Source organism: Psittacula echo (genome assembly GCF_963264785.1).
Source record: "Psittacula echo genome assembly, chromosome: Z".
In the NCBI taxonomy this organism is placed as follows: domain Eukaryota; kingdom Metazoa; phylum Chordata; class Aves; order Psittaciformes; family Psittacidae; genus Psittacula; species Psittacula echo.
In genome coordinates, this window is record NC_137742.1 from 44,163,297 (window position 1) to 44,235,385 (window position 72,089).

Below are 72,089 nucleotides of genomic sequence, written 5' to 3' on the forward strand. Positions count from 1 at the left end.
GCCCAGGAAGAAAGCAGGGGTGGGAGGAAGATGTTTTAAGATTTGGGTTGTAATTCTCATTATTCTACTCTGATTTGATTGGTAATAAAGTGAACTAATTTTTCCCAAGTCAAGTCTGTTTTGCCCATGATGGTAATTGGTGAGTGATCTCTCCTTGTCCTTACCTTGACCCACGGGTCTTTCATTATATTATCTTTCCTCTGTCCTGCTGAGGAGAGGAGTGACAGAGCAGCTTTGGGGGGCACCTGGCATCCAGCCAGTGTCAACCCACCACAAGTGCTAGCAATTATTTGATTAAATCAAATGTTTCTTCCCTGTGTTGCAGGTTCGCTGTCAGTAGCCATCATGCTGTTGGAGGTGTGTTCCTGGATGTCGACAGTTCAGGGTCCAAGCTGGCAGGCTAACCCTGAGCAGATGAAATTCATGGCTCCCTTTTTGTGTCGACAGAAACACAAAGACCTCTATGCTGAACTTCTAACACCATCACAAGCATAGAGGGGAAACAGTCACTTGAAAGCATGCTGGCACGTGTTTGCAATCCCTTCCTGCTTTCACTGCTTTTTTTGCTACATTTAGGATGCAATATCCAATATATATAATCTTTTGATTAAGCCATCGGCAGGTCAGGTGGGCAATTGCTTTGAAAAGGTGTAAGTAGAACAACGTCACATATCCTCTGCTAAAATTGTCGTCCATGTAATCATGCTATAAGGGAGTCCTAAAAAAGAAAAGAAACACACGACATCTCTTTTGTGGGAGGAAAGCTGCTGCCTCAAGCTGAAAGTTTATGCATAGTTGTCTTTACTAGCTGGAGTAGCCATTTCAATGAGTTTATGATTGTGGGGATGGGAAAAGCAGCCACTTCAAAAGGCTAATATTAACTAGAATATGCTAGGGAGCAGCACACTAGTGCCAGTGATGACTTATAAATGGAGGATGTGGGATGTGTTCTGCTTGACAGTGAGAGTTAATGTTTCTGACTAATTTTCCTTGAAAGAATGTTTTCCTCTATTTCAGACTCTAAGATTTTTTATTTAGCTAAACCCTGCTATAACCAGGATGCTGGCTAAAAAGTGTGGACAAAACCCATGCAGTTTCTTTAGGAGAGGTTTGCATAAAATGCTTGAGTATATATAGCTGCCATTATCAGTATTAGCGGCATTCTTTAAAAACAGTGAAAATCGAGTTTGACATGCAGTCTCCTAAATCTAGGTGGATGAGGCCAAAGAAAAACATCTAACATCTAACCTGTGATGAAAGTCACAAGTAGTAGTAATACTGGCATTTAAAAATTTTCAGAGGATTAAGTTAATAAACAGTTTTACAGGAAACCAGCAGCTTTTTTAAGATTAAGTCAAATAAATGCCCCTGAAAATAGCTCTACTGGCAGCTAAATTCATTACTCTGCATTTTCCCGAACAGATTCTGCAATAATTAATGGAAGATTAAAAAGCTACTGTTTTATCACAATTTCGCATCTGCACAAGTCTGACTCCAAGAGTATATCAGGACTTCCCGATATTCTTGTGCTTCAGCTCCTAGCTTTTTTTCCCCAAGTCTTTGGCATTAAGATAGGAGTATGTATATAGCTTTTGCAAAGCCATCTGCAATGAACTTTTCAGTTTTAAAGTCCATGAAAGGTCTGAAGCTAAAAAACATACTGCCTTTCCACTTCAAGAAGATCTTCCAGAGGTCCTGAAGATCCATTAATACTGCTTTCAGAGGGAGCAGTCTGATTGTGACTTCATTTTACGCACATTTGATTTGCAGTGCAGCTCTTCTTGTTTCTGATAGGAATAGTGCTCTAAGTTCCTGGTTGCTGACTCCAGGATCAATTTTCACAGTTGTTAAGCAAAGTTTGAGAAGAATCTATACAAGAAACTTTCTTTTGAGTTTGGACGTTTCCATTCATGTGAGCTACCTCTGAGCAAAGACCAGTCTCCTGGGTCAAGATGTGGCCTGGATATCTTCGTGGGCAGAAGGAGGGTGACTGGGGCACAGAGGCTAGTCCTCTGTGGGTTCTTCAGTGACCAAGTGGTGAGGTGTACCACATTAACAGCTCAGGTCACGTGTAGCCACAGCTACCAGAGGAAATGTGCAAAAGTTTCTGAGAACATTTATCTTTGTGCAGTAAAAGCACTTCTTTGGTATCAAAAAGAGGAGAAATACTACTAGGAATGGATGGCAATTATAAATTTTTCTAGTTCACAACTTTCTCTAAGTGGCTGTCATATCTTCTGGGTCAGTTTTTCTTCTTGCCTACAGCAGTTTAATTCTACAGATTCATTGGTTTCAGGGTAAAATGAAATTAGGAGAATCAGGCTCAAAAATGTTTTTTTCTTTTGATCTGTAATGGGAAAAGAAAATTGTGGCAAGATGTGCCTTGCAGTTATTTTGGCTTAATTTATGAGTCATTCAAAGCAAGCCAGAGGACTTGGGCTAAGAGATGGGAAATAAATGTTGGGGGTTGGATTCACACTTGTGGAAAAGGGAATTTTTTATTACCTTTCTATCAAGGAACACAGCTTTTATTTAAAATCCACCTCCCCCCAAAAAATTAAGGCTTAATCCAAGTGCAATGAAGAGCAGGCTGATCCAGTATCTGGCAACATCCTTTCCAGGAACTAATGCTATAGTTCCCTCCATGGAAGATCTCCTGAGATTGATTTACACTGGGGAAGAAGATGGAAGTAGAAATCAGCTATACTCCTTTTCTCTTATGGGAATCTTTCTCTCTCTCTCTGTATGTATGTATTTACATAATACACACAAATATGCACACACACACACGCACGCTTTCCCCCAAAGCAGCTTCAAAAGTATTAAAATTTTCATGGGAAATCAAACAAAGATAAGACTTTCCAAACATGAGCCATGTCCCATGACTAAATGTTCTCCCTTTTTATCACAGTGACGTCTGGTTTTCTGTATAAAGTCCTCAAGTACATCTTCCTAGATAACTGAAACAATTGAGGTTTTCAATTCACTAGTCAAGGTTTTTGAGCATTTGCTCAACACTGATTCTAGTCAAAACAAAGTAAACTCTTGTCTTTGTAGCAACCTGGTAGAGTTAAATTTAGTGTGATGAAGAAAAGTTGGAGTGATGAAGAAATATGAAAGAATGTACCTAATATCACAGACAATTTTTACTGTGCAAAAGTTTTTTACACTGGTTCAATGTTAAAAAAATATTATTTGGAACATCAGGTTGCAGAAACAGAAATTCCTTGCAGTAATATGCGGTGCTGATGTGCAGGCAGAAGCTGGTGATCTTGATACCAATATGAATGATTTTTTTAAATCACATTTTTGTGAACAGTTGAAATCTAAAAATGTTACTACAAAAAGAAGGGCACTACACATAGTGTATATGCCCATATTCAAAGCTACTTTTTAAGACAAGGCACGGAGAGAAGAAATACCTGTATTAAAGGAATACAGGAAAAAAAAAATCACCTAAAGTTAGAATTGGAATTTTGATCCCCAACATGAGGAGTTAAATGGCACAGAAATTTTAAGTTGCCACAAACCCTGATGTTAAGAAGATGTAACAAGATTTCTCTCTACTATGCACACAAAATCCATGTTTAGTTAAGTGAGGGGTTGTGAAGGCAGATCCAATGGAATCAATACTGAAGAAAATTCCCCATTTGAGGATTTTGTTAAGAGGATTCTTGCAGGTTAGATTACAGCAACATCACTGTTACATTTATATTGTATGTTTTGTTGTAGAGAAATGCTCAATCTTAGAGCACTGTCTTTGCTAAAAGAGATGTGAAAGGGAAGACAAAGTTCTATTTTTAATAGCATGGAAAAGAAGTTGAAATAGAGTATTTACTCCTAAAGCAATTAGTCATGAAAATGGAAAAAAAGCATCACATTACAAGAAATTTAAAAGGTTCTTCGCATAACTTAAATACAAAATACCTTCGCTTTTTGTGAGATAGTGTTAAGTATGTCTGAATTTATTTCTTATTTAATATCATTGTTTCTTTCTTCTCTATCCAAGATAGGGAAATATCAAATACAATTTACCTCAGAGGATCTTTCTAGTTTAAATTCTGTGTAAACAGGCATGATTAATAATATCTTCAGCCAAATTCAGAGACAGTAGAAAGAAAAGCTCCTGGCCTTTTTTTTTTTTTTTTTCCCCAGCTACAGTTATTCAAATATTTGATTTTTTTTTTTTGTTAGTATTTGAGATGAGCCTGAGCTAAACCACTGAATCTTTACGTGGTAATCTATCTCTAGCACTTCAGGAAGCTCAGTTTTGGACAAAGATGTTTTGAGTTCTCTGTTGGTTCCATATATGTTTGGCATATAGCAGAGAAATGCCCAGGAAAAGGAAACTATTAAGCAGCATTAAAAGATGCAAGTTCATGGAAAGCAGGTGCCTAAGAAAAAAAGCCAGATACAAAAAATAAAATCAAGCTTTTAGCGAATATGTAAGCTCTTAAATTATGCTGACAGAAAGAAAAAGGACTTCCTCAATACCTGGTGAAGAGTTGCTGGCAGCATTCGACTAGCTCTGTGCTGTTGGCAGGGAAATCTGTGGAATTGAAGGCACTTCCTAATAAGATGTGGCAAGGAACTTCCAAACCAGGGACAATCAGCATTCCTGTGAAGTAAGTAACAACTTTCTGAATGAGTAATGAAGAGAAAGGTAAAACTTGGGGATGTTAGGCACTGGGGCATGGTCAGATGAAACGTTCTGGCTGATTTGAAATCACCCTCTGAGATGGTTCTGTGTAGGTGCAAGATTAAAACCCTCAAACTGCAATATGTATGATTTTACAGAACTGGATTAAGGAGTGATCACTTGCACTGCTACAAATGCAGCATAGCTCCATTTCAGTTACTGAAAGCACTCCGGCCCAGCAGTGAGAAAACCATTACCACACATTTCTAGTAGCATTAAAGTCAGCAGAAAAACACAGTAGTCTAAAATGTTACTGTATTTTGAAGAAGAAAACCTTAAGCACATCCTATTCCCACTCCTTCCGTGAAGGACGCTAGTACCTAGTCATTAAGCCAGAGAATGCTAATGGCTTTCTCACTGCTGGGCCAGAGTGCTTTCAGTAACTAAAGTGAAGCTGTTCTGCATTTGTAGCAATGCAAGTAAATTCAAAACCTTTTCTTTTCTTTTAGATGTGTTATAGTTATGGATTACTTATCTTTGTTTTGCTAGATGTCCTTCAAAATTTCCTATTAATAGTAATATTTGCATTCATTGTAGTAATGAATATGAGTGTTGTGGAATGTGGACACATTTTTAATATGTTGTTATCTTAACCAGGTAGTAGAAATTGCTTGGCTATTTTATCTTCTTCTGGGCATAAGGAAAAGCATTAGGATTGGCAGAAGTTGGGGGAATACAATTTTCTTTCCAAAGCAGATTTTATTGTTTTAGAAAGATTTTCTAGTGGCTGGTGATGATTCTGTTCTTAAGACCAAGATTGTAAAAAGACACGTTTTAGTAAGACTTCCTGATTCCTCAGGTATACAGCATAGATTCATATACTAAACTATTATGGGGGGCTATGAAACTAATGACATTTCAAGCGTACTAGTTCTATAACCTGCAGAAAATAGTGTGTGCTTATACTTAAAAGGAGTATGTTTCCGTTGCTGCAACGAACACAGAGGGATAGGCAATCCATGATAGAAGCAGACATGCCGTTTTCAGCAACTTAAAGCACCAACACCTTTCATTGCTCTGAGTGCTTTAAGCTTCACTATATAATTCTGCATATCACAGGCTCAGAAAACAAAGCTGGGAAAGGTGCAGTCAAATATGGGGGTAAATTTTACCTGCTGAATAATATATGGTCAATTATTTAATCTTTCAGATCATTAATATCATATTCTTTCTAATTTCCTCCCTAAAACGGCTGTTGCATTGTGACTATTCAGCTTGAAGGTGAGGCTTTGAAAATAAGAATCTGTTGCTGAGTCCCACCTTAGGGCAATTTCATTAATCTAAGTGCTCTGTCGGAATAATATCAGCCCAAAACATCAATTTAACATCAAGGCAGAAGTCCTTTCAGCTTCCTCCTCACTCTTCTTTCTTACACCCTCCATTCATTCCACTTCTCCATTTCTGCTCCATAATTACTTCTGCATTTCTCTAGCCAGTGGTGTATAACTCATCTGCAACTTGCTTTGCCCACGAGCCATGTGTTACACACAGACTTAATAAATAAATAAATAAATAAATAGACGAGACATAATGGAAGAAACGAAATAACCCCAGAACCCTCCATCTCAGACGGTCAGGAGCTGTTTCTCGTGTTACGCACTGCCACCCGGTGGTCACCGACTGTAAGAGACACCAAACCTGGGTACGGTACCTGCAACGCAAGCTGTCATGAAACAGGCGACAGTCCCCGCAATCATGGCTCTGAAAGCACCACCAGCGATTTCCTTTTTTTTGGAGGGAGCAATGCTTGCTAGGAAGAAAGTGAAAGTGTGTGTCAAACATAAGTACATGCAGATATAAAGAAGAGGAACTTGCTGTCTTTTCCACCACAAGAGGAAATCCCCACCCTTCAGTTTGAACCACGGGAAACAAGAAGGGGAAACAAGATAGCTTTAGCTGGCCATTTGAAGGCCAATGCTGGCTCTTTCTGTTAAGAAGGTGGCTTGTGTATAAAATGCAACTGCAGTTTGCTTCTGCATTTTGCGTGTTTTTGGTGGCCGATAGTGGCTTTCAGAAGCAAACCTCAGGCAGCAAGCTGGGGTCTGGCGCTGTGCTGGGTCCTTCTCCTCTGTGCTGGCCCACTGCTGGCACTGCAGAGCCCACTAGGCTTCCAGGTAAAGGTGCCTGCTAGAGATTCTGGCTGCCTGGTGAGGAGAACACATGTTCCTTCAACTTTTCTCTTCCCCTTGAGATCTGAAAAGTTTTTGGTTTTTTTTATTTGTTTGTTTTTTGTTTGTGTTTTTGTTTTTTTTTTTTCCCTGTAAGACTACTGCATATATGTGACACTTTTACAGAAAAGAGCCAACTTCTTTCAAACCAGCAAGCTGCAGAGATGGTTTGATTCTCTTGAAGCCCAAGAGCTGTAGTAGATCAGGCCCATGGTTTGAGGGCTGGACAAGGAGGCCTGTCTGCAGGGCTTGGTCCCCTTCACTTGCCCTCAGCCTCTCTCATAGTACATCCATACCAAAGCCTGCACCCCTGTGGGAGCCCTTCCAGGCACTGTTGGGTGTTGGGTCTTAGGAAAGCACCTGCTCAGCCTTTAATGCTGCTAATTACAGCCTGTTCCTTTTGTTTTCTTTAGGAGTTGCTTGCTAAATAAATTGTCTATAAGATGTATTCTTACTCAGGCCTCCTATTACCAGTCCCAGAGAGCCGAAGTTGGCAAACCCACAAAGAGCATAGGTGGCAATGACTTCAGAGCGAACCTGGAAAACAAACACACACACCCTGTTGAGTGGTTTGAGGCAGCTCATGCTGATTTAGAGATCAGAAAACATGGCATTGTGGCTTAGGGCTCAGAGTACTGAAATCACTCTGTTTTGTTTGGTTGTTGCCCCAGCATGTGACTTTCAACAGGCTAGGCTCTTACTCTTGCTGAGAAGTACCCGCTGCCTTTGTGAGGATTCTTAAATAGTGTGATGTTTTCTTTTTCATGTAATTTGCTGTGCCTTGTTGAATTGAGTACTAGTAACTAAAGACAAAAAATAATTCTTTTTACTGGTGGCAATTTATCTTCTGTTTTCTGAAGGCATGAGTCAGAAAACTTTAACTCAGCTTATTGTCTATAGCTGGACTGCCTCTGTAGCACTGCTGAAGCCTCAAGTTCTGGCATTTATCCCTGACTTCTTTGTCTCTGAACAAGCAGAGGGCTTCCTGTGCAGAGCTGCTCTGTGTGCACTCCACCCTGTGCACAAAAGAGGGAAAGGGTGATGGGTCTTACAGAGAGTGGGCCCTTTGATGTGATACCAGCAGAGGGTCATTATGATTTTGGAATCCCCATTAGCAGCTTATTTCCTCCCTCACTTCAGACACCTTCCTCCCCTTGGGCAACACAGACTCAGTCTGGACTTCAGAGCAAGGCCGGTTTGGCATTTCCTCCCATGGAGGGACCTCTCTTGGGACACAAAATCACTTTGAGTGAAATCAGGCTGAAAATCTTGAAAACCTTCAGAAGAATGTGATTCTAAGATTTTGGGAAAGGAGAAAATCTATCTCGGCAAATGGATTTTTATCCCCCCTTGACAGCTTTTAGCTTCTAATTACTGTGACTTAGACACAAGCTGAAGATGCCTGAGTGAGTGTTCTAGCAGGTTTCTTGTTTGTTAGAAGCTCTTGTTTCCATTCCTGTTTTATGAAGACCAATTTGTAGATATTTTCAGTCAGTCTGCACATATGCAGGAAAATGCTTTTCAAGTGCCCACTCTATCCGCTTTTCGTAGAAAAGCCTTTATGTGCTGTGATTTTTCAGCTTTCATTTGAACTTTCCTAGGTCTGAAAACAGGAAGCCTTATTATTAGTGACTCAGGTGAGTGAGGTCTGAAGGCTGCTTATTTGCTCCCTCTGAAAGTGACTGCATGTATTAGAGAGTTCTGAAGCCAAAGAGAAATTAAAAAAGAAAATCAAGCATAATCTCAGCTGAATTGTGCAGCATTAAAATGGTTACTGGGCAATTTTTCCTTATGTTATGAATCAAAGTTATTTTTATATCTCACATTTTTTTATCATGGAATTTAATGCAGCTCTTCATAGTTATTAGAAGTGAATGTAGAAGTTCTATAAGAAAAAAAAAAAAAAAAAAGAAAGAGAAAAAGAAAATACAGCTGATGGGATCTTCATCTTAAGGCTGACTTCCAGATTAAGAAAACACCCCTATTCACTCATTCAGGAGTTCAGACCCATATTCCACTTGTAGAACTTAGCATGACTACAGCAGGGTAAAACAAAACTCTATCTCTCTAGCCCAGGATCCTTTTTCCAGGATTTCCAGGAAAGGTAATGGATGCTCAGGCAAACGTGGTCAGGAACATGTTTTCGGTTTTGTGTAGAAGGCAGGTATCCACAGCATCACACCCATTTAACGGACAATTAAAAGCTGTACAGAAGGATGCTTCCTAATCAGGGGCCCTCTACAATGGCAATTTGTCTTGATTTGAGGAAGAAAAGCCAGTGCAGCTGCAAAAAGATGGATATTAGGTTTTTCATTGCCTGTGCTTGGAATGAGTCAAAATCCAGCGCAGGTTGATGCCAGATAGAAGAACAGTTACAGCTACAAAAGTCAGCCTTGATCACTGTATGCTCTTTGCCTCTGTTCACACACCTAGGATGCCCTTTGTGTTGCAATTCTCCAGGTTACTTCTTTAGGGATTATGCATACTTTTGGGTGGATCTGGGTAGATGAATGAGAGCGGGCCCAGGCTTTAGCTGGAAATCCACATGCAAACTAACTTCCATTTGGCAGCTGAAACAAATTGGTTGGACTCAGTGTGGCAACGGAGGTATATGCCATGTAATACATATCTTTCATCTCTGACCCCTGCACAGGGGATAATAACCTCTAGCAGAGGTATGCCAGTAATATCTTCAAGGCTATCACCTAAAGCTTGCTAGATTCCTCTCTTGGCTTGAAGTTTAATTCCTGGCTTAACCTCTGCAGGTAGGAGGATCCTCCAGTTTGCTCAGGATTTTCCTGGGAGAGTATCTCATAGGGAAGTGCTAGCTAAGAATGCAGTAAGAAGACACTCACCTTGAAGACAGACTTCATCTTAAGCACAGTGTCTTGTGGGACATTACATATTCCTCAAAACTATGCTTTTCTTCTGCTATGTTTGTTTGAAATAGCTAGTGTGCTGATAGTCATGGCAGCCTCACAAAGCAATGCTGCGTTTTCACAACTGAACTATGTTACTGAAAGGCACACTTTAGAGTATTATCCCTTTATGCCCATATTAAAAAATAAGTTGAGTTCCAGCAGAAAACTATTAGGTCCCATAAATCTGTACAATAAAAAATATTACTTACAGTCATGTACTGTTTCACACCATTAATGTACATGCTCCCACCCTTTTCTCGGTTGTGAATCAGTTGTGAGAGGCGCTCATAAGCCACAAATTCATTGAAGAAAGTTTTGTAACCTAGTAGTCCACCGACAATAAAACTGTCTTCCCAGTCTACCCCCATCATGAATGACAATGGCATGAAGACATAGGCACAAATGTTCTGCAAAATATATAAGAGAAAGCAGGTCAAAAGTTCGAAGAACTAAGGTATGTGATACGTTCCCTAAACCTAAAATAAAGTTGGTTTTCTTTCAGCAGAGGAAACTTGGCCTTGAGTTCTTACTGCCAACACACCTGGGAGACTGAAGGTTTTCAATAGTGAGGTATGCTTGAGTAATTTCTAAAAGACTAACCCAAAATCTAGAAAGCAATTTGATATGTCCCTAATTTTACACCTAAAGCAAACCAAAAGTTTCAATACCTTTTTCCCCAACAGTAGCTTCAGATTGAGTGTAGTGTTTGAAGCAAAGAAGGAAGGTCAAGTTAAAAGAACTGATAAGAGATCGAGAAGTCTAGCTCTTCTGCTGATTAAATCAAGTGTGTTAATGAACACGCCTAATTACCCGGTTATTGGACTCCAACTGGTGTAAACAAGAGTTGTGTCTGCATAAAAGCTGACACAATTAAAGCTGTACTTTTTTTTCTAGCATTGAAAGTTTTATGCAATATGGTTTATTTTTATATGACAGAAAACAACTCTGGCTGTGAAAGGGTTTAGTCACGTTGTCCTTAGTGAACGTAACTGAAATGTTTAAGCAGTTACTACTCCTGGTTTCTCTGTCCACAAAAGACTACACCTTAGTGTCTATCAAAAGGAATGGATGGCTGAATGCAGCATGTCTATGGGTCTCAGGTCCTTATGGTGTATCTATCTGTCCAAATCTTACTCCATCAGCAGTTATTAATACACCAGCCTTTGCATGAGTGTGGCTGAGGTATGCATGCTTGACATATGCATAGCCCCTCTGCAGTGGCTGTCTGCAGTGGGATAATCTGTGGAAGCTGTGCAGGGTAACATCTTAATATTGCTGAAGCCATGTCTGCTCTGAGTATCTATTCAGTTCTGCAGCACCTTTATTGCAATGTTATATCCGTGTTTCACAAAGGATTGTTATTAGAAGCTTGCAGAACAAAACGTCCAAAACTGTTGAACCAAGATTTTTGTGTTGGATCAAAAATTATATGTGGACCTAGGTAAACAAAAGAAGTCCTGTTTAAAACTTGTTTGTTCAGCTGAGTGATCTGGGTGAAGTTTTACAATATAATTGTGTTGAGAAATAAGTGGTGTTAAGCATGGGTTCAGACAAGTCCTTCCTTGCCCCAGTGTTCTTATCTGACTGAAGCTAGTGAGCATTAAAGGCTTGATGGGGCTCTGGAGCTAAAGCCACTCTAAAGTTTAGCTGAATGTTAACGGCCTGAGAATTGTGTAACTAACTTGGCATCTGCTGCACTGCCAAGTCAGAGGAGGTAGGAATTAGCATACAATGATCTGTAAATATACTCTGCTAGTTAGCAAGAACCACAAAGGGAAGCTATACATGGACTAATGGATATAGAAATATTTACATGGCAACAATTTTCCTTTGGCTGTAAAAACATTTTTCAGAAGCATGCACACAAAAATATATGGGCTTAGACTATATTAAAACACAATAACAAAAACCCCAACAACCAACCAACCAACCCACCAAACAAAAAAAAAACCCCAGCTAACCATACAGGCACTTAATTTGAGAAAGGCAAATTATACATATATATAGGCCACATGAAGGACTTGAAAGACCAGATCATCATACCTCGAAGTTCAGCTGTGGATAGTCAAACAGACTGCCCACCCAAGACAGGGCTGAGTCAAGGAAAGCTAGCAGGGCAAGGAAGGAGATCAGATTCACGGCAATGTTTGCTACCAGCAGAATGGAGGTAGAAGCACCTTGACTGGCTGCTTCCAGTAGGTTCTTTGATTCACTTTATTAATGGAAAAAAAAAAAAAAAGAAAAAACAAGAAAAAAAAAGAGTGAACAATTTTTAATTCAAACCCAAATCATAGATAGAAAAGTTATATTGACTTAATTTGAAATCTGCTACTGAAGCTGTCTGTTCACTCACAAGAGAAATAGTGACGATGTGGAGTTCTTGCTCTTGATCCTTTAAGAGCCACTGAGGGTGTATGTTTTTGGTGCCCTGAGGATGAATTCTGGCACATTTGGGGTTGAGCAAGATCTCGATCAGGTCACAGTACTGTGATTGCCTGTCCCCCACTGGGACAAGGGAGTGGGCACGGCTCTTCTTCCAGGCAACCCTTGCACAGATGCCTGGGCTGTTCAGGAACAGCTTCTTACAAGCTTTTTTGCTTTGCCTGTTCTCAACACAAGTGAGTCTCCCTACAGATGGGCAACAAGTTCACTGCTGTCATTGCTGAAATGGTTGCTCCACTCTTGCTTTTGTATGTTTGCATTTACAGATTTGTTACAAAGGAAATACAGCAACAAGGCATATGAGAAAACCTCTTGGTGGCTCACCTCAGGTAGGCATCTTCCTCTCTCTTTGGAGAGTTTACTGTCTGGCCCAGGTCCTTTGCACCTCTGTGCCTGTCCCAGTGAGTAGTGATAACCTCCATACTTTGTACTGGGACACGCTGCACCTGAATTCACAAACTACTTATTTGGGGTATATTGGTGTGCCATTGATTTATTACTTGCACATCTACTGTGTGCTACCTCTAAAGCTTATGTGCAAGGAGTTATTTTTCCAAATCTCATTTGTGCATGGTAGTACTATTAACTAGAGCTTAGATCAGCTTACCGTTTTGCCACGTGCAGCCCACTCAGAGTTACTGTAGGCTTTTCGGTTTCAGGCCAGAATAATTTGGAAGTGGCTAATGATGCTGGTGCTGACATGACAGAAGCAGTCAGGAGGTGGGAGGCAGAAACCTAAAATTCCGGTTGACAGAAAATACGCACAAGGTGGAAGAAAGAGATTGAAATTTTTAGATGCTTGGATGATTTTTCTACAGGGGGTCATTAAAAAGTTCACATTGCTCAGAAGGAAGAGAATGAGCAATACAGGAAAAAACCAACTTGACTCAGGAAAAATCTAGGTAGTGAAAAGTATGGACTAATTTTCCAAGAGGCAAACTACTTCACTTCTGACTAGTGGCAAGCCTAAAGGCAAAACAAAAAAAAAGCTGGGTCTATAGACTGCAGTTGGGTGTAGCAATAGCAGAGCAGGTGAGCAAGAGTCAGCCTTCTTTAAGACCCCCTGTATGATATGCACTGGGACAAAATTGATTTTGTCCTTTGAAGTTGTGTTTAAAAAAAAAAAAATTTACAAGCTCTAACATAAATTCTATTTTCCTTTCACTCCTTATTCCACAAATTTCTACACAAAGCAACTTCTTTGCTAACTTCTGCAGTATTTCCACCTCTCCTTTTCTTCTCTTACTCTTATTGGCCTTTTTGGCCAATACTCACATCTTGCCTCTGCCTCCCCGCTGTATGTTATTCAGATATGGAACTAATATATTTATCAACCATCCCCCAGTGACTCTGATCATAAATCACACCTTTAACCCTGTTCTTCTGGCTTTACATTGCCAGTCCCTTGGCAGACAAGCCATTTACTACTTTCATTTGTAAAGCTTCACTAGAACCTCAGTGGCAAGTTAACCCTTTAGGCTGATATGGCTAGCAATAGTTTCTGCAGGACTTTGTCTGTATCACTGCAACAGAAGTGGGAGAGTTGTTCAGTTAGTAAGTATATTCCACATGTCACTTCATATGGACTATAGGAAAATATGCAAATCAGTCATTTCTTTGCAGCTATGGCAGGAATTCTCTCTGTATTACAAGTAGATGTTTGTGCTACTTAATATCTTCAGCATCAGATATTGGTATCCATTTTACTGTCAGAAGACATGGGATTTCTCTGGTTCATTCCTTCATTAAAAAGAAAGGATATGGGAATGACTCAGGTGTACTTGCAAAGCATTTTAGCTGGACTTCCATACTTACATGATTTCAGATAAACAGCATATTTTCCCGTTCTTTTTCCCCATCTTACCCCAAAAGAAATATATGCTCCTAAGACACTTCCAGCAATAGTTGAGAATCCTGCTGTCATGACTGCATGGAGTTCAGATTTGGTGATGTATGGTAAGTAGGGCCGTACCAGGAGAGGAGACTCTGTCTGGAAGTGAAAAACAACTCCCAAATTAAGAACTTTCTTGTAAAACCTCAGAGATTGTTTTATTAACAGGGCATCACACTTTCTTAGGTGTCTTTGACTAACTAATCTTAGTGCTAATGAGTGCTCTGATAAGTGGGGTTTGATTTTGTTTTTTAAACCAAGATAGAAAATCTACTAACATCCATCTTGCCTGAAGAGAATTTTTTCTGGTTTGCTGTCTCCCCTGATGGCACAATGAAATTGGCGAGAAATCCTAATCCAATTAATTCTGTCTGAGTTAGGGACAGACAGAGGCAAGGCTGTGCATCAGGTGAAATAGATGTACCATCCACTATGGGCAGCTTAAAGCTCCCAGCCTCTCTGCTATGTGTGTGAGCACATCCTGCAGGCCGTATTATGCAGAGGTACTAGTTTAAATCATGAAGCAGGTACAGTGATGCACCACTGCTAAACAACTGATATGCTAATGTTGCTGTTGGGCTTGGATGCTACATATTGATCTTTCCACATGGCTTTGAAGCCTGGGACAGACACTGCTGTAGCGCAGGTTTAAAGGATTTCCTATTAAAATGGACTGCTAGATTCTGTCACATGCTTTGTGGCCTACATTTATGCTTGACTTTCTTCTGGGAAAACATATGGTTCCTGAATCCTACCCAGCTGTGCATTGCTGACAACATATGAATATTCTCGAATTCTGGAAATCAGCCACCAGTCCTGCTGTATTGGGGTCCTGACTTACTATGAAATTATGATTTTTTTATATACAGATGCATGCAGAGCAGCAATATTCCATAATTTTTAGTTACCCTGTGCTAGGATGTTTTCCTATGCTCCAACTCACCTGTCCCACAAATATGTTACCTGCAGCTACCAGAGACTCAACAGGAGTTGTCCCCATGAAAATCTGCATTATCCAACCAACCTAAAATGATTAAAAAAGAAAAAAAGAAACAAACCACATTGGTCTGCCTATTCCATGCACTTCTTGAATTAATTAATGTAAGCATTCTGAGAAACCTTACAGTATTTCATGAGTTAATAATTTCAGCTTCAAGATGTGGCATGTTACTTTAATAGTAGCATTTGGAAATAAGCCAAGAATAATTGAACAGAATTGAGAATACCTCAGGCTCCTCCTGGGCACTAAATAGTTGAACTAAAGCAATCAAAGCAGATATTTTGATGTGTCCTTATTACTTACGCACCTGTCCAAAGGGACTTGGATCATATGAAGGGAAAAAATGTGACATTTAGATTAAAGCTAAAAATGCTAAAAAAAAAAGCTGAAAATGCCTCATAGAAATTTTAGCACACTATTTCACATAGGTACGACTTGTGGTGTTTACAACAATCTTGTAAAGGAGGATGACAAAGGACTCTTAAGGAGTATCTTCAAATAAGGTTTAACTACTGCCATGCAGGAAGATCTCTTGCCTCATATAGTAAGTCTATTGAGTGGACAGGGCAGGAAGTGGACTTTCTGTGAACTTATCTTAGTGGACACTAACGGTGGATGTAAGAACTGACAGAGACAAACAAAACACTTAGATCTTGAGGTAAGGAACTGGCCTCTGGTCATAGCCTGAGGATCTGTGATAGGAAGGTATATGCAATTGCTACTTCAATGCTTAGTAGAAAGCAGAAATCTAATGTCTGTGGTAACCTGTGTTAATGTCTGTAACCTCCATCTTGTGCTTTGGGAGCTGTGAAAGGGGTAGGCAGAAAGGCAGATTTAAGCAAGTATGGCATCTGAGGAATGCTAAAGCTAGCCAGACAAACTTAACAATTACTGTGATGTTAGCAATACAACCAGGATGGGGGCAGGAAAGTGTGCTATGTGATGCCAATTAGGAATTTGCACTGGTAATATTTAGAACTATTTCTGGGTTAAAAATAAACAACTACTTTTCATGTGTCGTCCCTGAGCAGCTTGGTGCTGCTACAGTTCGTCTGCATGTGTTCAAAAAGTGTTCCATACTAGTCAAATGAGTACCTACTGGCAAAAATCCATACCTTTCCAACAAGCCACTGCATGAATCCAATGTGGTAAAGCATAGACATCACTGTGCTGAAGAAAACCACAATAGGCAGGACCTGATATGGAGACACAAAATCATTCACACTTCTAGAGAGGTTTTCCTTGATTCTGTAGGCCATTTAAGTTTTGAAAAGAAAAAGGAGTCATGTGTTTGAAGATGCACTTAAAGGTGTTGAAAACTCATCATTAAGTTTACACTTATACTGTAAATTTTTTAACCTTCTAGCTCATTGTTTATGTTTGTGCCAGAATTAACTATTTTTTTCATGTATCTACATAGTTTTCTAACAGGACTGCAATAATTTTGAAACTGTCTTGTTTAGCATGATATACATTAATTTGAAGCTGTGTTTAAGACAGCTCAAATATTTACTGGGCAATGGCATCTATGAAGATGTGGATATGTACATCTGTAGACTCTGAAAACCTGGAGCAGAAATATATACAATGGGACTGTGGTGTAGAATTCAGAGTTCAGCTTTTCTGTGTCTGTGTTTAAAAAATAGTTTAGACTTCTACATAAACAGAAGTTGAAGAGTTTTTGATTGGGATTGTGGCTGATTTAGTTTCACAGAATTGAGAGCAGCTTCCTTAGAAAGCCCATACTGTGTAGCTACTTTTTAATAGTACACTATAGAAAAATCCCCTTTTATTCTACACTACTTATGACATTAATTATAATGCCAATGAAGAGTATTCAAGAGCTCTTTAGCTGTACACAGATACAGAATCTGCTTAAAAACAAATTTACAGGTGTATATCTATTAAATATAAGAACTTTTATGTGTGTTCAGCTGAGGGCATAATTCGTTATAAATAAAAGCAAGGAACAGAATGAAAAAAAAAACCAAAACACTTTGTTAGTTTAGACCTTTTTGGTAAACAGAAATTATGTCTTTCTAGAGGAGAGTTATTACTATCAGCAATTTTGATAAATGTTTGGAAACTCAGTTGAGCTGACCAGAACGTTTCACTGAAAGGAGAAAGTGCAATTCACAGATATTGTTGTGCTCTTCAACAAGTTATATCTAGCTAATAACAACAAATGTTAGTATTTCTCTAGTTTGATTTTGTGATCCTTTCAGCAATCCTCTAGGGGTAGTTTGCCATGCAGTGATGGCAGAAAGTTTAGTTCAGAGAGCTGTAGTTTAGTTCAGTTCACCTTCTTCCCTGCCTTTTCTCTCCTGCCATTTCCCCTCTCAGTTCCTAAACATTTTTAGACGTGAAAATTCCTTTGATAACTTTAAAATTTGCTTTTCTATTTTTTTGGAGTTGCAGGCATTTCTGAATGAAGCATTAGTCTTTACAAAACAGGGAATTTGCTTTTCAGTTGTGATCTTTTGTGCATTGATTGCATAAAGAAGCTGGGAACTATTTTATAACTAAGCGCTCCTACCTAAATCCCCAGTGACTTAATGCGGTACCTATTATGTTATGTCTTCATCAGAAAGGCGTAGAAACTATTTAAGAGGTAAGTAATGGTAATGAGTTGTCATGTCCAGGCTAGCTTTTATGAAAGACCTAACAAAACCACACAGAAAGCACTGCCAAATTATTACTCTAAAATAAGCAGAACATAAAAAGGACTTGCAAGATGTCACATGGCAGCCAGTTTTCAATTGTGTGGTCTGCAGAGATAAACACAATGAAAAGCACTTAACATGAAACAACTAGTTCATCTGAGGAAAAAAACCCCACCAAACCACTTCTTAGAAAACTTTTTTTTTAAAGTAAAAACCACTTTTTTCAAACAACCCCACTTTCACACAAAGACTTCTCATGGTGTTAATACACTGAAGTGTTAAGTCAGTGGTTTTGAATCTTGGAAGAGAGGAGAAAACAGCCTCAAAAACCTCCTTCTCTCCCCTGTCTATATGGAGTTGCCATCTTCTCCCCACCAGCCCCAAGAGGACTTTCACCTTTCTGCTGGGCCTACATGGGGTTGCATTTTGTGGGCGAGACAAGAGTGGTAAAACTGATGCAGGAGCATCTTCTCTCACTCTCAATCCACTCCTCCCCCTTTGCTGTGCCAGAACCAGGGGACTGGGTGGCACAGGATCAGTAACAGAGGGCTCTCTCTGAGGGTGTTAAGGCTTGGGTAGCAGGGCATGCATGTCCAGGCAACACCTCTATGGTTAAGAACTGTGTAGGGACACGGGAGAGGAAGAGGAAAGCTCTGGTGGTGCTCCAGGGTCTGGCACCTGGTGAAGCACCTAAAAGGCGAAGGGACCCCAGGCTAGCAGCGGGCCTGGGGAGGATGAAAGGAGCCCAGCCTTACTAGAGCTCCAGGTACAAGATACAGGTTGTTGAGGAAGTGAATAGACCATGCAAACCTTTGTATTTGAGGAGTCTGGAGGGCTAGGGGTTTGGGTGAGGTACATGGGGGAAGGGTTGTTGGGAATAAAGGATGCACAAGGATGATCTTAAGGAGTCTTGAGAACAGCTTTTTTTCTGTAACTTTAGAGCTGTCAAACACATTGTGTACGGCAGGGGGAGGGCATGGTGCAACATCAGCCTTAATTGCCAGTGTTTCTTTTGTTGGCTAAATGTGAGATATACTTGTAAATAATATGTCAAAAGTCCCCTTTGGTTTTTCTTTTTCTTTTCCAACAGCGTGCACTGATTGCAAGAAATTGCTTTAAGGAAAGAAAAGCTCTTAAAACTCATTTTTCTGTCTCATGGACTCCTAGTTCCTTCTTTCTGCTGGAGTGCTCTTATTCTCTGAGTGCAAAAGTCTGCCACAAAGATGCAGTTACTCTGAACAGGGATGACAAAGAGATTGTCTCCAACTTGCTTCTGCTGTTAAAAAATTAGTTTTATTTGGATATACACACACCATTGCAGTCTGTAATGACAGCTGTCAACCCAGAGAAAAGTGGGGAGAGAACCACAAAAGGAAATATAAGAGAGAAGTCAGATGAACCTCAGCTGTAGCAAAAGCCTACTCCTCAAAAAGGGTTAGGGTATTTCCATACAGAAGTGGGTGTGTCCCACGCTGTAATTATACCTGCATGATTAAACCATTAGAATTCCCATTGTGGACAAACTTCTGTGGAAGTTTAGCCTCCAATCTGTATAGCTCCTGATACCTACTATATACCTTTAAATAGTCAAGTTTTAGCTTTAACTGATGAATAATTTAATGAGCACCCTGAAAAATCACACATTTCAATGGAGAACTCATATCAAAGCGCTCTTTAGAATTATACTTATGTGGCCTACCAATTTTGCAGTTCATGCTTCCCACAAAGCGATCTCTAAGAAAATAAATCCTTTAATTGCTATTTTTTAATAAACTGGCTTATTTCATACTTCCTATCTATACTGCAATGTGGTTTGATCTTACTAAAGAGCTACTTTTCATGGTTACTGCCCATGTTAAATGCAGGGAGGGAGTTGAAACTGTCAGCTTCTCATAACTCCTCTCCCATTTGTGGCTTAATGTTCAGCTTTTTCCTTACATTCCTTTAAAGAAGTTACTATTGATGTTTAAGGAACATCCTGGTTTCAGATACTGCTGCAGCCTGACCTTCAAAACAAAGCCTTTCTCAGGGAGTCATAATCTTCCTGGCATAGAGAGATACTGATATAGCAGAAGTCTAATTTCCTGCTTGCTGGAAGCAGACTTTGCCTTTTGCAATCAACAGGATAGATGACTTAGTTCTAAGAGTTTTTTTCCGTCTACTTAAATACTTGCGTGCACTTGTTTATATGGACAAGTGTTCTTTTCTCAGAACTCTGCAATCCTGCATCTGCAGATACAGAAATCTGCATTTGAACTAACCCAGTTTAAGCATACAAATTCATGTATTTATGACTAATTAGTGCTTCCAAGACTATGTGCTCGAAGTCTGTTGTGGGCCTGTAGTCTGTAGTCTGGTCAGAATGCCCAGTGGGTGCATGCAAGAGATGTGTATGTGCTGGTAACTGTGTCCATCTAAGTTAGCAGAAAACTGAGGTTTTCCCTGCATACCGCTAAGTATGTAGTATAGATACACCTGGGCTCTGACAGTTTTCTATGAAGACATACCCTATCACTTGCCTACTCTCCATCAACAGCTAAGCTGAGACTGAGATTCTTTTCTTCTATGGGGCACTTTGAAATGTCTTGGAACAAGATTTGAACAGCTCAGTGCTACATGCAAACCTCACGAAATATCTGAAAGGCACAAAAAAGCACTTTTGACCATCTACATCTCAAAATAAATGACAAGTGTTTCAGGGCAGAATAGGCTGGCTGTCACTCACAAACACTGGAAGCGATAAGTCTCTTTCCACAAGACAAGCAGATGATGCATGTTTTGGTGGAGCTGTGCACTTTGTTTACCATATGTGTTCTTATATCAAGACGTGCAGCTCTGAAAATCAACTCATGGGTTTGCAGTAATCTACTTGTCCCTGTTAGCCTGTTCTTGACATTCCACATGTCTTTTGCTGATTTATCCCATAGAATAAGACTGATGGGTGTGTGCACACACAGAAGCAAACTTTTGACTGTCTGGTTCCTAGTTATGGCTTTAGTCAGCACAGTTCTTTGCATCACCAAAGGCATTAAAAAATCATCTCGAAAAAAATCATATTCATAAGGCATTGAGGAAAGCCACATGAATATCACTGGGGGTGTGAATTAAACATTTTCATCCCCAAAATATGTAATTATGAAGGCAAGTTGTCATTTGAATGCTCATTAGAGTAAAGATGAGAGGAGATTGGAAAGTGAAACAAAAGTTACAAAAATGCTGCAATTAAAATATAATTTATGTTTCTTGCTGAAATGCTTGTTTCTTTTCCCCATTAAGATGTTCTGACCATTCTTAGTAGTAGCATATTCTACAGGTAGCATTTTCTTTCTGAAGTACTGAAAGAGCTAAGTGTGAAACATCACCTCCAGGAAAATGAAGATAAAAGGAGTGTAAGCCCAAGGCTTTGTGTCTGCAATACCGGACAGATTAATACCAGACAGGTCTCTGATAAAGTTGCTATACATTTCTCATAGTTGGGTGTGGTTTTCTGTTTTGTTTTTTGCTTGCTTGTTTTGGTGGTTGTGTTGGGTTTTGTGGGTGTAGTTTTTTGTTTGTTTTTGGTTGAATTTGGTTTGGTTTGGTTTTTTTAATATGTTCTTGATTCCAGCCTAAGCTGGCATTACGTCATGGGCTATATGTGGGAGCAAAAGCAGACAGACTGCTGGTGCAGGTTAGGGAGCAGTGAGCACATAAGCTGTATTCGGGCAGTTTTTCAACAGAGTGTTCTAAGAGAGAGTTGGGAAATCTCCCTGGGATCTTATTAATATAATAATAATGTAATGTAATTCTTCCTGATTATACATGGCAGTTTCTACCTCTTCTACCTGGTGTAAGTACACTTTCCACTTCTACAGGGGCAATATCTGTGAGGTAGTCATCTGCACAGCACTTCAGGATAGCACAGCACTTTAAGATAGCACAGCATAGCATGGTACAGCACCTTTTCTCATGGAGAGGTGGGAAAGATAGACTGTCTTTCCATCACCAGGTAGCAGCCTTTTAACCTAATCCTTGTAGAAACATATACCAAAGTTCTGTCTACCTGCAATCCATGTTGTCACAATTAGACTAAGTGTAACCTAATTCAGTGTGTGACTGTAAATAAAAGGGATTTATATGGGGTTCTCAAACTTTCTATTCAGAATGTCACACAGTAAAGAAGAGTATATCTCTTAGCTGATTTCTTTGGTGACTGCAGTAGTATTGCAAGACATAATAAAATGAACTTATTTGCCAGCCATACTCTTCCTTTTTCTGTTGTCTATCTGCCACGCACAGTATATATGAAAGCTGCCTTACCTTAAAAGCAAAGAAATGATCCATATATTTCTCACCGAACACGAACTTAGCACCTGTGTCAGAGTACTCTAGAAAAGTCTATGGGCAGAAACCAAAGATAGTTAGCCATAAGCTCCGGGAGCCTGCCAAAAATTAAGTAAATATTGCTAGTTGTTTTGCAGAGATTTGGTGGGGTCCAAGAAGCTTGTGCTCTGCTGTATGGATCTGAGCTTTACTGACTGTGGCTGGTTAAACTGAGTTATCTCTGTTCTGTTCTGCCAAGAGCACAGGCTACTTCAGAGTATTTAGATAAACAGCAAGGGCATATTTTCCTGCAGTACCCATCATAATAAAGGCCATAAACTGCACTAGAAGAAGATTTGACTTTTTAATCCTGATACTGTGGTGCATTTCTACACTCCCTCTCATACAAAAAAGTGCAGCAAACAATACAGTTTAAAATGGAGATATAGTGGCTGAAATAATGAGTTCTGAAAGGAGTAGCCAAAAGCTAGTCTAAAAAACACCTTCAATTTATTAATTCTGATATGATGATGCATGTTCAAGCTCCTGAAGCCAACATATGTAGTTAATGATACAATTAAAAATGGAGATGTAATACCTAGTGTAATGAGCTATGACAGAAGTGAGCATAAACCCTATGGAGCTAACGAAAGGGGGCGCCAGACCAGCTTCAGTCGGAGACAAAAGCGGAGATTGAGAACCTGGTGACAAAACCCCGATGACTTCCACTCTTGCAGATTAACAGCCAGACAGACGTCAGACTTGTACCTTTGCTCCCGCTCAGAGACAGTACATTCTGCACTGTCTTATTTTGAATGCTCTTAATTATCTGCACTGTGAAGAACAGCTGTGAGAATGGTATCCCTGGGGTGAGAAATCTGAATGCCGTCCAGTGGGTACTCTCTGACCTACATTTTGAATTTCTCGTACTTATTACTTTACAGTAATGAGCTTTTTAAAAAACCTTTGTGCCTGCAGACTGCCTGCTGGGGCACCTACATACAGTTCCTGTCCCCTCTCGGGAGATCTTTTTGCTGCTTGCAGCTGTGGATTTTGCCACCTGTAGTTGAATTAATTTTCTTATATGCCATGAGAACTATGAAATGCTCCTGGGGCAAGATGTGAGGCTTCTCTGAAGACAATGGTGCTTCTGCCTTGCCAAATCCCAGCATACCAGGTTTATTGCAAGGATGCTTTGGAGCTGGGCCAGGTCTAAGAGTGGTTTTTGTTTGGAGGGTGCAATTTATAATTAGTTATAAGCCCAAGGATGGTAAGGCCATTAAGATATAGGGTCACCTTGGCTATTATTTATAAGCCTGTCTCACATGATCTTGTGTTAACTGGACAAAAAAGACACTAAAAGGTTGAATTCAGGAAGTCCTGAATATTTTGAGAACCCAGATTTTCTCAAGAGGGGAAAACACCCAGGGACAAATGGACCCTTGAACTGCCTGGCAGTTATGTCAGATTGTCACAACAGAAAATGATATAAATGTGAGGGTTATTTGCCTTTTAGCTTACCTGGGTCTGAATGCCTAGCCAGTTAAATACATCAAACCCCACTTTGGTCCTCAGGATAAGCAGCCCAAGAATAAATTGCATTCCTATTCCTGAAAATACTGGTCTCCAAGCAACCTAGATGGACAGAAAAAAAAAAAAAAAAAAATCCCAAAGAAACTCCTTATCATCTAAATACATAATAATTTATTTTAGATGTTTGTTAAAATAATGTAAGGGGATATTTGACTATACTGCAAGATAGGAGCAGCTGCCAGAACAGGTTGTAGGAAACTTGAAGCATGAATCAGCTCTCCTAATTTGAGAGCTGTATGAAGTGGATGTCTCCATCTAAGCTAGCTGATCAAAGCCTGGCTAGGTAAGTGTGGACATGCCCATTTCAGCAGCATAGACTGCAAGTAACCAAATAGTAGGAAAAAGAGAGATAGTTCTTCCTATGCTAGAGTTTATAGATTAAATAGACATACATTAAGGCAGTAGAAATTATCTTTTTCCTTTAAACTGGAATGGAAACATCAAAAAAAACACAAGTAACTGAGCATGTAAATTCTTCACATATCTGGAGTGGGAATAAGGAGATTTTGCTACATTTTTTTTTGTGTGTGCTTATCCAATTTCAACTCTGCTTCTGTTCCTCAACTTTAAAGATCTTTGTTACTTGCAAACTATTCACAGTTAGATGTTGCAATTCATAAGACATAAAGGCAGTTGGAAAACCTGTGCCTGCCTATGACTACTGCCTCTTCACTATACTGTAAATTTCTGCTTTGCTGCCTCAGAAAATATCTTTGGTTTGTGAAAATTGAATGTTATTATTTACAAGGCAAAGACCTGAGATGGCACTCTCCAATTTATTCAGATGATATTTGAATAACAGAAGCCAATTAGGTTTAATAAGTACCTATGGGAGAGCACAAAGCACTTGAAATACATGAGTTTACCTCAGTTGGAGACTGAGTCCCTGCTGAGGGTACTTTTTCTGTTAAGAAAGCTTTAGCACTGGTGCAGGAGTGTTGAAAAAGTGTTGGTAAAACTTGAGGACCTGGGCAACGGATTAGTCATTAAGTTACGACTGATAAAAGTATCCACTGTATGCTAGGCATGCACACAAGGGTAAAATCTGAAGTAGGAGTTGTGGTGGCTAAAGTAACCCCTTTGTAATATCACAGCAGCACAGAAAGGACATCATCTGGAAAATTAAAATAAATGGCATTGACAAGCCTGTGGGAGTGGGTTAGCGAAAATTGAAGACCTCAGCTTGGCCTCAGCTGCTGCATTTGCAGTGGAAATTAAACTTGTGAGAGATTAAGAGCAGCATAAATGAGGGAAATGTCTCCAGTTCCACGTGTTTTGTGTTGATGCAATGACAGTGTCCTCAAATAAGTGCTTGTGATGTCCTGAAGACTGCTGTGAACCTCCTGCGAGTGGAAAGCATGGATCTCATGCAGGCCTGCCTCATCTTGCACTGATACTCAAGGAGGTCAGGGCTGTAACAAAGGACAGGCAGCAGATTCCCAAAATAGTGAGACTCAGATGCTGGTACAGCCCTACACCTGCTCCCCAAGACACCAGAGCAAAACTAATTTCCTCAGAAATTAAATACATCACTGGGCTTTGGTAAGCCTAAATTTTGATGTTCGTGGGTTTTTCATTACTCTTGCTGAGCTTGGTACTAGCATAGAGAAATAGCTTCTGAGACATTGAACCAAAAAAAAAAAAAAACCCCACAAAACCCCAAAAGAACCATTAAATACTCACTCTGGTTGGATATTTGGAAAAGATAAACATCAAGAGAACATACAACACAAGCCCACCAAAGGAGATCAGCTGGTGGGATCCCTGTTTTGCTGTGTCAAAGATGAGCCAGCAGATGATAGCTATAATAAGAGCTGCACACAAAACCCTAGGAAAAAGAAGAAGAGTCAGGCATGGCATCCTGAAGTAGAACAGATATTCCTTCCCCTCCTCACAATAGTTATACCTCAGTCTATGAATTAACTCTGAGTAATGTATTAAACTGAAATGTGTGACTCTATACAAGCAGGAACCTGCCTTTGCTGATGCAATGTTCATTGGTGGCATCCAGAAGAAATGTCCTCCAACCATGTCTCCAAAGTCAGAGTGTGGGGGAAACTCAATAAAGCACAAGTCACTCTTGTTTGGGAGTTATCTCTGTTAAATGAAGTGTGAGAAGATACCCTCCTTTCTCCTCCATCCTCCTTTACTTTCCTTGTGTTCTTTATTGAATCTTAGCTCCAGGCAAGGCAGGCTGTGGTTTTTTACAAATTGCACTCTGCTGTTTAAGTGGTGGATCCAAACTGCAGAGTGCAGGTTATAAACTGTTTACTTCTTTGTAACTGGCTGTACTCTGTTTAGAAAAATAACTTATCACAACAATTTCAGCTATTTCAGAAACAGTGACAAAAGCCATGTGTGCACCTGTGTTCAGTGTTTCTATGGTCTCCAATATTACAGAACTATGTTCAGCTTGCATATTGAAGTGAGAGGCAAGGAAATACACCATCCATTTACAGAGAGGAAAACTAAGCTTAGTCACAGTTCTCTAATGTTATTTGTGTCTAACAGTTGTTTAGCTTCTACTGATTTCAGCGATACATAGATACTTATTTTACCCAAAATGGTTAGCCATTGCATGGCTGAATAACATTTTCTACACCTGAGACACTTTCTGTCTCTTGAAGGAATCCATAACCTAGTTAAGCACTTAACCTATGATACGTACAATTTAAGGATTGCAGCCCAGGTATTATTACTGCCCCTGGCTTGTTCCATTTGCTCATCAGGGCTCTCCTGTTCTGTTTGCTCCTTCCCTCAGAGAGGCTGCCAGATTGCCTAACGCAGGTGTCTGTGTGTGACCAGTCTCTAATGTGGCTCCTGAGTAGGATCACAATCTTTACAGCATCTTTCTTAGAAATTTCTGCTCCTGTAGCAAACATTTTGAAATCTCATGAGAAAATTGGGACATTTCCCTAAACACGAAAAGACTCCTGCTTAGAGCTCTTTCTCTCTGATAGAAGGTGACCTAGCTGAGACAGAAGGTAGCTGCCCAATTTCCCTTCCTTTCTAATAAGAATTCATTTGGTGTTTACTTTGGTCTATGAGCCTCCTTTAGCTTCCCATTTTCTCAGGAATAACTTAAATATTCCCTATAACTGCTCAGGAATTCTTGGAATAAGTATCTACCAGTTCTAAGGTTTTACCATTTATCTACCAGAAGGATATCTATCATCCCAAATAAGGCTGTATGATCTTATTATGACACTAAATATGTCTGGCTTGTTTTCATTCCTAAAGGTCAATTAAGAATTGCTATGTGGATATATGAACAAGTAGTGTCTACATAACACACATTGGTCTTTAGTAGTCTGCATACATTAGAATTAAATCTTTTACGTATCTCATGAAATTGTCACTCTGAGCAAGTGACAATAAGGCACTTTCTCACTTGCCTAATGAAGGCAGGCTACAACACACCTGAACTACTATGAACATGCTCTTTTCAAACCCAAAACTTGTCCTATCTGAATGTGAAGAGGTTTTTTTTTTTACGCTTTCTGACAAGACTTTTGATACCTAGGTATTGTATTGCAATCTTAAAGGTGAACCTGACATCTATAAACAGGAAAATATTAAATTATTCTGTTTGTATTCTTTGGTCTTATTGCAATTTGTATGATTGATCCATAACCCTGTGCTTATGGGTGTCTAAGGTGAAATAAAACTGTAGAAGTAAATTGACTAATGCTTTGTCTTTCTGCATAAATAAGAAGTAATTAATATTTACCATTTCAGCCAAAAACACTGTTTCTCCAGGTATCGTACTCCAGTGGAAAAGTACGCAGCAATTCTGTCTCCATACTTAGCTATTAAAAAGTCCCAGCAGATGAAGGAGATGGCTAGGACAGTGATGATAAAGAGTGGGAAGGCTTTCTGAAAATTCAAGCTGCAGGCTGCAACGACTACTGCCAAATATGCTGTCACAGAAACAAGAATATATCAGTGAGGTTGGTCTTTTTAAAAACAGAATCAAATCTCAAATGGAAACTATGTGGTAAAAGTTATGCCTGTCTTTATCTTTTGAGTGCTTTTTTGATCCTTGGCCTAAATATTGAAAAAATGGTTTCATACACAGTGTTTTCACTTACGATATACTCATTGATATGAAAGGTGGTTTTCATCCTGTCGAAGCAGGTTATATGCTTTGGCCAAGACAAATTCATATAAAACATGTTAATCACTTGGGAAAATCAAACATGTCTACAAAACTGCTTTTTCCTGTCTAAAACCTGCAAACAATGGGTCTTGTTCCTGCTTTCACAGGAAGATGAGTTTATCCAATAAAACTAGTAGAAGAAACACTTAAAAACATTCATCAATTGTCTGATTTGATGGCCCTTTCGAATAATTGGGAAGCTTAGAAGTAGTTTACCTCATAAAGTAGCTGTGAATTGATTTGTCATTTGGCAGATTCTTTGCAAATACATGCAGGCCAGTGAAATATTCAGTTCTTGTAAATAATAATCTGATTTTGTCTATGGCAAATAAGGCAGAAGAGCTACTGAGTTTTGTAAGGCAAGTTGGTTTTTATGGATTTAACCCTGACATATCCATAGAGCTCACTTTTTGAGCCAAGATACGTCCGTACTGTGACAAAGCAAGATGAGCTTAAGCTAGGAGGGCAGGATATTCAGCATGCAAATGACCCTTTTTTAACCACTTATGGTATGCTGATATGTATCACACAGACATATTTTGCTTCTTTATGTTCTCAGTGTTCAAGTAAGAGGATCTCAAAAAGAAGCTTGGTGAATTTGAAGGAAACAAACCAACCTACTGGTTAATTACAAAAGGGACAAAGAAGAATATCTGAATGAATTTGCAGTGCATACTGACATAAACCATATTTCCTCTAGCAAACATTTGCTGTGGATATCAAGAGATATGGGTCAGAACAGAAAACTTCCATTTCTAGCCTGCTGACTTAAGTTCAGTCCAAGTTGATGTCTGACTTTTTAATGTGATTTGTGCATGGTTTTGGGCAAGTTCCTCAAACTGTAATTTAACAAGCCTCCTGGAGTGGGCTGGTAATGAAGCAGACGCAAACAGAACTACCCTTTCATCCCAAATGTAATTGCTAGTCAGAGTTGAAGCATGATGCAGGAGCAGTGTAGCAAGATCTGTGCTTTTTTTAAGTTTGGGAATGAGTGGAGGTTTTGTGATCTGGAGCTTTCTCTGGGTCTAAATACATTTTTATCTCCTTTCAAATGCATTTGTCAAGACAAGAGTTTTTGTGTAAGATAGAAGACAGACATAGTCTATAATTTCATAAAGGTAAACAAATAAAACTTCAGCAACCTTAGGTGTAATATACTATACCTGTTATTAAAATTCCATAGATCACATAGTGAATTCTGGTCTTATGTTTCTTGCAAAATTCACAGGCTTTATCATATTTCTTTTCTAAATGCCTAGAAAAATGAAACAAAGCAAAACAAAAAATAAAAAAGAAAACAAACAGAACAGAAACTTAAGATGTAAATAAATAAATTTAAAAAAAGGGTAATTTTACAGGAAGATCAGGTTAAATTGATTAAATATTCTCTGTTGGAGTGTGTTGGAGTATGCTGCACCTGGTAAGACTTAAAGTCATATCTCAAAGTGCCAAAGAAAATTGTGCTGACATCTGCAGTGCTTTTTGGGGGGACTCCTTTGATTTGATGTGGGACATGTTGTCACTGTTTAACCCCAGCCAGCAGCTAAGTAGCACACAGCGGCTCCATCACTCCCTCCTAACCCTCAGTGGAATGGAGAGGAGAATTAGAAAAAGTAAAGCACATATGTTGAGATAAGAACAATTTCATAATTTATGTAAGATGATGATGACAATGACAATAATAACAATAATAATAATAATAATCAGTAGTAGTAGTAGTGGTGTGGTTGTGGTAGTAGTTGTAATAATAAAGTGAGAGAGAGAAGGGTAAAGCCCACCACCCATGACTGATACCCAGCCCATCCTTGAGCAAAAACTTGGAGCCCAAGTTGGCCCCTTCCAGCCAACTGTGCCTACTTTCCATACCGAGCATGACATGCTGTGGTATGGAATATCCCTTTAGCTAGTTTGGGTCAGGTGTCCTGTCTCTGCTTCCTCCCAGCTTCTCCTGCCTCTCCTCATTGGCAGAGCATGAGACTGAAAAGTCCTTGGTCAGGGTACGTGCTGCTTAGCAACGACTAAAACACTGGTGTGTTATAATTTTTCTCAACCCAAACACAGCACAGCACCAGCTACAAGGAAGAAAATAAGTTAACTACCCCAGCCAAAACTAGGACACAAGTAAAAATGAAAATCTGACTATCTAACTGGTTGAAGTTAGAAGGCCAATTCTGCTCACCTCTGAAGTACAACTCTTCTGTTCAGAGGTCTGTTAATAGGGTTAGTGCAAACTGGTACGTAAAGACTCAATGCTCATTACTAGATCCGCACAGATTGTCAATACAGCCAGCCCAGCACTGAAATGTGGAGCAGTAGTAGTTGTAAAGGCCTAAAGCTGCATTTGTGTATGCAAAATAGCCAATATCCATCTGAAATCTCATTACAGTGTGCATGGATTTTTCTGTATATTTGAAAAATTGGTTGTTAATTAAATTAACTTTTCATTGATTTATTACATTTGAATGTCCTATCTTGGTATCTGTTCTTTCACTTACTACATACTTCACTTCTTTCTTTTCTCATCTTGCTGAGGGTAACACAGAGTGATTTTATGAAGGATGTTTTGGGAAATTTTGGGAAATAGCAGTTAAGGGATTTAATTCAATGTGAAGCATGCTGGTGATGTGGACTTATTTCAGCTACAAAAGCTGTAGCTAGGTAAACACCCTTGTGTTGTGCAAGCTGAAAAAGAAATCACAGCTATAGCTCAGCTTTTCTAAGGTGGTGGTTCACACTCTACAGTCTATAAAGGCAACGTTATATAAACTGATTAATTTAAAAGAAACTGGAGGTAAACAACGAGTATAAACTTAATTCAAATCAGCACTCAGAACAGCAAGCAGGAACATATCCCTTCACCAGTGCAAAGAGTAAAAGGGTCTCTGGTAAGTCTTAATTTCTTCTGGTATTTCAGTTTTAGTTCTGGAAATTCCTGTTGCCTTACAGATCATAGCTTATTTTTTTGTTTTAGTTGTAAGAACATGAGGTTATTTACCCAGTCTCAGCAGAGATTAGCTATAATAGGAAAAGAAAAGGAGAAATGAGAGACAGATGCTTGAATAAACCAGAGTTCCTTTATCAAATTTACAGTTCATCCATCAAGCAGAAAAAATGAAAAAATATAAGTAGCATTAACAGATAGTAGATAATGGGTCCTCTGAGATTTAAAATTGTTATTTTAATATTACAACTCATTGTAATCTCTTCTTTGCTCCAACATCTATTTCTCCCTTGTTATTTATTAATTTAGGTGGTATCAGGATATTTTGAATGTTGAGGCATATATATGTCACAAATATGCAGCTCTGTTCTGAAAGGAAAGATTACTTCCTAAAAGCCAATCCTATAGTCTTAAGGTGAAGCACGTTGGAGAAACATAATATCTCTTAAGAACATTTAAAGTAGAACTTCAATGTGAATATTTGTATAAACCAAAATTATTCTTGCTTGCATTTTGCAACTCAAAAGTTTTTCTGATCTGCAGGTACTCTGTAAGTGAATGTCAACACCTTGCACATGCAGTGAATGCTTGTTACCAACAGACTGATCTTTCAAATGAGCTGTGTCTCAGACCACAGCCTATTCAGTACTATCTGTTGAAAGAAACTGATGACATTCAAACTGGAAGCACCCTTTGTGAATATCCCTTTTGAGAGATACAAGGAAGACATTAGGTCACATTAGTGCCGGCTCTTAGAAGCTAATTTACAAAAAATAACTTAGTAGAGTTGTTGAGTTATAGAGTTGTCAGGTGCTCAAGACAAAAATAAGCCCAGACAAAGCAGAAAACCAACTACAAAAACCAGAGCCCGCAGAACAAGTAGTAGCCTGACTGCAATCAGAATAGAGCAAAGTGCTCTTCAGCTTACAGCCCAGGAGGAGCTTTCACTGCCAGAAGGAATGGTACCTGCTGCTGATAGAACAACAAGGGGACCTTGGGAACAGTAAGCTCTGTGAACTTTATTTGTCCCTCGGTTCTCCATGGGAGTACAAATAAACAAGAATGAATAAAAACCATACAGGCTTCAGCTCTATGCCAACTCAACCCATCTCTGTGCAGAGGTGCCTCCTGCCAAGTGACACCTGTGGGCCCGTATTTGAAGAGGAGAGACTCCACTAGCTTTGTACTGCCAATGGTGTACCAATACTTGCCTATGCAGTTAACATACTTGTGGGGTAAAGCTAGATAGATGCCATTGGAGAGTCTCATCAAACTTGGATGTTTGATCTATCAAATCTCAGCTTTTTTTTTTTTTTTGCTGGACAAAACTCTATATTTTTTAAACAAGAAAGTGTTTCATGAACTGCTAAAGTAATGACAAGCCTCCGAAGAACAGAGAGGCAAAATGAAAGAATATTTAAGTTACTTCTAAATACTTTTGCTAGATTTTTGAAGCAGTATTTTATGCCATTATATAATGGCATCAGTAAAACTGATCATACTAACAAGACCAAGTTCTGTATGTACACATCGAAAGCATAACTAGAATCTTTACAGCTGCTTCTGTATGTGTGTACAAGCATGATATCTTTCCAAGTAGTCCCATTTGAGTAAGACAAACTGCTATTTGAGATATCCAGAACGTGAGTTGCTCATAGAAAGACAGGTTCAAAACTGAAATGGTGTGCTGTCATATGAATGAATACGAAAAGTACAGTATGATTTCTATGAAGGCTTATATGAAGAGTCAATATGACAGAAAAATACTAAGACATTAACATAAGATTTTAAATATTATTTCTTAATTTTTTAATGTCTTACACATGATTTGCAGTTTTCACCAATAAACTAATCCTCAAGTAAAATGTAGATGTGTGCTTTTACGTGAGGTCACCTGACACCAGAATTAATGATGTAAAAATTCTGCTCCATTAAAATGGCTTTTTTACAGCTCTCTCCTCTCCTCTCCTCACTCTCCCTTTCCTTCTCACTCTATCTCTCCTTCTCCCTCTCCCTCTTCCTCTTGTCTCTTTTTCTTTTTGCACTGGGATAAATAGGCATGCAAATTAAAGGCCAATAGTGAATCTTTAAATTCCTGACAGAAAGTTTAAGACCTCTCCTTGAAAAAGGCTTTTATGGAAATATCAGAAGAGTGTAGAACATCAGAAGAATGTAGAAAAGGAGAAAAAATCTTGCTCCTTTAATTTGAAAGGCTTTAGAAGAATTGTTCTACCATCATACACGTCAATTGAAAGGTGTAATAATTTTAAATACGTTTCTGTATTACGCAATTGTTAGGCAGTACAAAGGTGTGTTTAGAACAGGGGTATGGCAGTGAAATATGGCAGCTGTCACTCCAGAAGCAGAACCACTGGCAGCTTATTCCTTAGGCCAAGCTGAAGTAAGTGGAAAACTTACTCATCCAAAAGACATTACCCTTTCAAGCGTGGTTGCTCATCATCTACTGAGTCACGTTTGTTTTCATGCAGATCACTCTCAATATTGATGTATTCATCCTCCTGGAAAACATATCAGTGCCAAGGCTGTGAGAGGGGTGCATGCTTGGTGAGTAAGGCGCAAAACCCCAGATCCCCACTGGCAGATGGCTGAAGCAGTGTCAAGGTTTTCCCATCTGTGCTGAGCGCTTGTCTCCAGCTCTTCTGTCTGCCACCAGCACTGTGACCAGTGTTAGGCAAGCCCAGTGGTTAGACTGTGGCTGTGAACTTTCCCAAGCCATCCACACCATTTTGAAAGGGAAAATAAAGGCAGGGGGGAAATATAGGTTACTGAGAGCCAAAAAGAGCATCATACAGACTACCACCGCATGCATGCTGAAAGTGAGAGCTGCAGGTAGGAGTGGTAGAGCTGCCAATTAGCCAGCTTGCCCAGCACCTCCTGTTGATGACCCCTGCTTTTTGTTGCTTCTCTCTTTGCAGAATTTTAATATGGTGGAAATTTTATGTATGGAGGATGGTTAAATTGAGAGAGGAAAGGAACTTAGTGTTTTAAAAATTTAACTAAGCCAATAAATCTGTTATTAAGAAAAGCTGCTGAGAAAAGGTAACAGGTGATAATCCTTTAAAGAGAGCTAGAATCCATTTGCTAGCTTTGCAGCAGAAACTTGACGTTTTCATCAAAACACACCTTTATACTACCTGAATCCACATAAGCCTGGCTGCATCAAGGCTTTTGAACAACCGCAGCCTGACCTCCACCATGACAGAGGACTGTCCTTGGGGCAGCTAGGAACAGCACAGCCCCTGAAGTCACTCAGCACGTGCCATGCCCACCTTGTATTACTTTCCCTGTCCTGGTCCTGAAGGGCAGAGGGAAAGTGCCTATCCCATGGGTACATACCTCCACACTTGTGGCAGGGCCCACGGAGGGCCTGGTGACACAGGGCAGGCAACTGTTGGATTCAAAGGAAGCAGCATAACCACACATCACCCTTGAGCCATGCTCCCATCTCCTCTTTTTAATGCTGTGCCAGGCCTGCCCCTGGCTGTCCCACCAGCACCATGGTGATGACAGACAGTGTTTCCGTGAAGTAGTGGTCTTGTCCTGCCCTCTGGAGGGGAGCTGGCTTCCTGGTACCCAGCCATCTGGAGTGGTGGCAAGCTGCAGGTGAGCTTGCCTTTTCTTTTTCTATCACTATCATTTGCACTAACAGCATTCCTCAAACTGCTGTGTGAAGCAAGGCCCGTCACGGACCTTGCTTTGGCCCCTTGATTCCATCTGACTTTCCTTCTGCAGATGCCACCGAAAGTCCTGGAAAGCCCTAAGTTAGTTCCTAGTGAGAGACTTGAACCAGCTCAAAGGCAAAGTTAACATAAAATGAGTAATAAAAATGTTGCAGAGCAATATGTACACAGAAGCTGCTACTCATTCCCCTAGGAGAAAGCTCAGTGTGACACGCACAGGTGTCTCGAGTCTCTTGACTGCAGTTTTTGCAGGAGGAGAGGGGGTGGAAGTTGTGTAACTCTGTGGAACTGCACTGTAACTTATGGCTGCATTTTCACCAACCTCAATTTCTATCTCTTTTTGGTCTTGACTGTGAAATAAAACAAACCTGAGAAATACAGATGCTGCCAACTGGAAGCATTCTTCTCAGTGGCTGTAAGAGGTGGGCTTTTTACCTGAGGGACATTGGGTGCTGATAGTATTGAAATATCATTTATTCCTGAGCTTAAATTTGGGGTATATTGCATGAAGGTGCTTAGCACAGATTTTTGAACCTACATTATAAGTTGGGAAAGCCCAGCCCTCCGAGCTGAAAAGCCATGCTTTCATGTGTGCAGGCTTCTGCCTTAGTCAAAGCATGCCTGGAAAAGGGTCAGTGAGGGTATATGTATCTCTACTACACTTGCACAAAGTAGTGACTGAACACTTTCACCTGAACCTTTTAAATGGGAAACAGGTTTCTTTGACTAAAATGAAGCTTTCATTGACTGCAACTACTTTTCTCTGTTTTTAAAGTTTCCATCAGTCAGTCAGGTGAAGTTCCCAACAACTGGAAAAAACAAAATATAACCCCCATTTTCAAGAAGGGGAAAATGGATGACCCGGAGAATTACAGACCAGTCAGTCTCACCTCTGTGCCTGGCAAAATCTTGGAGCAGATTCTCCTGGAAGACATGCTAAGGCACATGAAAAACAGGGAGGTGGTTGGTGACAGCCAGCATGGCTTCACTAAGGGGAAGTCCTGCCTGACCAATTTGGTGGCCTTCTATGATGGGGCTACGGAACTGATGGACAGGGGCAGAGCAGTTGATGTCATCTACCTGGACTTGTGCAAAGCGTTCGACACTGTCCCACACAACATCCTTGTCTCTAAACTGGAGAGACATCAATTTGATGGGTGGACCACTCGGTGGATAAAGAACTGGCTGGATGGCCACATGCAAAGAGTTGTGGTCAATGGCTCGATGTCCGGCTGGAGACCGGTAACGAGTGGTGTCCCTCAGGGATCGGTGTTGGGACCGGTCTTGTTCAACATCTTTGTCGGTGACATGGACAGTGGGATTGAGTGCGCCCTCAGCAAGTTTGCTGATGACACCAAGCTGTGTGGTTCGGTTGATACGCCGGAGGGAAGGGATGCCATCCAGAGGGACCCTGACACGCTTGTGAGGTGGGCTGATGCCAGCCTTATGGAGTTTAACCATGCCAAGTGCAAGGTCCTACACCTGGGTCGGAGCAATCCCAGGCACAGCTACAGGTAGGACAGAGAAGAGATTCAGAGCAGCCCTGCAGAGAAGGACTTGGGGGTGTTGGTCAATGAGAAAATGAACATGAGCCGGCTGCAGTGTGCGCTCACAGCCCAGAAAGCCAACCGTATCCTGGGCTGCATCAAAAGGAGCGTGACCAGCAGGTCAAAGGAGGTGATCCTGCCCCTCTACTCTGCTCTTGTGAGACCCCACTTGGAGTATTGTGTGCAGTTCTGGTGTCCTCAACATAAGAAGGACATGGAACTGTTGGAACAAGTCCAGAGGGGCCACGAGGATGATGAGGGGACTGGAGCACCTCCTGTATGAAGACAGGGTGAGAAAGTTGGGTCTGTTCAGCCTGGAGAAGAGAAGGCTGCGTGGAGACCTCATAGCAGCCTTCCAGTATCTGAAGGGGGCCTATAAGGATGCTGGGGATGGACTCTTCATCAGGGACTGTAGTGACAGGACAAGGGGTAATGGGTTCAATCTTACACAGGGGAAGTTTAGATTGGATATAAGGAAGAAATTCTTTACTGTGAGGGTGGTGAGGCACTGGAATGGGTTGCCCAGGGAGGCTGTGAATGCTCCATCCTTGGCGGTGTTCAAGGCCAGGTTGGATGAGGCCTGGGTGACATGGTTTAGTGTGGGGTGTCCCTGCCCATGGCAGGGGTTTGGAACTGGATGATCTTAAGGTCCTTTCCAACCCTAACTATTCTATGATTCTATGATCAGTTCCTGTTATTCTTTTTGTTTTGACATTTTCCTTTTTGTTGTCTTTTGAAGAGGAAAGTATATGTACTGTCTATCACCATCCTCTCAGATCTCAGATCATGGGCTAGTTCACAGGAGCCCATACCAGAACAGTCCAAGTGGCCCTTTCCATCACTGTAAGTCTGGAATCACTTCAGCTTTGAGAACAGAGGCATTTGGTTGTATCAAAAAAATCCACTGGAAGACACAAAAGAGTATCCACAGCATCAGGAAAACTCTATTTCTCACGTGCTGCTTCAAGGACCATCACCAAACTTGACAAGTAGATATGTTTTCATGGTACATGTTACAACAGGGGAAATTCTAGAAGCTTTTCATGGAACTTTTAGGGTATGAGGTTGCAAATTGAGTGTGGACTTGAAAACACTAATACATGACACTAGTAAAATATCTGTGGGGATTTTTAACCTGACTTTCATGTCTTCATAGTGAGCTACTTACTGTGGTGGCTTAAACAAATGTACAGTCAGAAGAAGGAAAAATGGATGTGTTTCTTGTGAATTAATCTGTATTGTATTCTCCTCTTTTTTGTCTGGTGAGTTGTGAATCAGAGCTGTTGCCTCCAGTTTGTGTTTGTCAAGAAATTTTCCTTATTTTGAAAGAACAGATATTTAATAAAATGTATGCGCTGTCTGACTGAAAGATTGTGTCATGAAATCCAATGTTTCCAGCTTCTCTTTCTCCAGCTTCTCAGGAAAAAATGCTCTGTATCAACTTGTCATCCATGGTATGCTCCCTGATCACTATATCTGATGCCTCTTTTTTATCTTGTATGAAGCAGTTATGACATTAGAAAACATTTTTCTGAAATCTTCCACATCCTGTCAATTTTCTATGTTTTTTTCCCAATTTCTGAGAACAGACCTTGCTTCCCTGTCAGTTTATGAATATAAATCAAATTAAGGCTTTCTAAAAATATATATCTTGGAAGTATCATCATAGCCAATTGCTGAAATTGAATGTGAGGTTCATAAAGTTACATAAGGTTATTAAAAAAAATTAAACAAACAAAAAACCAAAACCCAAAACCTAAACCATACCCAGTTAATATGTACAGTTTTCTTATTTTCTGAATTCTTCATTCTCTGGGAGTTGTCTCCAGGAACTTTCATATTTGTAACATCCACACCTTTGCTGTCGCTCTGAGGTGCGACAGGACCAGAAATTGTATTGATTCAAATAAAAAACTGAAAGCCTTTCTTATATGCAGTAAAAACTGGTTTATACTCTGATGACTGTGCTTCTATGTTTTAATTAACTAATACAGGGACCCAGCAACTCAGTGTACAGAGCTCAGGTGTTCAAGTCCTCATGCTATTACACAAACATGCATCTGCCATGGGTGTTGCTTAGCTACTGTGAATCTGCTGTTTTCTTGACCTAAACTCACATATACTCCCAGTGCTGTGCTTTGCCTCAGCACTGGTTCAACAAGTTTGCAAAGATCTAGCCCTTCTGCCCACCAAGGGCAGAAAGGCCTATCTGGGCCTTCCCCAGCTTGTTAGTACCTTTACTCCAGTATATATGCCCCTTATGCATATGCAGTAAATATATATTTTTGAAAAAAGATGTACTTCTACTGCTCTCGGAAACTCCTGGAGTATTTTTAAAGAGAGCCGTTAGCTTTACTGCATTGGTTGTAGGTGGAATACCTAAAGAGTTGAAGATAGCCATAATCAACTCCACTATTCCTACTACTACTACTATTATTATTATTATTATTAATTATTATTATTAGTTTTCTTTTTCTTAATGTTTTGAAGAGTACATTATTTCTTTATAATGATCCTTGAAGGGCTGCTTCTTATTTTGGTTTTTTAAGAAAGCTTCTTAAACTAAATGTTACATAATTTATACCGACAATTGATATAAATGTTTCATATTTCAGTGGTTTCTTATAGCAGCAGTTATGGTACAGTCATTTCACATGCAATACTTTATTGCATGAAGTATCTCATTACTTGCATGGTAATAAAAGCGGTAAATGAATATCTCCACTTAGCCTTCTAAGAAAATGATCATTTCCAAATGAACAATATAAAAATAATCTTAATCATAGTAAATTATCATAAAGGCAGGAATTGGCAGTACTACTAGACATATATTAAATTTTGCCTTTAATGGAAACATGACCGTAGAAACAACCAGGGCACTTCCCAGTAATATATGATCCTTAAAGATGTTCTGCCTCTAAACTTCACAAAAAATTGGCTTCAGTAAAAATGTTTCTGCAACCTTGTGTATCTGGTGGAAGAGGAAGGAGTTGCAAAAAGCTGTTTATTCACCTGCTGTGCCCCTGATAAACCAGATGCTGACATATCAGTTCCCTTCCTTCTAAGAGAAGAATGTCTTTGCATTCCTTTCAGAGGAACATATTTCTTTATCAAAAGCATCTCTGTTACTCTTTCACTTCTAACCATGCTGTATTAGGAGTCATAGCTGTCCCTGCAGTCAACAATGAAAGCCTCTACTGAACTCTCCATGAAGTGCAAAAAACTATTCATCACAAGCAGCGCTTAACTGTAGCATTGAGATATATTAAAAAGACAGCATAGTGAAGATGAAGTGGTTCAGTTCTGTAACTGGCACACACACATCCCTGGGATAGTCTCTTTGAAGACTGAGCAAGAAAACGCGGAGATGTCTTAGGACTTTTTCAGCAAATGTGAAACTCAGTAAGCATCTATGAAACAACTGCTGTCTACAGACAATGGAAGTACAGAAATTGGAAGAAACCTCTAGAAGTCACTTTGTCCAACCCACCGCTCAACTGCAATAATAACATAATTTCTAGAAAAATTTAAATATGTGAATGTATGAGTAATGTAGCAAAAATATAGTAAGAGCATGATGTGATTGATGGGACTGTAAATAGCCCACACTTCAGAATGATAGATTTGTGTTATTTTCTCCAAGCATAAACCCCACTGATTTCAGCTGATTATACCATATTTCTGGTATATTCCAGATTCAGTAGAAACTGGCTAATTATTATTGATAACAAGTTTACTTCAGCAAGAGACGACTTCTGTTGACTAAAGCACCCATTAAATGTCATGAAGCTGAGTAATTTTCTTATATTTCATAGCTGATTCTTCAAGTACAATGTCTTCATCCTCCCCTTTATACATTATTTTTTGTTTTGTTTGGTGAAAATATATGTTATTTAACCTTACCCCTTGGAAAAAAAATAAAAAAAAAAAATTAATTTCTTATAAGAATAACAATGTTTAAGTAGCAAATAAAACCACCTGTTCCCTTTTCCTGTTTGCTTAGAGTCTGAGTTTGCTGAAGGAACATCACACTAAAATGTCAGTCTGCCTGTTTTTATCACCTGCTGTTGCAGATTGCTACCAAAGCACCCAGCCAGAAAGCTTCTACTTCATTTGCACAGCATCCTTTCCCACCTTCCTGGAAATGACTGTCGAACGAAACAGCACAACAGAAAACGGGAGTTCAAGCCTTAGGTACTATAGCTACCATGGCCTTTATATGAGTACACGCCAGATCCAGCAATATGCCATGTCACTTCTGAACCTACTCAGTCTGTAGTGTCATAAGGAAGCAGGAAGTTAAAACCAAATAAGAGGAGCTTGGAGGGGAAAATTCTCTTCCCTTTAGGCCACACTTGAAGTATTACAGAATTGATCCATCTGTTTTGAATGCTAACAATATGCAAAGTGTTACACAGTTTTGCTTCTGATTTCACACTCTGCTGCACTTTTACTGATTGAAATTTCCTGCTTCTAAAATATTAGATTACATGGCAAGGGCATGGGTACTGGAAAGTGAAGTGCTCTTACAATGTTTGCTCAGTTCCCTCTAGATGAGCAGTTCATTTGCCAAGTCTTTTTGTCACTACATTCTTTGACCTTCCCTCCTGTGTCCTCCCTGCCTTTTGAAGGAGGGATTGGTTTTGCTAAAAGGGTGTAACTTCTATGAGTTGTGCTTCTAACAACAGCACATGCTTTTAGGGTAGATGATTTTCCACCTCGCCCAGTTAGTGATAGAAAACAGATTGGCTATCAGAGCATCCAGACAGCTCGTTAAACTGTTTATGCTTTAAGAGTGGGTCATTACATTAGCTTCGGAGATTAGAATCAGGGTACTTAAGGAACTCTGTGAAAAAAGCATGCTTCAAAGCAAAAGTTTTAAGCTACCAGGCTAGATTTCATTGGATTTCAGATTGCATTCAGTCAACTGAAATGAAGCCGTATGGTTCACTGTTCAAAACTTTGCTATTCTTTTAATATTCAGTGTAATTGAAGACCATTCATCTAAGTTTTCCCCCATGTACTACCTTTTGCTAGTCAGTGTCAAAATTCTGAAGCAGTAAATATGCACTTTAAACATGGATGAAGAAAATTTTTGATCAATAATCACAGCATTCTAAAATTCCTGTCAAATGATAAAATTCAGTGTAAGGGCTGGAGGGATGAATGCTCATTATCCATGTATTAAACTACAGTAAATGAGCTGTTGGGACAGCAGGTAAAAGACATGTACTGCCAGATTTAAATTCAGCTGGATAAATCTTCATGAGGTGTTTTGAAATGGGTTGTAAATTAGCCTCACCCACCTCTGAGCACACTAGTGTTTCCTTTAAAAGCTTAAGTTGTCAGTCTTGAGTGGGATAGTTGGATAGTATCCTGAAATGCAGGATAAACAAGTTAAAATGATAGACTGGCAAACGCTGGCCATAAAAAAAAAGAAATAGGAAATCCATTTGCTCTCAGAGCAAGTAAAATGCATCAGAGGCAGAAAGCAAAAGCCAGAAAATACAAAAAAGGAAAAAAGATTTGCACATTCCTGAGAAGATAAAAAGGTGCACATGATCCCCGCCTTTAATGGCATTCAAAATATCTATTGGTGGCAAGCAGGAACACAATGAGTATGACAAAGACAAGAATCCAACAAATGTTTTTTACAAGGAATGTTTACTTAACCTGAGAAGAAAAGAGCTTAAAGGCACAACTAATTTTCACTGCTTCCTGTAAGAGAAGGTGTAGTATGTCAGAGTTAAATTATTAAAAAACCAAACCAAACCAAAACCTAAAACCCAAAAAACCTGTCTTTAGAAAGCAAGTTTCAAAAATGCAAAAAAGGACTGCATACTTTCCTGTGTGTATTTGATGGAATTACGCAGTGCAATGCCTTCCTAATTTCCAAGAGAAATTACGGCAATTACGGGAATGAAATGTAGATTCTTAATACTGCCTATAGTCTTTAATTAACCAACCAGACAAAAGTATCTAGGAAGTTCTGGAGAATGGAGATAAACACAGAAATATACAGAATATTTTATGACATGTTATAAGCTTGGTTGAATGAAATGGAGTACAAAAGCTGTGTATGTTATGGCAGTACCAATGTCCTTATGTAGCACGAGTAAAAGGCAAAATTTAAAAGGCATCCTTCCTCATATCAGTTTCTTAAGAGCATGGTGTGCTCTTCTACAGAAACAAGTACTGACTGTTTAATGCATCATAACATTGACAACAGGGGGGCATGGAACAATAAATATTTATTAGCTGTTACCTTCCCTTTGCATTGTATTTATTTTATGTTTATATCTGAGTTCCTTTTAAAAATCAGGGATTTTTTTCATCCCACCCACCATTCCTTTTTATGAGCCAGCTCTTATCGTTCCTTGAGGAGTAAGTGTGAGGTGTTTAATGTCATCATTAGCAGAGATCTGAATCATCAAAACTGCTTAGTTAAAATCTTTGCCCCTTAAATGATGGCTATACAAAGCTAGGTGAATCCAATCTCAGTTTTAGGGTTCCTGTTAACTGTTGCAGGGTTTCTGAGCAGGAAATTATGTGGGCAACAGTAGTAATCTTGCAGCTGGCGCCATAAGGGAGAAGTTAACTGAACCACATTGAATGCAAGAGACACAATAGTGTTTCTATATATAGCACATGACATTATTATAGATACAGAATGTATTACATTAGTATGTAGACACTAACCATGTACAATCTTTGGAATAGTGGTAAGAGTCTGAAGATTAAAGTTTAGGCTCCTTACATTGTGTACATAATTTAAGGGGGTAATATTAAACTCCTCAGTGTCTCTGTATAAGCAGAGTGGCAATTTGTTGATTCTAGCCTCTGTGATGCAGTTAAAATCCTGTTTCACTAGAAAACCCTTCTGTGTGGATGTGTGTGTTTAAATATCAATAAGCAATGTGAAATTGAGAAGTGCTCAAATAGTTATCCCCCTCTGACCATTTGTACCACTAGCCAAAGGCAGATTACTCTGTATTCAGCCTTTTCATCCGCTTCAGAGTGCCCCATAACAGAAGGCACAATGCCTCCCATTCTTGACATAATAAATCTCCGATATGATCCTTCATTCATCATTTGTTAGACTTGAGCTGCTTTTTTAAGCTGAAAGCTGTTTCCTTAACTTATTTACTTTATAAAACAAACTACCTACCCCGGGTTTACTTTGTCCCTGTCTTATTTTTTCTATCCCTTTGTGTGTTAATCATTAAATGGCTCAGGTACATCTGAAAGTACCTATGAAGTGCAATCCCACACTGATACTACAAATGGCTTAAATCCAGAACGCTTCTGTATTTTGTGGTTTAGGGAAGATACTCATCCCTTGATTCTAGAAGACACTGTATTTTGGAGGAAGAAAAGCATTTAATCCTTGTGCAAGACAAGTTCAAATAGGAAAAAAACCCCATGAGACTTGTCTTCTCTGAGGCTCCTACTGTGAAGTGATTTATTTTCTATACATAGAAGTATTTCCTTCTGTGTCTTATTTTCTCTAGGGAGCAACTTGTATGTTGAGTCAGAGAAAGACAGTGTAAGGGTAAATGTGAGGAATTTTATGGTGCTCCAGGAAAAAAAAGTAACTGGAAAACCTGGTTCAGGCTCCAGATTTAATTGCTGCACAGTATTCCTGATCTGACATTTGAATTATTTAAATAGGAGAGGATATGTGGGCTCTTGCAAACTTCTGCAGTGGTAAGGAAAGGAAGCACCTGGTTTTCCTGCATATTGCCCAGGTGAGCTGGCTGTGTAAGGCAGTGTATTAACTAACCCAAATCACTGTGCTGTGGTCCACAGACTGCTGAGGAAAGAGGTGATTTTCAGCTTAGGTACTGAGATTCTGCAGCTAGGGAGGGACTTCTTTCCTTCAAGGGTTTGAAGGCAGAGACTTTGGAAGCTAACTTCACTATCTTAGGCACAAATTTTGTAGGAAAAGGCAGCAAGGATGAAGCCCTTTCCTATCACATTTGCTTGAACTGAGGGAGACCCAAGTTGAAATGATTTTGGCTATCAGCTCTGAAGCACAGATGCATTTGAGAGCGCTTTGATTACCCAGGAGAATGCCCTAACCACTGGGCTATCATGTTTTAAGAGTTATCTATCCATCTACTCTTGAAGCTGCCCTACTTAGCATGAATTATTAACTGTTGACTGGAGTAGGGACTTGACCTTAACTCCCTTACATTCCACAAATATTCCCTGATCAGCAGATTATCAAATCAATCTATTGCTTGTCTGTCGCTATAGCCCAATGAATAAATATACAGAGTGGTTGGATGTCACTGGTGTTACACAATATTCCACGTGCTTAGCATTCACAAAGACCTTTCTGTGTTGTTTGAATAGTGTCTGGCTGATATTCACACCCACTATGTGCTACTTTTCCTGCTAGCTGAGCTAAGCGGCAGCATAGGGATCTGAAGCTGCAGAGGAGGGCAAGGGATATTTTACTAACGCAGTGCTCTTTAGAGCCACTGTCTCTTTCTGACCTGCTCTACTTTCAGCAATAAGTACAGTGAACCAGCCTGGATGGGGGTTCCCTGCCTTAATTCTTATTAAAGTACAGGGATGCTGGGCACTGAGAAACATAACTAACTTCTTGACAGTTTTTGGTGCTTCCATTTTTGAGATCTTCTTTTTTAAAAATGGTTGTTAACATTACTTTATATGCACAATATGCAGAACCTTCTGGGTTAGCTCCTTACCTCCTCTCTGAGCTCTTCTTGGAAGTAGGAGACAATTGCACTTATTTTATGCATGGAAGAAGATATGCCACATGTGATTACATGAATATTTTCCTCATATTATTAATATTGATTTGATGAGGTGTATGCTGCATAATGATGACCTCGTCTCCAACAGAACTGTGAATTACCTATCCTCCTGAAAAAGCAGCAACTGATACATCAGATAGGAGAGATGGATGAGCTAGTTCTGAGATACATCAGCCTATGAAAGATTACTGAGTTAGGAGGCTTTTCAAAGACACTGGTATACCAGGCAGCAGATGAGCAGTAAAAGGAGCCTACTTGAATGTGTCGGTTGTGCTCCAGCCTTGTATTTTGTCAGAGTATCAGTGCAAAGCATGTTGGATGTTGTAAAACATCTGCAGGCAGAAGCAGAAATTGCTACATCTTTTTTTCAGGGACTGAAATAAGCATTGTTCATTGTTTGTAAGTCCTTCAACTTCCCACAAAGCAAACCAAACCACGCTTACCTGGAAGGCCAAATTGTGCACTCCTGAGTGATCATGGGTGGTCTCCTTCAGCTCCATGTGTATAGCATGTGCAGGAGAGCTTTGGGTAAATGTTGAAAGATACTTGCAGCACAGGGCAACAGCAGCCAGCACCTGGTTAATCCATCCACAGGTCGGCGAGTATCACTTGAGGTCTAGTTAGCTGGAGGCACTCTCAGGTTGCTCTTGCTCACTCAGGGCTCCACCTTCTCACTCCACCGGCACAGCCCCTTTTGGCCAGTGTGGGAAACTGCATTCAGTGATTCCTTAGACAAGAAGGGAGAACTCCTGTGGGCCCCAAGAGGCCGATATATCCCCGGGTGATCCCAAAGGCAAATGTGTGTACTTACATGACACACACTTGGCTTTCAACACTTGCTTGGGGGAAGATCTTCCACACCCAGATCTTTGAAAGGTCAGCACAGTTTTTGTCTTTTTTTTACAGCTATTCTCAAGTTACAGGTTCTGTGATGTTATCATGGCTCTGTTTTCACGGTGGTTACAGACTTCATCTAGCCAGAGAAAACAATGGAAAACTAACAACTCACAAACCTCCATAACAAACACCGGTTTGCATTTTCAGTTGGCATGTCAAATCTGATGGCACAGGGTTATTTGGATGTCTGTCCTCAGATTACTCACTTTTAAAGAACAGTTTTCTAATACTTTACAGGCTTGCTATTTGCAGAATGGCAAAATTATGTTCTTAGAACTGTCAGTTGGGTCTCCTACCTATGGTTTTGATTGCTTTTGGACTCTTGTCTTTACAGCTTGTTCTGTGTAGGTTCACTGGAAATAATAGCACTGTTACAGACATTAATGTCAGAATTTGAAAGAATATAAATTTTGTCTTCAAGGACAACAAAAATTAAGGAATGTTTTATTTCTCTGAAATACAGCAACATATAGTTTTGTACGCATTAGGTGCCTAAATTTGTAACTTCCCGCATGGGGTTTGTAAATATCATGACTTTTGCCTCCTCCTGTGTTAAAAGGCAAAAAATTATACTCTATTTTAGGAATACAGACAGAATGGACTAGCATGACTGAATATATTCTTGGAAATAAATAAAAGTTACATGAAAATTAAGAAGATGCATCCTCCCAACTCTGCTTAATTATATTATAAATCATGCAGTTGCAATATATGATCTCTAAATTTCATAACTCTTGCTCAAAAGGGAGACTAGGGTTTGTTTTTTTGCTTGTGTGGGTTTGCTTTTGGTTTTTGTTTTTGTTTTTTTTTAAAGTAAAGAGCACAAAATTTTTAATGATTATTCTGTTTTTCAGTGTCAGAATCTTTTTTGATGCCTCAGGTTTTGAAAGCATGTTTGTTGCTATTTGTATTTGCCCTGTGAGGAGAGCAATTTCTGTGACTAATTGCTTCTCCCTGTGCATTAATCACCAGCAAAAATACCTGCAAATCTCTTTAGCAAGTTTGATATAGTTGTCTGCTGATTACTGCATACCTCAGCTGTTTTTCTCTTCCTTTCTTCCTTTTTCCCTCTTGCCAGTTTTGGACATGCTTTTTTACTATCAGAGTGAAGAAGGCAGAGGTAACAAGACAGTGAATAATTTTCAAATCAGCCCATGCAATGTTAAAATCTGTAGTTTGCATTTGCATGGATGGGAGAAAGTTCTACCCTGCTAACTATGCCAAGACACAATTATTTTCTTCTATTGTTCCTATTCTTCTGACAGCTTCTTACATAATTTTAAACACTGGTTTTCTCATTGAAAAAATACCACAATAACACCAACTCAATCATTTCACTGCAAAAGTTATTCCTCTGAATTATATTTTATGTTAGAAAACTCAGAAGATACTGAAAACAAAGCCACCTACAGATTCAAGACAAATCCTGAACCTACTGTAGAAAGCATTAAATATGCCATTTCCCTGTGGACAAAGGACCATGTAGTTAAACAGAACGTTTACTTACTGATAACTTTTGTAGGGACCAGCCAACAGCCTACTTGTTGTTTGATTTTCAGCAAATCCCTTTCCATTTCAGGTCAGATTAAATACTGACATGAACACATAAACTCTCAAGAAATGTTATGTCTCCGAAGGATATCACATCCTGACATTTCAATTGATAAGAAGCCTGGACAACTGTTTTCCTCTTACGTGATTCCTCCAGCTACAAGAAGGCATTAAAGATGCACAATCTAAATTTTAGGGTGTTTTTATAACATAGACTAATAGTGCTAGGCTCATTCCATATGTGTTGCCAAAGTTCTACTAATAATTGAGAGAAAAATTTACAGTAACCAGAACTTCTTCCTAAGAAAAGCAGTAAGAAACTTTATATTCTGTACCAGTATTTCTACAGTAACTCTAGACTCTCTTTCTTAGAGGAAAACCAGTCAAAAAACCTAATTCTTTCACTGACTTTCACATACAGGTTTTTTTCCCTAGTGTGAATAATACATGAAGAAAGTTTTTCTTATTTGAAGACATAAATAAACTTTTTCTGGGTGCTTCTCTCTTTCTTTTTTAATGCTAGAAGATTATGAATTAGTTGAAATAATATTGTTGCTTTGTTTAGGAGACCTCAGAAACTAGGAAAGGAAAGCATTTTATTATATGAAATAGTAATCTGGAAAATAAGATCAATAGCACAATAAGTATGCAAAACTGCTTTTTTGATACGGACTAAGGAAAGTTTCATTTCAATGTATTGTGTATCTTTCTAATTTTGCAGGCAGCGGGCACAATGAACCACTGTTATTTTATCACAAATATGACTGAAGCCTAAAAAATTAATAAATTTGAGAAAAAAAGATGTTTTTAAAAAAGTTTTGTGTGTAATGATTATTTTATTGGATCCTTTCCACATGAGAAGTGCTCTCAGTTATTCCTCTGAAATTCATTAAGGAAGCAGAAAGCTTAACTATAAGCCAGTCGTCCTTCTGTCTTCTCCAAGTGAAAAAGGCCCTTTCCATATTTGAAGAAACTTGGACCAAAAGGACATTCTTTGTTAATATCTATAATCTCCAAGCTGCAGATGTTTACACTATGGCCTATTCAGTTCTTAGAAACATATTCACTAGGTTATCAATGAAAAGATAAACTCTAAATCAGCATAATGAGAATAAAGGGTGAAGGGAAGAAATCAACTGTCTTCTGGGAAAGAAATACAATTTTGTGAGTGTAAAAATCATCCCTCAACACAGTTTTCTTGGAAAATCTAACTTTGGGACTAACTTTCACCAAAGGCAAACTTTCTCCACCCCATCACCTCCCCCTGAAAAAAAAGAAAAATAAAAATTCCCAGATACAGATCCTGCATACCTAGGGTAAAGAAGAAAGTAAAAAGTTCTTACTAAAATAAAAAGTCTTGAATCAGAATGGTGTCAAGTTTGATGAAAGGTGGACACAAAACCTTGAACCTTCATTTTAAAAAATCTTTTACATCTGTACAAAGTGACAATAAATGCTATTAAAGAAACATTATATGTCTTTTTGTACACTTTGTACAAATATGCATTTTCCGTACCTCAAACAACATTGGTATTGAGCAAACTCTGCTGTTCTTTCACCTGAAGTCTTTTGTTAAGAAAAAAGAAAAATTATTAAACTTTTCAGAAAATTAGGTACTCTAATGGGGTGGGGATATAAGGGATGGATAGTCCACAGCATCTGACATGTGAGGCATGATATCTAGCAAGTTGGAATACATTGCATTCTTTCATAATGTGTGTTGGAGAATTTTTTTTGCTACATAGATAAATGATGGGGGGGAAAACATCATCATTTTCAGAATAATTTTGACTTCCTGCCAGATGGATCTTATAAAAATATACTACTCCTACAGTCATGAGCTGGCTGTTTGACCAGGTGTTGTTACCGTCTCTCCCAGGTTCTGCTATGAGTTCAGTCTTTGGTCCACACCAGTCACAGTCTCTTGTCCAGTAAATCTCTGGCTCCTACTCTGGCTCCCAGCTGTCCCTCTGAGATACTTCTGAAATCTGTTTGAGTATTTGAGCAAAGTAAATGCTGAGAAAATTGTTCACTTTCTTGATTTTCTGTGGCAGAAATGAAACTTTTTAATTTTTTCCAGTTATCCTAAAGTTGCCCCTTGACAGGAGGGAAACATTAATGTAAAAGAACATCATGTTTAACAAATGCCATGAATCAGGAAAGGAAAGACTTTCTGGAAGAAAGGGCTATTGCGTTTACCTTGAGACAAATACCAATGTAAGGCTAAACAGCAAGAATCCAACAGCTGTTGATTCTCAGACATCAGCAACCACTTCAGGAAAGTTTAAAGAAGATCACCTCAAAGGGAAAAGGCTTTCCAAGAAGCAGAAAAAGGATTTTATGTGATACCTTAATCATGCAACACAGGCTAAGTAAAAGAAAATAAGACTACACAGATACTTCCATTCCACATTTATATGAATACAAAATGAAAACAAATAAGCAAAGCCCAAATAAAAGAAGAAAGGTATACATTTAAAGGTAATATGAAGTATTATTTCAAAGAATTCGAATAAGGAAATTACTTAGTTAGGGTAGAAAACTTCCCTAGGTTCAATGACTACATTTCAGAAAGGGTTTTGCCACCTGCAGGTGGGAACTTCTATGTGAACCTAAGCTCGAAGACAAATGCAATTAAGCTTACAAGGCTTTTGAGGCTTTTAACATCTTATTAATCTAAAATTGCCTTATTAATCTATAAGATCTTCATCAATAGATGGTATTTTGATATAATTCTCTTAATCTAACTGAGGAAAATACATCTACTGGCTATCTGTCACTTGGACTGTTTTTTCTAACCTTTTATGCGTAGAAATATTACTGGCATCAATCTGTCACATATAGAAATAAGCTGAAATGTTAGCATCACATATTTCCTTTGGGCAGTGTTCTTTCTTTTCTTTCCTTTTTTTTTTTTTTTTTTTTTTTTATTCTGCTTGCAAAATTATACCTTTTCTATGCTAGAAATCTTTCTAACATAACTTCTAGTCATAGCTCAGACACATGAATAGAACCTATAGTGTAAACACAACTGATTTTGGTGGGACAACTGTTGCAATATGCTTCACACAGGATGCAGTTCATCTCTGGGTATTTGTGCAGGCTCATTAGTTGACTTTTAATGTATAATAATTTTGCCTTTCTGTTCAATGGGATGAAAAATAGTCAACAAGGTAGCCAATCACTGCACTAGAGAAAATTAGACCTCTGAGGCAGAAAGTGAATTAAAGGTAAGTAATGCATACTTGTACTTTCTGTGAAGGCAGGTGTGGCAAAACCCATGGAAATTAGTTTATAATTGTGATATAAAAAGGAAATTCTAGTCTTCCTGTAGTTATGGTTGCAGCGTGGCTGGCATGTACAAGGGCTGTGTATACAAAGGCTGTGCCTACGTACACACCTGGAGTGCTTTGTCAAAGGAACTCCCCAGCTTGTCTCTGTACAGATGAGTGATTGGACTAATTTGTGACAAATTTTTTGATTAAATTCCTAGCTTGTTTTGTCTCAAAGCAGATACCTAAGTTGTACTGGATCTTTCCGTGTGCTGGATTCTCAGTTGCTCCGGGGCTTACCCTCCAGGCCTGAGACCAGTAGGTAGGCACTATGAGCATGTTGAGATGTGTCAGCTAACACCCTGAGTAATTCCAAGAGTCCCCTGGGCAGTTGCTACTGAAGGGAAAGGAGTTGACCAAAATGTGCATAGATAAGAGAATTTGAAAAGTAAATAGAAACTGTTCCTGCATATGGAATGGTAGTGGTAAGCTAGGATAGTCCTTTGTGCACAGCTAAGATAGATAGAATATGTTTTGTAGGTACTTAAAACTAGCCCGTAGCAATGGATCAGGCACTTGCAGGAGTAGTTGTCCTGCTGACAGGACTGAGAAGGACCTATAGTTTGAGGAGTCTCATCTGATTCAGTGAAGATGCCATTACAACACTTGCAATGGGAGTCCTGCAGCATCTGCACAGTGACTGACAGCCCTGTTTGAGACATTCAATTGCCCACGTAAGCATTACCCTATCTATGCATGAGATCACAACAAATTATTTTTTATTATTTTTTTTATTCAGCTCAGGGAGTCATTCTTCTGAAACAAAATCTTCTGCTGTAAATATAAATTCATTCTACTTGTTTAAAAGTGAGGTCAGAGTCTGACAAGTTTTGAACATTTCAGTGTTTATTATGTCATTGTTAGTTCCTGTTATGATCCAAACATTGTCTACATCCTGAAGTGCTTCTACATAAGTAAACAGAGGTGTCCTGCTCTGAACTGCCAATGCAATATAAGCTCAAGTATGGTACTGACCTTTGAGCTGTAGCAGCACAAATAAATGTTTTTCTTATGATAAAATATTTCAGAAGGACTGGAAAGAGGGCAGTCATGGATCAGAAATCTGAGAACCTGACCAAAAGTCCTGAAAGCATTTAGATGCCTGTCTCCAGGGAAAAGCTATACATATAAAAAATATTCTTCTGTGTGGTTATTGGTTCCTTGAAGCACTTAACAGTGCTTCTGGAGCCTGGAATTGCATCAGGATGTTGACAAGCAGGAACTTAAAACAGCCAGTAGGAATCCTCACTTCCTGGGAATGAAGAGGATGTCACAAACAGCTCTGGGCTTGTACTCCTTACATTTTATGGTAAATCACTCATTGATATTACTGGGATCCAAGGTAATTTGGAAACAATGTGAATATCAATGCTCTGTATGGTTCCCTGTGAAGAAACTCATTACACAGGCAACAAAGCTTCACTGCTGTAAAAACCACAACCTGCTGCTTACAGAGCTCTGCTAACTGTAGTCCCTTGGCTGGTACCATCACAATGAAGTTAAATATACACAGAAGTGTAAATTTACTTGAAGTCCAAATTACCTGTATTTAAAAACCAGCACCACTGGTGGGAGATTTAACCTTATAATCTCTGTAAGACTGTCTGAACTGCCAATAAAAGGTTCTATCTTTCCATTCATCACCTGGTACACACTGTCAGTTCAGCAGGCTTATATTTTCAAAATAGCAAAGCTGAAGATTGTGCCTGAATTTACTGCTCTGACCAGGACACCGAGCTTCCACCCCTTCAGCCTCACAGCCTACTTACTAATACAAGAAATGTGGTAGGAGAAAGAGGATTGGGGTGCATGTTATCCTAAGTACCTTTCATCTGTACTAGAACTAGATTTTTGTCTAGTACAGATAACAAGGCCTATCCAAGGACTTGAACTGTGTGTGGTGTGTGTGCTTTAGAGAGGAAGTAGAGAAAGAGTTTGGACTTAATGAGGCTAAGGGGTCATGCTAATATAAGCTCTTTGTGGTAAAATTTCATACCCATTATCTTTGTTTTATGTTTTTCTTTGTTTTTGTTTTTGTTTTTCTTTTTTCTTTTTTTCTCTTTCTGATCCTAATAAAATACACCACTCTTATAACTTCATTAAACAATCCTGCTTTGATTACATATCTCAAGTTCAGTGAAATTAATAACTTTGAAACAGGGCAAGCACGTACAGTGGTTTTGAATAAATATTCCATAGGGTTACAACAAGCATAAAACTTCAAAATGAGCCCAGTATGGAAGATAAAGTCATGCAGACAAATGAGGTTGAATATAACCTATTAACTTGAAATGGCCGGGATAAATCTCTCCCCCATGCTGTTTCCCTAGGTGTACTAGAGATGATACAGCGTCTCTCTACTTGACGCAATGGGATCACTCAGTGTCATTCTGTTAAAGGTCATGTCTTTCTTGAGTGCCAAATGCAACTTAAAGAAACAGGAATATCAAACCCTTTTAAAATAAAGAAAGAACCCTTCCCTTTGACAACTGGGAAGTCAATTCCTTGAAATAATTAAACATGATCAAGCACCCTTTTGTATTTTCCCTATCTGCATATTTTACATTTATTGGCCAGATGCAGAAGTTGAAGTAGAATACGCTTCAGAGGAGAAAATAACTCCCTGGGTTGTGAAATATTACACTACAGCCAAGGGCAACATGTGCACTCAGTTTGAACTCCAGGGCATTTTTTTTTAAACTGCTGCTACCCAGGGAGGGAGAGGCATTATTCAAAATGCTCTTTTGAATTTTTAGTGGATATTATTGGATATAATTGGATATTATGGATATAATTTTAGAAGTTCAGGCCTTTGTCACAGCAGAGAAGATGAAGAAGTCAACAGTGCCTAAACACCACTCTTAATATACTGCTGTTAACATACCTAAAGCTGTTATCACCCTAATAGCTTTCAGGGAGGGTTCCACCTGCAGCACAGTCTGGGGCAGTTCTAGGTTGGCCCAGCATCACAGCAGTGTTGTCCAGACCAGTTCTCTTACCTGAAGTGAGCTCTGTGCTGGAATCTGAAGATGTTTGTGCCCTGTGTCATCCCAACAGGACCGTTTCACCTATCCCCCGCACTAAGTTTTCTTTGTCTGGGAAAGGGTTAAACTCTTCTTGCAAGACAACCAGCCTGGAGTTATGGCTACGATTAAAAAGTATGTATTCCACGCACAGTTTAGTATAAGCAGCTGCAACACCCTTCACCACCCCCCCCCAGGGATTCAAGATACACATCTTTAAGGTCCAAGAGACACAAAACTACAGTTTGTTTGTCAAGGCAAAGGATTTAAGAGAATGTAAGTGGATTTGGACAACCAGTATCATAATCACATAAAGGATTCTTCTTTCGACCAGCAGATGCCATGTTCACACAATTTGTTGGTGGAAAAGTTATATTTGCAGTCTATTGACGGATCTTGTTTCACTATTCTTCAAAAAATCCCAAGCTCCTACCTTGCATATTTATTATGTTTCTGTAGTGCAGGGTGTATGTACTGATGGTTCTTTAGTGCCCTTTCAGCTAAATATTTGCTGGCCTAGTGAACTTTCTGGATTTCTTAACTATATTGCTAGACAAAGCAACCTAATCATAAACCTGACACAGCATAACCTGAAGAGAGTTTTTCATTATGTTTCTAACAAAGCCATCATCTATGCCACTATTATATATCATATATTATATATATATTATATATATATCATATATATATCATATATTAATATGTCACCATATTGCAAATGTAAATTTTTTCCCAGCTTTTTCAACAACAGAGCTCCTGCTGACTGATTTATGCCACCTAGGTCCAATGACTGAAAACACTCAGCAATGTTGTCACAGAATTAGCTACTCTGTGTTGATCTAACACTGATCTAACACTTTTGAATTTGCTGGTAGATAATGCACAGAACTTCTAGATAGAGAAGTTTCGTATTCATCTTAATCTTCTGATCCCACATACTCATGTAGTTCCTTCTAATTTTGGCATATCTCATTACAGGCTCCATGTCTACAAGTTCCAGATATTTTGGCCTCTATAGGTCTGTGGGATCCATAAGGGTTGCCAGGGAATAAATAAGAGCTTCTGAAGAATTAGGAGAGAAAGGAAAGTACTGTCAAGAATGTCAAACTGAAATCCTTCCAGCTCCGTTTCCAAACCCGAGCAAAGTACCCAAACACATTACAGGGTCAGGGACATATTTAGTAATCAATATTTCATTATGAGCATTTAGTATGAGGAGTAACACCTCGCTTAAAAGAAGCAGTGGGGGAAAACAAGAATTATTTTATCATTGGACTAAAAAGTGAAAAATTAGTTTAAAAGAAGGAAGGAATTGTAACCATGCAGCAGAGCAAGTTGTTCTAGTTAATTATGGAACAGAACATGAGTTAAAAGATCTTGTGTGCCTGAAAAGTAGCAAATGCCAATGGCATAGAGAAGCCACATTAGAAAAAAAAAGAAAAGGAAAAAGAAAAACAAGCAAACAAAATGTCACATCTCCCTATAAGCACTGTAAAAGTATGTGATAATTCCTTTTCCATTCTTGACATCCTTTGTGGCCTTTTCTCACATGAACAAACTGTCTGTTGACACCCTCTGGAGCTACTAACTACTATTCAAGTAGAAGCTTCTATGAGAGAAACTGACGCTCTGGGGCATGCATAACCAGAAACTTAAGCACAACACGTCTGTTTCTGACTGACTATCCAGCTCAAATAGGGGTAGCTCTGATTTGTTATAAGTTATTCATTTTACAAAGCTTTACACTTAAGTACTTTAAAGCATACTAAAAAATTCCACTGGAAGCAAATTACCTTGCAAACCTGCCCTGCACCAGCTGTACATGAGATTAATTGTTAGGCAGCACCAAACCACAGAGTGTGTGTGTCACATTACAGCCCTAGCAGTGACTCATGTGGACAGCTATGAAAAGGCAGGCACACTCCCTGCCCCTTTCTTACTTGGGAGGGGAGCAAGGTCCAGTAAGTTATCTCATTCTAAGCAGAGGAGTAACATTTGTTGGTAGCACAAATTCAGTACGTATGTGGTGGTCTCCAGGCAGGCCACACACGAGAGACTTTCAGAGCAGGAAGCCTATGTTTATCCTGAAGTGACACTGTTAGTAAGCACTGGTCTTCTCAGCTGTCTTTGAGGTCTGAAGAGTGATATAAGCATTATTCTTCCTATTACTTGTACATGATTATCCATATGTATGCCTTCATTCCATGACCAAATAACAGAACAAAAATATCCGGTCCATACATACAGACAAAGGCATTGCTTAGCGTACGTTTGGATCGGTTTTCTTGCCAGGAGTAAAAGTTTGACTTGAAAGACTGCACTGGCTTTCCCTATTGCCTGTGAGGGCATCCTTATTCCTAGACCCTCAGACCTGACAGCAGCAGCCAAATCCCTGCCTGCTTCCTCCTCTGCTGGCATCGACACTCCCCCTTCTGTTTTGCCCTGGTATTTTTTGCTTGGGTTATCCGTAATCTTTCCAGCGTTTCTTAGCTTGCTATGTCTAGTCTTCCTTAGTAAGGATTTTTTCTCTTTATCAGTATAATATATATCCCTGAGGTCAACGATGGCCAGTTATACCAATTACCATAATACTAATGTTTTACACACGCAGAATAATCTAACCCACTCCTGCCTATAAAATCATCTCCTTGTTCATTGTTTTGGATCACATTTCGAAACGCCACATTATCTGTTTATCTTCCTAAACCATATTCAGGCTTCTATTCTTCACCTTTAAGCTTTCTACAACATTGAAGCTATTTATTCTATCTCATCTCTCCTACGTTTTTATCTTGAATGCCCCATACAGTCATGTGTCTGCTTTAATATCCAGCCTTATTTGTGGTAATTTCCTCCTACATTCCTTTGGTTTACCTAATATATTAATTTCACCTTTGCTTTCATCTCTTTCTCTGACTCTCAGCTTTCTATATCCTGGTGCTTCTTCAGCTTAAAAGCAGGCATCTTCAAGTCTTTCTGAACACTGTTTGTCCAGAAAGCTTTCCTGCTCCTGCTTTTCTTACTGATGGTTGTGGTTAGCCCTCAGTTCCCTCAAAACTTTGACTTACACTGCAGATACACTCATTTACTGTGCTACAATTAACATGGCCAGAAGACACGTTTTTGATGACTGCAAAGCACTCCTTGTACATTAGCTGCTTAAAATAACACATTGAGAAAAATGCAAGCATAACTATTGATAATAAGAAGACATCTGATTCTGATCCTTCTGATGGATTAGCTGGCTCACAAGAATAATAATGAGAAAAGAGCACAGCATAGAGTTTCTGTTTTTTGCTGAAAATCGCTGGTTTCTGAAAAATATCAGATACTTTTAGTTAGTTCAATGTTCAGTTAGATTTAGTTGAAATTGACCTGTAAACTCAAAAGTTAAGGGTGGGAAACGTGTTTGATGCCAGTGAGCCAGAGGGCCAACTCCCATGTAAGCAGACAGGAAGAAGCGATATGCCCCAGCAGCTGGTCTCTGCTTTTGGGTGGGCTGTGCCCTGGGGGTCTCCAGTGGGCTGGGAGCTCTTCCCAGACGTGTGGGGCCATGTTGCATTGTGGTCGACTGAGATACCCATGTTTATGCCAGCCCTGGTGAGTGAGGGCAACAATCCCAGCCATTTTAGTGTGCTTTCTCCTGAAGCCCTTGCCAGCACACCTTAATGCTGAATCAAGAGAGATGGTTCTGAATCAAGAGAGAATGTGTAAGTTTAATTTTGGAGCATGCCACAAATTGGAATAAGCCTTATAGTCACATAAGCCTGGCCATGGGGAGAATGATTTTCCGTGCTGGCCACACTTTTGAAACTTAACGCAGCTCTTCTGTCTCCAGGAGGATGCTTGCATTTACCTGTACGTTCAGATTTGTTAACTGTTTGACACTGCCAGAGGGACTTGTTTAGGAGCATTCACGGCTGTTTTATGCTGCGTTAACATCCACATCTTTGTGCGCAGCTGTAAATGGGAGAGTCTGCACTGCAAACGGGCCTGTTAGACACTTGATGGCAGTATTTGCGTTAGGTATTTGCAACCACTTAACTTCATCAGCTCTGCCGTTTCCAGTGCAGCCTCCAGAGAGTTATGGGAACTTTTGGCTACCTGGGGAGGCAGGGTAGTGAGGAAGAGGAAAGAGAGAATCAAAGAGGAAGAGGAGTGAAAGGACAGCTGATACAATTTACTCTTTTCAGACTTACTGCTGCAGTTGTCAGACACAATTTTGCCTTACAGTTGGATTCAGCGATCTTAAAGATCATTTCCAACCTAAATGATTCTATGATTTTCCTGGTTATTGCTGACTTTCTGCCTTAGGAGCTCTCACTGACCCTATCTGCTCAATCTCAGGACAAAAGTTAAGTGAACATTTATTTGAAATCTATCACAGTGCAGCTGGAAACATTGATCTAGGTTATGTTGATTAAGAGTGAAGGTAGGATTGTTATGACAGCGTTAGCCTCCAACAGTTGTCTCCAATGAGCTACAATGCCTCAGATGCCTCACCAGTGGATGAAGCACTTAGCAACTTGCTGGTGCCGCAAAATACTGCTGAACAGGTGACTAGGTGAGAGCGGTCCCTGAGTGCAGCAAGGGGAATCCTCCTGCACAGCTTATGGCTGACCTGGCCCTGGTACTACCTTTGGAAATGGATGTCTGAGGCTGCCTGGACTGTACAGGTAACTGAAGCAATTCTCTGCTAATGCTGCAAGCAAATGGCAGAGGTATGAATATGGCAAGAAGCTATTTTGGGGGGTTGGCAAGTGCGCCCTGGCTCAAGAAAAGGGTTGTGGCCAAGAAGAATACATGAAACACTTTGGCATATGTATACCAATATCTAAATTAATCCCTTCTATGTTCTGAAACTTGTAGGCTGTACATATTTTCAATCCTACCCTATTACGAAATGTGAATTGTGGAAATTGTGGAAATTGCTTGGCGTAAATAGTAAAAGCTACATTCTATGATTCTCATGCTCTGGTAAGACTATGAAATGCCAGGCATTTATGTTGTGCAGATATTTTGTTTCCTTAATGCAATCGGCTTTTTGCAGTGGATTAGAACAAGAAAAATATTTTAGGGTCATATGTTCTCTCTCCCCCTCTTCCTCCCTTAGATTTTGCTTCTCTTTCTACTGCTTGTTTCAGAGAAGGTTCTCTGAAACTGTTGGTTTCACAAGATGGTTTTCACAGATTTGGGTGTGCAATAAAATCATGTTATAGTATTGCTTTCCTCAGTATGCTCACAACTCTGAATTTTTGTTTAAAAATGATGTCAGGAAGTAAAAGAAAATCACATAAGAAAACTTGGTCCCCTTCAAATGCTAAGAGCAGTCCCCAGATGGTGTAAAGCCGTGTAGATTTAATATTCTTGTTTTTACCAACTGTGGATCTGAACCACCGAATAATTTATGTAGAGGTGAAGTTGGAAAAGTTTTCATGTCCAGTTGAGCCACTTTTCCACCTCTTTTCATTTGAAAAACTATGAAGAGACATTTTTCACTTCTCATTACACAGGCAGTTCACTCTCCTTGTTGCAGTTGATGTCTTTATCCAGCTGAATTATTCCTCTGTCCCCTTGAAATGCTCCGTAATAAATTAATAATTTATGCTAAGTGGAGCAATACTGCTGGGAGCTGGGAGTTGAACTAATAAAAATTCAGAAGTTGCAGGGCCCATTGAAAACATTTGCTGAAATCACTATGGCTCCAGGAGATATTAAGATACATGTGCGTGTGTGTTTGGGGAGGGAGAGAGAAGAGCTTTGGCCCCTTTTACTTTCCCAAAGGAATGACTAGCAATGGCAGCATTCAGGAAAACAGCAATGCGCTAAGCAATCTTGCTCAGCACCGGAACACTTTGGAAAGAGAAATTTCCCTCCATGGAAATTTCTCTGTGCTTGGAAAAAGTAAATTGATTTTCCAGCATTTACAGTGGGATGAAGAATTTGAGGACCTTTATTTAGTAGTAAGCAAAGTAATTTATTTAAGGTGCAGTTGTGGGTTTTTAAATTATTTCCTTTGGGAATCCAAGTTTTGAGCTTAGCTATTGCTCTCCCAGGGAGAAGGTTACCTGCCCTGAAACTTAAAGCTGAGGATCCCTCCAGCCCCAGCTACCTATAAGGATAGTGAACTGCAGCTCATGGCGGCTCCAGAGCCTTAGGCAGTCCCCTGAGCTAGCTGGAAGGGCCCAGAGAGAACACAAACCTGCCTGTTTTGTCAGACTGTGGTCATGCACTAATCAGTTTTCACAGGCTAGATTTTAAAATGTTTTATGAAATGTCGTTTCAAACATAAACTCCCAGCAAACTGTTTTCAATAGGCAGGTCAAATATTGGAGATATGGGAAGGACAACATAGTAACAGCGGCCTCTGTTGCCTCCCCAGGCACCATTTCTGGAGAGTGGATTATTGCTTCATACTGGAGCTATAATGACAATGGCCATTGTGAGACAAACCTACAAAGTTTATTAAAACACCATTCCACATTTATTCTCTGTTATCTCATTTAATCTTTTCTTGCTGTACTCCCAAGTGAGTCTATGTAATCATGCCCCTGTTGCCCTGGGCTGCCTTTAAAGCTCGGTTGTTGCAGCTTCTGAGCCATCCTAGGCATCCTGAGATAAAGGTGCATTATAAGAGTGAGCTGTATGGAAAAAAAGATAGCTGCATGATGCATATGTTGAGGGTGGCTAGAAATTCTATGAATCTTTTTGTGAAATGCAGCACATTTTCTTGATTTAGTCAGCTTTTCCATTTTCTATTGAAACATCGACTTCTCCCCCAACTCTTCTCTCCCAATTCTAAATCACAGAAAATTTAAGATGCTCAATTTAATTCAGAAGAAAAATAATCAAATAATACAATAGCTAAAGAATTAGTTAGGTACCAGCAGGTGGTGCTCCAGAGTACGTAACGTCATTTTCTTCTGTACTGGAGCAGAAAGATCTTTTGCTTTTTTATAGCAGGAAAGAATTCTTGGAGGGAGTGTCTTATTGTCTCATTGGGCTCAAAGATGATCATGAGTTGATTTTCAAAGATGCTCATGATACAGTAATTTAATCTAAAGGTGCAAAACTCAGTCATAAAAAACAGCTGCAAGTTTTCACTTTCTGGAATGGGTTAGTGTTTTCTTGTATAATTAGATAATTTGTTTTGTTTAAAACCAGATTCTCTTTAGCACCTCTAGGGAATACAGAAATAATAAGAGAAATAAATTTTAAAAAACTCAAACAAACAATGAACAAAACCCACAACAGACAAACAAACAAGAAAACAGAAAACAAACAAACAAAAAAACAAGCCAAAAAAAGAAAACCACAAAAAAGCCCTTCCTGAACAAAACCAAACAGCTGAGAAGAGTGGAGGCTAGAGTATTTACAGTGCAAATATTTGTCCTGGAACAGTTCCTTGTTTTTCTGCTTTTCACAAAAACAAGTGTGGAATTTATAATAGTGATTTTTTTTTTCCCCTTTAGAATTTGTAAGAGTGAGAGGACCATAAACCAGCAGCCAGGAAGAAGAAACTTTTATCTCACCTGTCAATTAAAAACTGTTTTGGATCATCAGAGAAGAGTTGTGTTCTTCAAAACCTCTCTGCTACTACTCAGAGCAACCATACAACTTACAAGGAAGGGCTTTTCTCTATACACAGTCTTCTCTTTTCTAAAGGCATCCTTATTAGTCTGGTTAATTGAGTTTTATAAACTTTCTTTACTCTTAGGTATTTAAAGCAGCTGCAATGTGGTTGAGAGTCTGGTCCAAAAGTTAAGATAAAATTCTGATCTGAAACTGGACCAGGGCTTTAATTCCTGGATTTGGATTCCATTCTACTTCAAGAATTGTTGGCTTGGTCACTTTTGTTTTGGCTCGTTCTTCATCTGGATATTCTAGTCTAATGACAATGGTTAAAGCAGAATAGTTCAGTCGAGCAATACTAAAAGAAATCTAAGTATTTCCTGTAATCATCTGCTTCAAGCAACATTACTGGTTTTGATAATAAAAATTTTGAAACATTTGATCTTCAAGATGCAATTTCAAAAACAGGTTCTTGAATTAGTGTTCAATCCATTGGCATACTTACACATATGATCAGTAATGAAGTTCACAAAGAAATCAACAATGGACGTAGTTGCTCTTGGCTTGGACTTTGGTGTGGGGGGCTCTGAGGTTTGTGTGTCAGAATATTTCAAAAGAATATAAAAATCAGAGCAATGTGCAAACATACCCACACTGTGTAAATCGGTAGCTGCATTGAAGTACTTTTGCCTGTTACTAGATGCTTCTTACTCCAGTTGTGGTTCCAGTGATCTCAATGTGTTTAATTATAATGGCTTTACTTATGAAGTAAGATAATGTTTCATATAAACAAGACTGTTAAAGATTTTCCTGCAATTAGGACCTTAATCTGTCCATAGCTTCATCAACAGACAGGGACTGCCTCTCCCCAGTTTGTTCTATGAGGTTGCCCTTGTTCCTGATAGAAGGGGATCTCTGAACCCGTCAAAATAATAGGAAGTATGAATTCTTTTATAATAAACCATTAAAACCAAACAAAAAATCCCCCCAAGCATCCCATGGTGTGCTTCTGTCAAGCAGTGGTTCCATCAGATGACAAATTTGATTTAGGGCACTTGTATATGGATGATAAAACTCCTGCATTACTATGGTACAGATCGCCAAAGGACTACAAATTCACTTTACTCGCCCAAAGTGGTTTTAATGTATTTTGTTTGTGGTTTTCCAGGCCATTTTTATTTTGAATCAAGCATAATTTGTCATAATTCTCTAATTTTCTAATGGATCAGAGATTGCTTACTACAGCTAATTTGATAAAAATGTGACTATGTGTTCACACCTGATTCAGATCGAATTCATAATATCTGGCAATTCAGTAGTGAAAAGCTCCATTATTACTCCCTCTGAAATACCTTTCTATTTTATGGACAGATGTTCTCTTTTGAGTGCACCAGAATCAGCTGAAGACACTGCTGCCTGCTCTCTCTGGTTGTCTTTCTTGTCTGGTTTGAAATGTCTATCTTCCACAGCTGTGGCTGGTTAAAGTGGTCCTGGAGCACCCTCTAATCCAGATCAGGCAAAATAAACCAAGTTAATTCAAAACATTATATGAACTGTTTAAATTAGTGCAGCTGGTTTGCCATTTGTGGATTAAGCATCACTTACACACACTGTTCTGCAAGGGTGGCAATCTCCAGCAGAAGTTTCTAACAGCTGGGGAGTGGAGAAGGAGGAAATAGTACATCTGTGAAGAGCAAAGGTCTCTCTGCAGCTTTTGTTTCCAATTGATTTAGCAGCTCATTAAAGGAAAGTTGTAAGATAGCTGAAAACTAAATCAGTATGAAATGACGTAGTAATTAAGGATGTTCACATCAGATTGTTCTTAAAGATTAGGCTTTTTAGTGCTCTTCTGTCATATTCTATGAGACTGTGTTGAAGAGCTGACTTGATGTTACTTAAGATTGAGAATTCAAACTAATAAACATGGACACGTGCAAGTCAGAGGTGTGGTGGTGAGCTGGAATATAAAGCCTAGAGCTGAAGGCCTTTTTGTCCTTTTATAGACTGTAAGGATGGCGTGTGTTTCAGAGCAGTGCTTCAGAAAGTGTGTGTCCTGAACAAGTCAATAGAAAATACCTGAAAGAGAGGGCGTGATGAAATCCTATTCCATTAAGGAGGGGCTGAGGAGTTGATAGGGGCCATCTTAATATGTTAGTTTCCTTAGTGCTGTTAATGGACTCTTCAACATAGGCAGTTTGGATTGCACAGGTCCTCAAAATAGGCTCCTCAACTTTGTGCTTGTCTTCAACGGGCTCTTGTCTCCTATGTATGTTAGGCTTTTCATACCTGCACCAGCCCTGCTTTCTTAAGAAAAACTAACAAACTGCATAAATTCCTGAATTTATGATTTCCCATGGATTTCAAAGTTGGAGGCAAATCCAGTATAACCCTAAAAATACGTCATTGTAAAATTATAGTTAGCAGAAATGTGCAGATGATGCTGATAAACCATCACAGAATAAATATGAATAATATTGTAGAGTATGTATAAATAATGGGGATGGAACTGTACTTCAATTATTAATAGATTATTGCCATCAATAAACAAGGGCATGAATCTCACATGCTTACTATAATTTACATCCATTAAGTCTTTCTTTCTTCAAGCACATAAATCCATACAATCTGAGCTTATACCAGTTTAAAAATCCATAAATATATTATGTAATAGTTCTCTTTAAGGAGCTGATGCTTTGTTCAATATTCTGTTCAAATGTCTCAAATGAAGCAAATGGACTTCTAGAGTCTTGTTTATGACGGCTCAGAAGAGCAAAACATAAAATATCAAAGTAAAAGCATTTGCAAGCTCAGAGACCACAGCACCATTCTTTTAACCAAACTGAGAAACTGAGTTTATGGATTCACATGGCTCTCTGGTCTCTGAGGGAATGCTGACTATCTCAGAAGCATTCCCCCCCAAAAAAGGAAAACATAGAAATGTGACTTTGAGGAAAATAAATCCTAAATCACCTTAAATTAACTTTCCCTTTTCCTGTGGTTTAATTTTACTGTATACTGATAGCTGAATAGAAGGGTAAAATCAAGATGACAGATTTCACCTTATGATCATATAGGAATTAGGGCTTCTCCCCACAAAGAGCTGGTGGGATCAATATCCAACTACACTAATGCATGCAACATGGAAAGGAAATAGGAGGAGCTGGAAGCCATTGTGCAGCAGGAAAACTGTGATGTAGTTGCTTGTCATCACAGAAATTGGTGGGATGACTTGCAGAGCTGGAGTGCTGCAATGGATGGCTATAACACTTCTGAAGGGATAACCAAGGAAGGAGAGATGGTGGGGTAGCACTGTATGCTGAGGAATGTTTTGAATGTCTAGAGCTTAATGATGGTGACAATCGGGTTGAGTGGTTATGGCAAGAAACAAGGGGAAGGCCAACGAGGCAGATATCATAATGGGATTCTATGATAGACCACCCAACCAGGATGAAGAAGCACACGAAATAGGTATAAGTATCTGGGACAAGTCTCCCAATCACTAGACTTTGTTCTCATGGGAGACCTCAACTTGCCAGATGTCTGCTGGAAGTACAATACAGTGAAGAGGAAACAGTCTAGGAGGTTCCTGGATTGTGTGGAAGACAACTTCCTGACATAGCCAACTAGGGAAAGTGCCTGCTGGACCTGTTGTTTGTGAACAAAGAAAGACTTGTGGGTGATATGACGGCAGGAGGCTGTCTTGGGCACAATGATCACAAAATCACAGAGTTTTCAAATCTTGGATAAGTAAGGTCAGCAGAACTTAGACTTTGTTGTGTTTAGGAGCCTGATTGACAGAGTCTTTTGGGAATCAGTCCTGAAGGGCAAAGGAGTCCTGGAAGGCTGGACATTCTTCAAGAAAGAAATCTCAAAGACAGAGGAACAGGCCATCCCAATATGCTGAAAGACAAGCCGGGGAGGAAGAAGACTGGCCTGGCTGAACATAGAGCTTTGGCTGGAACTCAGGAATAAAAGGAGTTTATGACCTTTGGAGGAAGGGGTGGGCAACTCAGGAGGCCAACAAGGATGTTGTGAGATTATGCAGGGAGAAAATTAACAGAACCAGAGCCCAACTAGAACTCAGTCTGGCTACTGCCATAGAAGACAATAAAATATGTCTCTATAGACACATTAGCAACAAAAGAAGGGTTAAGGAGAATCTCCATGCTTTATTGGATGCAGAGAGAAACATAGGACTAAGGATGAGGAAAAGGCTGAGATACTTACTGTCTTTAGTAGTAAGACCATTTGTTCTCTGGCTATGCAGCCATCTGAATGATGACAGGGGTGGGGAGCAGAATGAAGCCCCCATAATCCAAGGGGAAATGGTCAGCCACCTGCTGTACCACTTAGACACCACAAATCAATGGAGCTGGAAGAGATCCACCCAAGGGTACTGAGGGAGCAGGCAGAAGTGCTCACCAAGCCAGTTTCCATCATTTCTCAGCTGTCCTGGCTAAACAGGGATGTTCCAGCTGACCAGAGGTTAGCAAATCTACATCTACAAGAAGGTCTGGAAGGAGAATCCGGGGAACCACAAGTCTGTCAGTCTGATCTCTGTGCTGGGGAAGGTCCTGGAGTGGATCATCCTGAGTGCCTTCACATGGCATGTACAGGACAACCAGAGGATCAGGCCTGGTCAGTGTGGGTTTACAGAAGGCAGGTCCTGCTTAACAAACCTGATCTCCTACAACAAGGTGACCCGCTTACTGGATAAGGGAAAGGCTTCAGTAAAGCCTTCGACACCATTTCCCACAGCATTCTCCTGGAGAGACTGGCTGCTCGTGGCATGGATGGATGTAGGGTTCACTGGGTAAAAAACTGTGTGGAGGGTCAGGCTCACAGAGTGGAGGTGAATGGAGGTAAATCCAGTTGGCAGCTGCTCACAAGTGGTGTTCCCCAGGACTCAGTACTGGGGCCAGTTCTCTCTAATGTCTTTCTCAATGATCTGGACAAGGGGATCGACAGCACCCTCAGTCAGTTTGCAGCTGACACCAAGTTGGGTGGGAGTGCTGATCTGCTTTGAAGGTAGGAAGTCTCTGCAGAGGGATCTGGACAGGCTGGATGGATGGGCTGAGGCCAATGGTATGAGATTCAACAAGGCAAAGTGCCAGATCCTACACTGAGGTCACAACATTTCTTCTTCTCCAGGATGAACAATCCCAATTCAGCCTTTCTTCATAGGAAGGGAGAGTGCTATTTCAGCTCTCTGACCATTTTCATGGCCCTTCTCTGGACCTGCGGCAAAAGGTCTAGGTCTTTCTTGTACTGGGAACCCCAGAAACAGATACAGTATTCTAGGTAGAATTCACAAGAGCAGAGTAGGGGAGAGAACCTACTCTGTCCTCATGCTGGCCACACTTCTTTTGATGCAGCCCAGGATATGTTTTGCTTTCTGGGCTGCAAGTGCACATTGCCAGCTAGTGTCAGATTTTTTAATCCTCCAGTATACTCAAGTCTTTTTCTGCATGGCTGCTCCCAATCCATTCCATTGCTCAGCCTGTACTGATACTGGGGGTTGCCCTGACCCATCTACAGAACCTTGCATGTGGCCTTTTTGAACTCCATGAGGGTCATATGAGCCCATTTTTCAAGCCTTTCAAAGTTCCTCTGGATGGCATCCCTTCCCTCTAGCAAACCACTCAAATTGGTGTCAACTGCAAACTTGCCAAGGGTGCACTAAATCCCACAGTCCATGCTATCAATTAAGATATTAGAGGTACTGCTCCCAGTATGGACCCTTGATGAACGCCATTTGTTACTGTTTTTCACAGAGATGCTGGGAAGAGCATTCGTGGGTAGCCTTCAAACCCCCAGCGTCTGAGGGAGGGGAGAGCACCCCATGTACACCTTCTCCATGTCAGCTGTCACCAGCTTTCCTGTGTTAGTTGTCAGGGAGGGTACATTTTCTTTAATCTTCGTTTTCTGGTCAGTGTACCTGTAGAAGTCTTTCTTAATATTCTTCACATCCACTGCCAAATTCGTCTCCAAATATTATTCTGATCCTATCTCTACATATCTGTGCACCCTCCCTATATTATTGCCAAGACACATGATCATGGTTCCACTGCCTGTGCATTTCCTTCTTATATTTTAGTTTGGTCCTTACTGACCCAGGCCTGTCTCCTGCCCTTCTTGATCTATTTCTTCCATGAGGGAAATGAAAGCAGTTTCCTAGGGGGTCCCATCCCCTACACTAATATTCCTGAAACAACTGTTTATATAGATTTTATATTAAGAAAATAATATAATTAATCTGCAATCTTGGATAATTTAAATTAATCACAGAATCCTAAGGGTTGGAAGGGACCTCAAAAGATCATCTAGTCCAATCCCCCTGCAAGAGCAGGGTAACCTAGAGTACATCACACAGGAACTAGTCCAGCCGGGCCTTGAGTATCTCCAATGTAGGAGACTCCACAAGCCCCCTGGGCAACCGGTTCCAGTGCTCTGTCACTCTCACAGTAAAGAAGTTTTTCCTGATGTTCACATGGAACCTCCTATGCTCCAATTTACACCCATTACCCCCTGTACTATCACTGGACATCACTGAGAAAAGCCTAGCTCCATCATCCTGACACTCACCCTTTACATATTTGTAAACATTGATGAGGTCACCCCTCAGTCTCCTCTTCTCCAAGCTAAAGAGACCCAGCTCCCTCAGCCTCTCTCATAAGGGAGATGTTCCACTCCCTTAATCATCTTTGTGGCTCTACGCTGGACTCTTTCAAGCAATTCCCTGTCCTTCTTGACTGAGAGGACCAGAACTGGACACAATATTCCAGATGCGGCCTCACCAAGGCAGAGTACTGACATATGACTCTGTAGAAAAAGCCATGGACCATCCTGGGCAGATAGTGTTTTCATTTCATTGAGCTACAAAGTTTCTTGTAGACCTTTTATGTTCTGTGATCACAGTGTAAATTTTGGATACCACTGAGCTTCAGTGATGGTGACCATAGAATCATAGAATAGTTAGGGTTGGAAAGGACCTTAAGATCATCCAGTTCCAACCCCCCTGCCATGGGCAGGGACACCTCACACTAAACCATGCCACCCAAGGCCTCATCCAACCTGGCCTTGAACACCGCCAAGGATGGAGCATTCACAACCTCCCTGGGCAACCCATTCCAGTGCCTCACCACCCTCTCAGTAAAGAATTTCTTCCTTATATCCAATCTAAACTTCCCCTGTTTAAGTTTGAACCCATTACCCCTTGTTCTGTCACTACAGTCCCTGATGAATAGTCCATCCCCAGCATACTTGTAGGCCCCCTTCAGATATTGGAAGGCTGCTATGAGGTCTCCACGTAGCCTTCTCTTCTCCAGGATGAACAGCCTCAACTTTCTCAGCCTGTCTCATTATCACAGTATCACAGTAAGCTAGAGATTGGAAGGGACCTCAAAAGATCATCTAGTCCAATCCCCCTGCGAGAGCAGGAATACCTAGATAAGGTTACACAGGAATGTGTCCAGGCGGGTTTTGAATGTCTCCAGAGAAGGAGACTCCACAACCTCCCTGGGCAGCCTGTTCCAGTGTTCTGTCACCCTCACTGAGAAGAAGTTTCTTCTCAAGTTTAAGTGGAACCTCTTGTGTTCCAGTTTGTACCCATTACCCCTTGTCCTATCATTGTTTGCCACTGAGAAGAGCCTGGCTCCATCCTCGTGACACTCCCCCTTTATATATTTATATACGCTAATAAGGTCACCCCTCAGTCTCCTCTTCTCCAAACTATAGAGACCCAGCTTCCTCAGCCTTTCCTCATAAGGGAGATGCTCCACTCCCTTAATCATCTTAGCTGCCCTGTGCTGGACTCTCTCCAGCAGGTCCCTGTCCTTCTTGAACTGAGGGCCCCAGAACTGGACACAGTATTCCAGATGTGGTCTCACCAGGGCAGAGTAGAGGGGAAGGAGGACCTCTCTCGACCTACTGACCACCCCCCTTCTAATACACCCCAGGATGCCATTGGCCTTCTTGGCCACAAGGGCACAGTGTTGGCTCATGGTCATCCTGCCATCCACTAGGACCCTCAGGTCCCTCTCCCCTACACTACTCTCTAACAGGTAATTCCCCAACCTATACTGGAACCTGGGGTTGTTCCTGCCCAGATGCAGGACTCTACACTTTCCCTTGTTATATTTCATCAAGTTATTCCCTGTCCAACTCTCCAGCCTGTCCAGGTCCCGCTGGATGGCAGCACAGCCTTCTGGCGTGTCAGCCACTCCTCCCAGCTTAGTGTCATCAGCAAACTTGCTGACAGTACACTCAATTCCCTCATCTAAATCATTGATGAATATATTAAATAATACTGGTCCCAATACTGACCCTTGAGGCACTCCACTAGATACAGGCCTCCAACTAGACTCCACCCCATAGACTACAACTCTCTGGCTTCTCTCCTTCAGCCAGTTCGCAGTCCACCTCACTACCTGATTATCCAGACCACACTTCCTCAGTTTAGCTATGAGGATGCTGTGGGAGACTGTGTCAAATGCTTTGCTGAAGTCAAGGTAGACCACATCCACCGCTCTGCCATCATCCATCCACAATGTTATTTCCTCATAAAAGGCTATGAGGTTGGTCAAGCATGACTTCCCCTTGGTAAAGCCATGTTGACTGCCCCTCATAACCCTCCTATCCTTGACATGCCTTAAGATGGCACCAAGGATAAGGTGTTCCATCACTTTCCCAGGGATGGAGGTGTTAGCGTCGAGACAAACACATAACCACCGGAATGGTTATATGAGGTGCTTTATTAAGGCGCCGAGAACCAGGGGTACGCACCCAAATCTGGTTCTAACCCCGTCACATCGCGTTCACATTTTATACGTTAGGAGTTTTGCAATAGGTATCAGGGATTACTTCATCAGTCTTTTACGACATCAGCCTCTCCTGCGCTTGCGCGGCCTCCTCTGGTGGTCGTCTGGTGGTCGTCCTGATGAAGTAAGGAGTCTTCCTCACTCTGTCCTCTTTTTACCTTGTTCTTTGGACAAGTCCCAACCATTATGTGGATACAGCATTCTTTTATCTTCCTTTGGTATGTGGTTCAGGCTTAATCTTTGGTTCTGCTAAGTTGGAGTTTCTCAGTATATTCTTTTCTACATTCCCTTTATTTTACAAGGTTATATTTGTTTCTATTCTTAAAGTCACCATTGTAGTGTTTAGTTATAAAGTAGCTAGGATACAAACCAGCACAATTGCAGCATTCAGTGTATGAAGCTTCTCTATTGATTTGTGATTTCTAAACACAATCGCTTACTGGAATAGTGTCTAAAATACAGAACAGCAAAGTTACAAAATTTTAACATATATACAAAGGCTTTCTTTGCAAACTGCAAACTTTTCAAATATAATCACTGTTAGAATGGTTTCAGAAAATTTCACCTTCCTCTAACAGAGGTGAGGCTCACTGGTCTATAGTTAACCGGGTCCTCCTTCTTGCCCTTTTTGAAGACTGGAGTGACATTTGCTTTCCTCCAGTCCTCAGGCACCTCTCCCATTTCCCAAGACTTGGTAAAGATGATGGAGAGTGGTCTAGCAATGACTTCCGCCAGTTCCCTCAGCACCCGTGGGTGCATCCCATCTGGACCTATGGATTTATGGATGTCCAGATTGCTCGACTGGTCTCTAACCCATTCCTCATTGACTAAGGCAAACTGCTCCATTTACCTGACTTCATCTGAGGTCTCAGGAGTACAGGGCTCTTCAGGACGGCCTCCATACGGGAGGTGCTCCAGTCCCCTCATCATCCTCGTGGCCCTCCTCTGGACTTGTTCCAACAGTTCCATGTCCTTTTTATGTTGAGGACACCAGAACTGCACACAATACTCCAAGTGAGGTCTCACGAGAGCAGAGTAGAGGGGCAGGATCACTTCCTTCGACCTGCTGGTCACGCTCCTTTTGATGCAGCCCAGGATATGGTTGGCTTTCTGGGCTGCGAGCGCACACTGCCGGTTCATGTTCATTTTTTTGTTGACCAACACCCCCAAGTCCTTCTCCGCAGGGCTGCTCTGAATCTCTTCTCTGCCCAACCTGTAGCTGTGCCTGGGATTGCTCCGACCCAGGTGTAGGACCTTGCACTTGGCATGGTTAAACTTCATAAGGTTGGCATCAGCCCACCTCACAAGCGTGTCAAGGTCCCTCTGGATGGCATCCCTTCCCTCCGGCGTATCAACCGAACCACACAGCTTGGTGTCATCAGCAAACTTGCTGAGGGCGCACTCAATCCCACTGTCCATGTCACCAACAAAGATGTTGAACAAGACCGGCCCCAACACTGATCCCTGAGGGACACCACTCATTACCGGTCTCCAGCCGGACATTGAGCCATTGACCACATATATGTATCTGACTGGAAAATGGCCCAGTGGATAGTTGCAGGTACATAATTGACAATTTAAGCTGTGGATCATATCTCAGCTATGATAAAAGTTTGATGATGTTGCATTCCTTCAGACATCTACATGGCTTTTTTCTGCCTCATATAAATCCATGAAATTTATTAATGCCATGTAGGACTACTTCTGTTCTGATTATTTTTTAAGGTCACATTGCTTATTGCTCCCCATATACGCCATCACCTCTGAACTGTGTTCACAAATAGGGTGCTTACATGAGGCTGAAAAAATTTCTCCAAAATAATCTCAATAAAACTTACAATTCTGATTCTAACATTCATTTAATAAATGTGATAGTGATATCATGGAAGTTAATGGGAGTATTGGTATTTATTGAAGTCTTGCGGAAGCAAATACAATTCTGAGCTTGTTTACACTAATAATGGTTAGTAGGACTTGGCTAATTGCCAAAACAAAGACCCTTTTCCCCCAGAATGCAGAACTTGTGTGAGAAGAGTACCAAGCCTCTGTTTGCATAGAAATCCGAAACCTGCCGTCACAAGG

At 40.0% G+C, this 72,089-nt stretch overlaps 1 protein-coding gene across 1 annotated transcript; it reads right to left on the reverse strand.

Annotated features, from left to right (window-relative positions):
• Positions 1–2,549: 2,549 nt before the first annotated feature.
• On the reverse strand, positions 2,550–45,313 carry SLC28A3 (solute carrier family 28 member 3; the record flags this gene model as incomplete). Its single annotated transcript, XM_080637733.1, has 18 exons — positions 2,550–2,672; positions 4,495–4,618; positions 6,351–6,449; positions 7,323–7,404; positions 9,998–10,195; positions 11,832–12,000; positions 12,838–12,965; positions 14,095–14,220; positions 15,065–15,145; positions 16,237–16,317; positions 22,084–22,161; positions 23,608–23,721; positions 25,363–25,507; positions 27,410–27,599; positions 29,002–29,093; positions 33,216–33,298; positions 37,795–37,896; positions 45,257–45,313. 18 exons carry the CDS (start codon positions 45,311–45,313, stop codon positions 2,558–2,560), a joined length of 2,064 nt encoding a protein of 687 aa, XP_080493859.1. The 3' UTR covers positions 2,550–2,557.
• Between the last annotated feature and the right edge of the window lie 26,776 nt (positions 45,314–72,089).